The following is a 72,089-nucleotide window of genomic DNA, read 5'->3' as shown; positions in this document are numbered from 1 at the left end:
CTATAAAAGGGAAACAAACTTTTTTTTTTTTTTTTTCGGTAAATGTAAATTTCATTAATAAAGAGTAATGGTACAGTACAACATGGTACAACATGGGATTATCAACTGGTTTCTCCCTCTACCCAAGGGATACGCCATAATCTATACAATGCTCGTGTACTGACTGACGCTGCTAAGTCAACGCTAAGAATCCTCTGTCTGACATCATTGATGATTAGTATGCTCAATGTGGCCGGTGTCCGCTCAGTATGATCAAATCTCCTCAAGTTCCTCTCCTTCCATATGTGGTAGACGCACGCCGCCAGTAGTGTACGGTAAGCTCTATTAATAATGTGCTCCCCTCTCCATTTCCGTGTCGCCCATTCAATATCTGTTGCCCAATCTCTATTGGGCCAGTGAAAGCGAATCCTTCTGCGAATCTCATAAAGGCACTGTCGACTAAATCTGCATTGGAAGAATAAATGTGGATGAGATTCCGTAGCTCCCTCATCGCATAGAATGCACACCCCCAGGTGGGATAGCCATGATTTGTCTGTGGTAGGAAGTTTGCCAAGGATTGCTAGCCATAAGATGAACGAATGGCGAGGAATCTTCAAGGAGCCCAAAAGTAGTGAAAACCATCCTACTTTCGGCTCGGGGTGAGTGAATAATCGGTAGAGGGCCTGAGTAGTAGGTTGCCCTTCGTCACATCTCCACACCACCCGATCCTCTCCTCCGAAAATAGGCGGTAGGTTATGTGTGATTTCCAAACATTCAAAGTCAGTGATGGTAGGCCATTGCCATTCTCCTGCTGAAATCACTAAGCTGAGTTTTGCTGATTCTTCAAGTCTAAGATGGCGGGGACCTTGAGGGAATCGCTCGATAAGTGGACCCAAGTGATGCCACGGGTCCTGCCAAACAAAAAATCTGTCTCCATTTCCAATCTGGTAATCCACGATAGCGCGAAGGAAAGGACGTAGCCTGAGTATTTTTCGCCATCCCCAAGAGCCTCCATGTTCCCGGATAGTCCAAATCGATCTCTCACGTAATCGGTCTTGGTAGAGCCACTGAACCCATATGGATGTCCTGTCACACTGGATAACATCACATAGTTTCTTGCTCATTAATGCGCGATTCAAGGTGGAGATATCCTTGAACCCAAGTCCCCCCTCATCCATCGGTCGACACACATCTTTCCAGGCTACCTTCGCGTACCCACTGGACGTCGTACCCTTCCATAGGAAAGTCCTCAACCTCTTCTCAATTTCACTGATTACTTTCTTAGGTAATATGAATGCAGAAGCCCAATATAAGCTCAATGCTGAGAGCACAGATTTGATGATTTGTACCCGTCCAGCATATGATAATGAAATCCCTTCCCATCCATTAATACGTGCATCAATTTTTGAGATAAGCGGTTGGCAATCAGAGATGGTCAGCCTAGACGAGATTAAGGGAAGACCCAGGTACCTCATTGGAAGGTGGCCCTCCTGAAAGCCCAAAATATCCAGCATCTGGTCCTTCAAATTTTGAGCCGAACGTGAAATGATTAAGTGACTTTTTTGGACATTCAGCCGAAGGCCCGACAACTCCGCAAACCAGTCCAGTCCCTCTTTGAAGACTCTGATGGAGTCTAAGTCAGCTTTGCACAGTAAGAGGAGGTCGTCTGCAAATCCCATCTGAAAAACCTTAGAACTCTCACACTTCCAATGATAGGTGAATTGGATGTCCTGTTCAATTCGTTGCAAGAATCCCAGATGTAAGGCTTCCATAACAAGAACAAACAGATAAGGAGAAAGTGGGTCTCCCTGTCGTAGTCCTCTCGCTCCAGCAAAGAACCCATGAGGTTTTCCATTGAGCCCAATCGAGAATGATGTCGTGGAGACACACTCCTCAATCCACCTTGTAAACGTAGGTGGAAACCCGAACAGCTGCAAAACTGCTAACAGGAAGTCCCACTCCACCGTATCATAGGCCTTCCTGATATCCACTTTAAGTGCGCATCTCGGGGGTAGGCGCATCTGGTTATATCTGGAGAATAATTCCTGGGCTAACATAATGTTGTCCCCAATGCTTCTTCCCGGAATAAAAGCTGTCTGACATGGGCTAACTATCTTGTCCAGTAGCACACTAATTTTTTGGACAAGAAGTTTCGCAATGATCTTGTATAAAACATTGCAGCATGAAATTGGTCTAAAATCATTAACCGACATAGGCGTATGTACCTTTGGGATCAGGGCCAAGATCGTGGAGTTGACCTGCTTTAGAAGTTTTCCGGTAGAAAAGAAGTCTAGTACCGCCCTCGTAACTTCTTCCCCAACCACAGGCCAAGCCGCCTTGAAAAACCTTGACGAGTAGCCATCAGGTCCCGGTGCCTTGTCATCAGCAATATCGAACACTGCTTGCTTCACATCATCCGCCGAGGGCGGAAGGAGTAATTGATTAGCTTCCTCATCAGTGATACAGTGCCTTGCCCACGGTCTAAGATAACGAATATCCACTGACAGCCGTCTTCTGGTGCCTCCTAAGAGGTTCTGATAGTATGAGACAAACTCATGGGCGATTTCCCCTAGATCCGTGTGTGTGAAACCATTCTCATCGTTAATCTGTAAGATTCTCCTCCTTACTCGTCTCTGTGCAATTTTACGAAAGAAAACCCGGGAACATTGGTCTCCATCTTTCATCCACTGCATTTTGGCTCTCTGCTGCAGCATAATTTGTTCGAGTTTTGCCGCTTTAGCATAAACGACTCGACAACAATGCTCCAGGAGTAAATATAGCTCATTTTGTCTATCAGAGCTCACCAACTGTTGTGCCTCATCAAGAAAACCTTTGGCTAGTTGGACATTCATCGTCAGATCTCCCTTATTTCTCCTTTGTAGTCTAAAGACTGGTTTAAGTGCCTTCAGTTTACGTGTCACAGCATACATAGGAATACCCACAATCTCATGATGCCAAATATTCTGCACATTGTGGATAAACTCGGGTGAATGGGCCAGATAGTTATCAAATCGAAACATGCCTCCATTATGTTGTAGTATATCCCCATGTAAAACCAGTGGAGAGTGGTCAGATGTCCGTGGAGTAAGGCTGTGATAATATGCGCTCGGGAACCTTGCCAGCCAGCGGTCATTAATAAGAATCCGATCCAGCCGCTTCCATAAACTCCTCATAGACGTACTGCAATTATGCCACGTGAACCATTCACCTTGCATAGGAAGTGGGATCAGCCCCGCCTCCAGAATACCAGCATTAAATTCTTCGGTGGCCATCCTTATATCTCCTGAGATGCCACATACTTCGTTAAGGTCACGTACTGCATTAAAATCCCCTCCCACCATCCACGGGATGTCAGAGCATTGCTGAGATAGCGTCTCCAGTGCCGTCCATAAATTCCGACGATCAATCACCTCAGAAGCCCCATAAACAACAGTGATAATAACAGATTCATTGTCAGCCATATTAGTAACCCGACAGTGAATAAATTGATCTGCCGAGTCTAAGATATGGACATCAACAATATTCTCGTCCCAAGCTATCCAAATGCGATTACCAACAGAAGAATAATCGACAAACCATTTCCAATGTGGAAGTAAAAACGATTGAATATGCATAACATTATTCAAACGAACACGAGTTTCAAGAATACCTAGGAAGTGTAACCTGTATTCGGAGACCAAGTCCTTCAAAGCGAGCTGATGGTCTCGTTTGTTCAGCCCACGGACATTCCACACAGCGATGTTCAACATGGATCATCGACCATGGGGCTGCTTGTGTTAGGACCCCCTGAATACTCACCTGCATCATCAATTAAATGCAAAGCGTCAAAAGCATTATAAATAACAATTGCCTTACCTCTCTCTTCTTGCTTGGAGTGGTTCTGGTCCACATGTCTATCTCCCGCATCTGCTTTGGGTATATCTTCAACCACTGGTTTCATCGTCTCACGTCCCTTAGTCGGAAGTTGCGGTTGTGCTACATTGACTTTCGGCACATACACATTTACTGTTGGCTTCGTCGGTTTGCGGGTTTTGTTTAGTGCACAATCCTTGTTCGAATGTCCCAATGACATGCACGCTGTGCACTTTGGCGGGAGCCATTCATACTCAACGTCAACTTTGCAAGGTGTCTCCCCTCCTTCTTCATCAGGTGCCATGACAATAATATGTTTATGCAACTTTTGTGTGGCATCAATCATCACACATACACGAGCAAAGTCCAGTCTCGTGCATGCTCTTGTAATCGCGTCGGGGTAAAGGGGCTTCCCCACACCACTTGCAACAGTGCTCAATCCTTCTGTCGTCCAAAATTCCATCGGAAGGTGTCGTAATTTAATCCAGACGGGCACTTGTGTATGCTTCAATTTTCTCATGGCCATCCCCGGTTCCCACTTTTGAAGAACTATCGGCTGCCCTTGGAACAACCACGGGCCTCCCTCAATTATCTCCTCCATATCAAAAACTGTTTTAAACTGAAAAAAGAAGAATCCGTTTGTGGTCGCTGTCACCTCCCTTAGTGCTGGCCAGACCGAATGTGCAAACTCCTTAAGGTGATGATAATATGGCCGTTTGCCCAAGAAATAGCCAACTGCAGTAGATTTCCAACGTTTAGACCCATTACGTACCGCATCTAAAGAAGGTCGCACGACAACCTCTCCGTTCTGCATAGTTGGGGCAATGAATGATAAGGTTTTCCGGGTCGAATGATTAAATGCATGCGCTATTTTGTCGTCGATAATTGTATCCGGGTATGCGTGCAACGGGATGTTTCCAACGTACAGTCCCGTTGGAAGAGGAGCATCATGCATAGCTTGATTTCTTTCCACAGAATTGCTGACATCAGCCCTATTTTTGCATGTGTCAGTGCTGATGTCAGCCCTAGCTTTCCTTGTATCAGCGATGATGTCAGCCCTAGCAGCAGCGATGATGTCAGCCCTAGAAGCAGCGATGATGTCAGCCCTAGAAGCAGCGATGATGTCAGCCCTAGCTGCAGCGATGATGTCAGCCCTAGCTGCAGCGATGATGTCAGCCCTAACATCAGTGATGATGTCAGCCCTAGCAGCAGCGATGATGTCAGCCCTACTAGGGCTGATGTCAGCATTATGTTCCAAGCAAGCCTCCATGTCACTCACCTTCCCCGCCACCTCAGCGCCGACATTGTCCACCGTGGCGTCCATGTCAGCAAACACGTCATTCTTCGTCGGACTTCCAGCGGTCGCCGGCGAGAGCTGGTTCTCGTTGCTGTTGTGCAAAGCCGCCGGCGAAGGCAAAGGCAGGTTCGCGATGCTGCTGTGCACGGCCGCCGGCGAAGGTAGGTTTGCGTCGCTGCTGTGCAAATCCTCCGGCGAGGTCTGGTTCGTGATACTCAAAGCCGCCGCCGAGAGATGGTTTGGGTTGTTGCTGTGCAAAACCGCCGGCGGAAGAGGAGGAGGAGTGATTATTCTCCCACGCACAGCCGGTCGCCGCTGAAATATCGCAGCCATTCCGGTTCCAAGACACGTCGTCGCCTGTGTTGTGCGTCTCCGGCATACCTGTTTCAGCTCGCGAGCAAACGGGTGTTCGTCCAAGCTTTCCGCCGGCAGCCGCGGCTTCTCGATCCCAAATCGAGCCTCCCATCGTCGTTTCAAATCGTTCAAAGCCTCCATTGCCCGAGAGTCGCCATGGTCGAGTACCTTGTGTGCGAGAGTGAGGAACTCGTCCAAGTTAAAGTCGCGTGGAGACGAAGACGAAGGCCCATTTCCGCCATTGTTGACGGCGCGAGACCTCAGTTCCAGATCCGGCTGTTCACCGCCCTTTTCTTCTCCATTTCTCATCCCCGACGTTCCTTCCACCTCCACAGGCGATGGGCTGCCATGGGAGCTACCTTCAGTCGCCGGATCCGAGGCGGCCGGCTCCACTTCTTCCATGGCGGGTTCTTCTTCGCGCAGCAACATTTCATCTTCCTCCCCTCCATCTCCGGCCACCGGTCGGCTGTCGTCGTCCTCACCACCAAAGTCGTCGCCGGCCGGCGCTTCTCCACCATCGCCGGTCGGAGTTTTCATGGGGAAGACAATAGTGTGTGTTATTGGTGGTGTAGTAGTGTGTGTAGTAGGGAGAGAATTTTTAGTGAGAGAATTTTTGCATCTTTATTAAGCTTCTAAAGGGAAACAAACTTGTTTTAATAAAACCGTGCAAAACAGCTAACTTTTGGACGTTTTCAGAATTCAACGAAACTTGACCCAATCGTAGGACTAGACCCATCCATTTGTGTTGTAAATTTGCTAAGCGTAATAATAACTAGAAGTTAGTATAAAAGCGAAACAAACTTGTTTTAATAAAACCGTGCAAAATAGCTAAATTTTGAACGTTCTCAGAATTCGACGACACTTGACCCAAACGTTGGTCTAGACCCAAGCATTTGTGTTGTAAATTTGCTAAGCGTAATAATAACTACAAGTTAGTATAAAAGGGAAACAAACTTGTTTTAATAAAACTATGCAAAACAGCTAAATATTGAGCATTCTCAGAATTCGACGAAACTTGACCCAAACGTAGGTCTAGACCCAAGAGTTTGTGTGTTAAATTTTCTAAGCGTAATAATAACTACAAGTTACTATAAAAGGGAAACAAACTTGTTTTAATATAACCGTGAAAACAGCTAAATTTTGAACGTTCTCAGAATTCGACGAAACTTGACCCAAACGTTGGTCTAGACCCAAGCATTTGTGTTGTAAATTTGCTAAGCATAATAATAACTACAAGTTAGTATAAAAGGGAGACAAACTTGTTTTAATAAAACTGTGCAAAACAGCTAAATATTGAGCATTCTCAGAATTCGACGAAACTTGACCCAAACGTAGGTCTAGACCCAAGAGTTTGTGTGTTAAATTTTCTAAGCGTAATAATAACTACAAGTTACTATAAAAGGGAAACAAACTTGTTTTAATATAACCGTGAAAACAGCTAAATTTTGAACGTTCTCAAAATTCGACGAAATTTGAACCAAAGGTTGGTCTAGACCCAAGCATTTGTGTTGTAAATTTGCTAAGCGTAATAATAACTACAAGTTAGTATAAAAGGTTAACAAACTTGTTTCAATAAAACCTGTGCAAAACAGCTAATTTTTTAGCATTCTCAGCATTGGACGAAACTTGACCCAAACGTAGGTCTAGACCCAAGAGTTTGTATGTTAAATTTGAAGCGTAATAATAACTACAAGTTATTATAAAAGGTAAACAAACTTGTTTTAATAAAACCGTGCAAAACAGTTAATTTTTTAGCATTCTCAGCATTGGACGAACTTGACCCAAACGTAAGTCTAGACCCAAGAGTTTGTGTGTTTAATTTTCTAAGCGTAATAATAACTACAAGTTACTATAAAAGGGACACAAACTTTTTTTAATAAAATCGTGCAAAACAGCTAACTTTTGGACGTTCTCAGAATTCAACGAAACTTGACCCAATCGCAGGACTAGACCCATCCATTTGTGTTGTAAATATGTTAAGCGTAATAATAACTAGAAGATATTATAAAAGCGAAACAAACTTGCTTTAATAAAACCGTGCAAAATAGCTAAATTTTGAACGTTCTCAGAATTCGACGAAACTTGACCCAAACGTTGGTCTAGACCCAAGCATTTGTGTTGTAAATTTGCTAAGCGTAATAATAACTACAAGTTAGTATAAAAGGGAAACAAACTTGTTTTAATGAAACTATGCAAAACAGCTAAACATTGAGCATTCTCAGAATTCGACGAAACTTGACCCAAACGTAGGTCTAGACCCAAGAGTTTGTGTGTTAAATTTTCTAAGCGTAATAATAACTACAAGTTACTATAAAAGGGAAACAAACTTGTTTTAATATAACCGTGAAACCAGCTAAATTTTGAACGTTCTCAGAATTCGACGAAACTTGACCCAAACGTTGGTCTAGACCCAAGCATTTGTGTTGTAAATTTGCTAAGCGTAATAATAACTACAAGTTAGTATAAAAGGGAAACAAACTAGTTTTAATAAAACCGTGCAAAACAGCTAATTTTTGAGCATTCTCAGCATTGGACGAAACTTGACCCAAACGTTGGTCTAGTTTGTGTGTTAAATTTTCTAAGCATAATAATAACTACAAGTTACTATAAAAGGGAAACAAACTTGTTTTAATAAAACCGTGCAAAACAGCTAACTTTTGGACGTTTTCAGAATTCAACGAAACTTGACCCAATCGTAGGACTAGACCCATCCATTTGTGTTGTAAATTTGCTAAGCGTAATAATAACTAGAAGTTAGTATAAAAGCGAAACAAACTTGTTTTAATAAAACCGTGCAAAATAGCTAAATTTTGAACGTTCTCAGAATTCGACGACACTTGACCCAAACGTTGGTCTAGACCCAAGCATTTGTGTTGTAAATTTGCTAAGCGTAATAATAACTACAAGTTAGTATAAAAGGGAAACAAACTTGTTTTAATAAAACTGTGCAAAACAGCTAAATATTGAGCATTCTCAGAATTCGACGAAACTTGACCCAAACGTAGGTCTAGACCCAAGAGTTTGTGTGTTAAATTTTCTAAGCGTAATAATAACTACAAGTTACTATAAAAGGGAAACAAACTTGTTTTAATATAACCGTGAAAACAGCTAAATTTTGAACGTTCTCAGAATTCGACGAAACTTGACCCAAACGTTGGTCTAGACCCAAGCATTTGTGTTGTAAATTTGCTAAGCGTAATAATAACTACAAGTTAGTATAAAAGGGAGACAAACTTGTTTTAATAAAACTGTGCAAAACAGCTAAATATTGAGCATTCTCAGAATTCGACGAAACTTGACCCAAACGTAGGTCTAGACCCAAGAGTTTGTGTGTTAAATTTTCTAAGCGTAATAATAACTACAAGTTACTATAAAAGGGAAACAAACTTGTTTTAATATAACCGTGAAAACAGCTAAATTTTGAACGTTCTCAAAATTCGACGAAACTTGAACCAAAGGTTGGTCTAGATCCAAGCATTTGTGTTGTAAATTTGCTAAGCGTAATAATAACTACAAGTTAGTATAAAAGGTTAACAAACTTGTTTTAATAAAACCTGTGCAAAACAGCTAATTTTTTAGCATTCTCAGCATTGGACGAAACTTGACCCAAACGTAGGTCTAGACCGAAGAGTTTGTATGTTAAATTTGAAGAGTAATAATAACTACAAGTTAGTATAAAAGTTAAACAAACTTGTTTTAATAAAACCGTGCAAAACAGTTAATTTTTGAGCATTCTCAGCATTGGACGAACTTGATCCAAACGTAAGTCTAGACCCAAGAGTTTGTGTGTTTAATTTTCTAAGCGTAATAATAACTACAAGTTACTATAAAAGGGACACAAACTTTTTTTAATAAAATCGTGCAAAACAGCTAACTTTTGGACGTTCTCAGAATTCAACGAAACTTGACCCAATCGCAGGACTAGACCCATCCATTTGTGTTGTAAATATGCTAAGCGTAATAATAACTAGAAGATATTATAAAAGCGAAACAAACTTGCTTTAATAAAATCGTGCAAAATAGCTAAATTTTGAACGTTCTCAGAATTCGACGAAACTTGACCCAAACGTTGGTCTAGACCCAAGCATTTGTGTTGTAAATTTGCTAAGCGTAATAATAACTACAAGTTAGTATAAAAGGGAAACAAACTTGTTTTAATGAAACTGTGCAAAACAGCTAAATATTGAGCATTCTCAGAATTCGACGAAACTTGACCCAAACGTAGGTCTAGACCCAAGAGTTTGTGTGTTAAATTTTCTAAGCGTAATAATAACTACAAGTTACTATAAAAGGGAAACAAACTTGTTTTAATATAACCGTGAAAACAGCTAAATTTTGAACGTTCTCAGAATTCGACGAAACTTGACCCAAACGTTGGTCTAGACCCAAGCATTTGTGTTGTAAATTTGCTAAGCGTAATAATAACTACAAGTTAGTATAAAAGGGAAACAAACTAGTTTTAATAAAACCGTGCAAAACAGCTAATTTTTGAGCATTCTCAGCATTGGACGAAACTTGACCCAAACGTTGGTCTAGTTTGTGTGTTAAATTTTCTAAGCATAATAATAACTACAAGTTACTATAAAAGGGAAACAAACTTGTTTTAATAAAACCGTGCAAAACAGCTAACTTTTGGACGTTTTCAGAATTCAACGAAACTTGACCCAATCGTAGGACTAGACCCATCCATTTGTGTTGTAAATTTGCTAAGCGTAATAATAACTAGAAGTTAGTATAAAAACGAAACAAACTTGTTTTAATAAAACCGTGCAAAATAGCTAAATTTTGAACGTTCTCAGAATTCGACGACACTTGACCCAAACGTTGGTCTAGACCCAAGCATTTGTGTTGTAAATTTGCTAAGCGTAATAATAACTACAAGTTAGTATAAAAGGGAAACAAACTTGTTTTAATAAAACTGTGCAAAACAGCTAAATATTGAGCATTCTCAGAATTCGACGAAACTTGACCCAAACGTAGGTCTAGACCCAAGAGTTTGTGTGTTAAATTTTCTAAGCGTAATAATAACTACAAGTTACTATAAAAGGGAAACAAACTTGTTTTAATATAACCGTGAAAACAGCTAAATTTTGAACGTTCTCAGAATTCGACGAAACTTGACCCAAACGTTGGTCTAGACCCAAGCATTTGTGTTGTAAATTTGCTAAGCGTAATAATAACTACAAGTTAGTATAAAAGGGAGACAAACTTGTTTTAATAAAACTGTGCAAAACAGCTAAATATTGAGCATTCTCAGAATTCGACGAAACTTGACCCAAACGTAGGTCTAGACCCAAGAGTTTGTGTGTTAAATTTTCTAAGCGTAATAATAACTACAAGTTACTATAAAAGGGAAACAAACTTGTTTTAATATAACCGTGAAAACAGCTAAATTTTGAACGTTCTCAAAATTCGACGAAACTTGAACCAAAGGTTGGTCTAGATCCAAGCATTTGTGTTGTAAATTTGCTAAGCGTAATAATAACTACAAGTTAGTATAAAAGGTTAACAAACTTGTTTTAATAAAACCTGTGCAAAACAGCTAATTTTTTAGCATTCTCAGCATTGGACGAAACTTGACCCAAACGTAGGTCTAGACCGAAGAGTTTGTATGTTAAATTTGAAGAGTAATAATAACTACAAGTTAGTATAAAAGTTAAACAAACTTGTTTTAATAAAACCGTGCAAAACAGTTAATTTTTGAGCATTCTCAGCATTGGACGAACTTGACCCAAACGTAAGTCTAGACCCAAGAGTTTGTGTGTTTAATTTTCTAAGCGTAATAATAACTACAAGTTACTATAAAAGGGACACAAACTTTTTTTAATAAAATCGTGCAAAACAGCTAACTTTTGGACGTTCTCAGAATTCAACGAAACTTGACCCAATCGCAGGACTAGACCCATCCATTTGTGTTGTAAATATGCTAAGCGTAATAATAACTAGAAGATATTATAAAAGCGAAACAAACTTGCTTAAATAAAACCGTGCAAAATAGCTAAATTTTGAACGTTCTCAGAATTCGACGAAACTTGACCCAAACGTTGGTCTAGACCCAAGCATTTGTGTTGTAAATTTGCTAAGCGTAATAATAACTACAAGTTAGTATAAAAGGGAAACAAACTTGTTTTAATGAAACTGTGCAAAACAGCTAAATATTGAGCATTCTCAGAATTCGACGAAACTTGACCCAAACGTAGGTCTAGACCCAAGAGTTTGTGTGTTAAATTTTCTAAGCGTAATAATAACTACAAGTTACTATAAAAGGGAAACAAACTTGTTTTAATATAACCGTGAAAACAGCTAAATTTTGAACGTTCTCAGAATTCGACGAAACTTGACCCAAACGTTGGTCTAGACCCAAGCATTTGTGTTGTAAATTTGCTAAGCGTAATAATAACTACAAGTTAGTATAAAAGGGAAACAAACTAGTTTTAATAAAACCGTGCAAAACAGCTAATTTTTGAGCATTCTCAGCATTGGACGAAACTTGACCCAAACGTTGGTCTAGTTTGTGTGTTAAATTTTCTAAGCATAATAATAACTACAAGTTACTATAAAAGGGAAACAAACTTGTTTTAATAAAACTGTGCAAAACAGCTAACTTTTGGACGTTTTCAGAATTCAACGAAACTTGACCCAATCGTAGGACTAGACCCATCCATTTGTGTTGTAAATTTGCTAAGCGTAATAATAACTAGAAGTTAGTATAAAAGCGAAACAAACTTGTTTTAATAAAACCGTGCAAAATAGCTAAATTTTGAACGTTCTCAGAATTCGACGACACTTGACCCAAACGTTGGTCTAGACCCAGGCATTTGTGTTGTAAATTTGCTAAGCGTAATAATAACTACAAGTTAGTATAAAAGGGAAACAAACTTGTTTTAATAAAACTGTGCAAAACAGCTAAATATTGAGCATTCTCAGAATTCGACGAAACTTGACCCAAACGTAGGTCTAGACCCAAGAGTTTGTGTGTTAAATTTTCTAAGCGTAATAATAACTACAAGTTACTATAAAAGGGAAACAAACTTGTTTTAATATAACCGTGAAAACAGCTAAATTTTGAACGTTCTCAGAATTCGACGAAACTTGACCCAAACGTTGGTCTAGACCCAAGCATTTGTGTTGTAAATTTGCTAAGCGTAATAATAACTACAAGTTAGTATAAAAGGGAGACAAACTTGTTTTAATAAAACTGTGCAAAACAGCTAAATATTGAGCATTCTCAGAATTCGACGAAACTTGACCCAAACGTAGGTCTAGACCCAAGAGTTTGTGTGTTAAATTTTCTAAGCGTAATAATAACTACAAGTTACTATAAAAGGGAAACAAACTTGTTTTAATATAACCGTGAAAACAGCAAAATTTTGAACGTTCTCAAAATTCGACGAAACTTGAACCAAAGGTTGGTCTAGATCCAAGCATTTGTGTTGTAAATTTGCTAAGCGTAATAATAACTACAAGTTAGTATAAAAGGTTAACAAACTTGTTTTAATAAAACCTGTGCAAAACAGCTAATTTTTTAGCATTCTCAGCATTGGACGAAACTTGACCCAAACGTAGGTCTAGACCCAAGAGTTTGTATGTTAAATTTGAAGCGTAATAATAACTACAAGTTAGTATAAAAGGGAAACAAACTAGTTTTAATAAAACCGTGCAAAACAGTTAATTTTTTAGCATTCTCAGCATTGGACGAACTTGATCCAAACGTAAGTCTAGACCCAAGAGTTTGTGTGTTTAATTTTCTAAGCGTAATAATAACTACAAGTTACTATAAAAGGGACACAAACTTTTTTTAATAAAATCGTGCAAAACAGCTAACTTTTGGACGTTCTCAGAATTCAACGAAACTTGACCCAATCGCAGGACTAGACCCATCCATTTGTGTTGTAAATATGCTAAGCGTAATAATAACTAGAAGATATTATAAAAGCGAAACAAACTTGCTTTAATAAAACCGTGCAAAATAGCTAAATTTTGAACGTTCTCAGAATTCGACGAAACTTGACCCAAACGTTGGTCTAGACCCAAGCATTTGTGTTGTAAATTTGCTAAGCGTAATAATAACTACAAGTTAGTATAAAAGGGAAACAAACTAGTTTTAATGAAACTGTGCAAAACAGCTAAATATTGAGCATTCTCAGAATTCGACGAAACTTGACCCAAACGTAGGTCTAGACCCAAGAGTTTGTGTGTTAAATTTTCAAAGCGTAATAATAACTACAAGTTACTATAAAAGGGAAACAAACTTGTTTTAATATAACCGTGAAAACAGCTAAATTTTGAACGTTCTCAGAATTCGACGAAACTTGACCCAAACGTTGGTCTAGACCCAAGCATTTGTGTTGTAAATTTGCTAAGCGTAATAATAACTACAAGTTAGTATAAAAGGTAAACAAACTAGTTTTAATAAAACCGTGCAAAACAGCTAATTTTTGAGCATTCTCAGCATTGGACGAAACTTGACCCAAACGTTGGTCTAGTTTGTGTGTTAAATTTTCTAAGCATAATAATAACTACAAGTTACTATAAAAGGGAAACAAACTTGTTTTAATAAAACCGTGCAAAACAGCTAACTTTTGGACGTTTTCAGAATTCAACGAAACTTGACCCAATCGTAGGACTAGACCCATCCATTTGTGTTGTAAATTTGCTAAGCGTAATAATAACTAGAAGTTAGTATAAAAGCGAAACAAACTTGTTTTAATAAAACCGTGCAAAATAGCTAAATTTTGAACGTTCTCAGAATTCGACGACACTTGACCCAAACGTTGGTCTAGACCCAAGCATTTGTGTTGTAAATTTGCTAAGCGTAATAATAACTACAAGTTAGTATAAAAGGGAAACAAACTTGTTTTAATAAAACTGTGCAAAACAGCTAAATATTGAGCATTCTCAGAATTCGACGAAACTTGACCCAAACGTAGGTCTAGACCCAAGAGTTTGTGTGTTAAATTTTCTAAGCGTAATAATAACTACAAGTTACTATAAAAGGGAAACAAACTTGTTTTAATATAACCGTGAAAACAGCTAAATTTTGAACGTTCTCAGAATTCGACGAAACTTGACCCAAACGTTGGTCTAGACCCAAGCATTTGTGTTGTAAATTTGCTAAGCGTAATAATAACTACAAGTTAGTATAAAAGGGAGACAAACTTGTTTTAATAAAACTGTGCAAAACAGCTAAATATTGAGCATTCTCAGAATTCGACGAAACTTGACCCAAACGTAGGTCTAGACCCAAGAGTTTGTGTGTTAAATTTTCTAAGCGTAATAATAACTACAAGTTACTATAAAAGGGAAACAAACTTGTTTTAATATAACCGTGAAAACAGCTAAATTTTGAACGTTCTCAAAATTCGACGAAACTTGAACCAAAGGTTGGTCTAGATCCAAGCATTTGTGTTGTAAATTTGCTAAGCGTAATAATAACTACAAGTTAGTATAAAAGGTTAACAAACTTGTTTTAATAAAACCTGTGCAAAACAGCTAATTTTTTAGCATTCTCAGCATTGGACGAAACTTGACCCAAACGTAGGTCTAGACCGAAGAGTTTGTATGTTAAATTTGAAGAGTAATAATAACTACAAGTTAGTATAAAAGTTAAACAAACTTGTTTTAATAAAACCGTGCAAAACAGTTAATTTTTGAGCATTCTCAGCATTGGACGAACTTGACCCAAACGTAAGTCTAGACCCAAGAGTTTGTGTGTTTAATTTTCTAAGCGTAATAATAACTACAAGTTACTATAAAAGGGACACAAACTTTTTTTAATAAAATCGTGCAAAACAGCTAACTTTTGGACGTTCTCAGAATTCAACGAAACTTGACCCAATCGCAGGACTAGACCCATCCATTTGTGTTGTAAATATGCTAAGCGTAATAATAACTAGAAGATATTATAAAAGCGAAACAAACTTGCTTAAATAAAACCGTGCAAAATAGCTAAATTTTGAACGTTCTCAGAATTCGACGAAACTTGACCCAAACGTTGGTCTAGACCCAAGCATTTGTGTTGTAAATTTGCTAAGCGTAATAATAACTACAAGTTAGTATAAAAGGGAAACAAACTTGTTTTAATGAAACTGTGCAAAACAGCTAAATATTGAGCATTCTCAGAATTCGACGAAACTTGACCCAAACGTAGGTCTAGACCCAAGAGTTTGTGTGTTAAATTTTCTAAGCGTAATAATAACTACAAGTTACTATAAAAGGGAAACAAACTTGTTTTAATATAACCGTGAAAACAGCTAAATTTTGAACGTTCTCAGAATTCGACGAAACTTGACCCAAACGTTGGTCTAGACCCAAGCATTTGTGTTGTAAATTTGCTAAGCGTAATAATAACTACAAGTTAGTATAAAAGGGAAACAAACTAGTTTTAATAAAACCGTGCAAAACAGCTAATTTTTGAGCATTCTCAGCATTGGACGAAACTTGACCCAAACGTTGGTCTAGTTTGTGTGTTAAATTTTCTAAGCATAATAATAACTACAAGTTACTATAAAAGGGAAACAAACTTGTTTTAATAAAACTGTGCAAAACAGCTAACTTTTGGACGTTTTCAGAATTCAACGAAACTTGACCCAATCGTAGGACTAGACCCATCCATTTGTGTTGTAAATTTGCTAAGCGTAATAATAACTAGAAGTTAGTATAAAAGCGAAACAAACTTGTTTTAATAAAACCGTGCAAAATAGCTAAATTTTGAACGTTCTCAGAATTCGACGACACTTGACCCAAACGTTGGTCTAGACCCAGGCATTTGTGTTGTAAATTTGCTAAGCGTAATAATAACTACAAGTTAGTATAAAAGGGAAACAAACTTGTTTTAATAAAACTGTGCAAAACAGCTAAATATTGAGCATTCTCAGAATTCGACGAAACTTGACCCAAACGTAGGTCTAGACCCAAGAGTTTGTGTGTTAAATTTTCTAAGCGTAATAATAACTACAAGTTACTATAAAAGGGAAACAAACTTGTTTTAATATAACCGTGAAAACAGCTAAATTTTGAACGTTCTCAGAATTCGACGAAACTTGACCCAAACGTTGGTCTAGACCCAAGCATTTGTGTTGTAAATTTGCTAAGCGTAATAATAACTACAAGTTAGTATAAAAGGGAGACAAACTTGTTTTAATAAAACTGTGCAAAACAGCTAAATATTGAGCATTCTCAGAATTCGACGAAACTTGACCCAAACGTAGGTCTAGACCCAAGAGTTTGTGTGTTAAATTTTCTAAGCGTAATAATAACTACAAGTTACTATAAAAGGGAAACAAACTTGTTTTAATATAACCGTGAAAACAGCAAAATTTTGAACGTTCTCAAAATTCGACGAAACTTGAACCAAAGGTTGGTCTAGATCCAAGCATTTGTGTTGTAAATTTGCTAAGCGTAATAATAACTACAAGTTAGTATAAAAGGTTAACAAACTTGTTTTAATAAAACCTGTGCAAAACAGCTAATTTTTTAGCATTCTCAGCATTGGACGAAACTTGACCCAAACGTAGGTCTAGACCCAAGAGTTTGTATGTTAAATTTGAAGCGTAATAATAACTACAAGTTAGTATAAAAGGGAAACAAACTAGTTTTAATAAAACCGTGCAAAACAGTTAATTTTTTAGCATTCTCAGCATTGGACGAACTTGATCCAAACGTAAGTCTAGACCCAAGAGTTTGTGTGTTTAATTTTCTAAGCGTAATAATAACTACAAGTTACTATAAAAGGGACACAAACTTTTTTTAATAAAATCGTGCAAAACAGCTAACTTTTGGACGTTCTCAGAATTCAACGAAACTTGACCCAATCGCAGGACTAGACCCATCCATTTGTGTTGTAAATATGCTAAGCGTAATAATAACTAGAAGATATTATAAAAGCGAAACAAACTTGCTTTAATAAAACCGTGCAAAATAGCTAAATTTTGAACGTTCTCAGAATTCGACGAAACTTGACCCAAACGTTGGTCTAGACCCAAGCATTTGTGTTGTAAATTTGCTAAGCGTAATAATAACTACAAGTTAGTATAAAAGGGAAACAAACTAGTTTTAATGAAACTGTGCAAAACAGCTAAATATTGAGCATTCTCAGAATTCGACGAAACTTGACCCAAACGTAGGTCTAGACCCAAGAGTTTGTGTGTTAAATTTTCAAAGCGTAATAATAACTACAAGTTACTATAAAAGGGAAACAAACTTGTTTTAATATAACCGTGAAAACAGCTAAATTTTGAACGTTCTCAGAATTCGACGAAACTTGACCCAAACGTTGGTCTAGACCCAAGCATTTGTGTTGTAAATTTGCTAAGCGTAATAATAACTACAAGTTAGTATAAAAGGTAAACAAACTAGTTTTAATAAAACCGTGCAAAACAGCTAATTTTTGAGCATTCTCAGCATTGGACGAAACTTGACCCAAACGTTGGTCTAGTTTGTGTGTTAAATTTTCTAAGCATAATAATAACTACAAGTTACTATAAAAGGGAAACAAACTTGTTTTAATAAAACCGTGCAAAACAGCTAACTTTTGGACGTTTTCAGAATTCAACGAAACTTGACCCAATCGTAGGACTAGACCCATCCATTTGTGTTGTAAATTTGCTAAGCGTAATAATAACTAGAAGTTAGTATAAAAGCGAAACAAACTTGTTTTAATAAAACCGTGCAAAATAGCTAAATTTTGAACGTTCTCAGAATTCGACGACACTTGACCCAAACGTTGGTCTAGACCCAAGCATTTGTGTTGTAAATTTGCTAAGCGTAATAATAACTACAAGTTAGTATAAAAGGGAAACAAACTTGTTTTAATAAAACTGTGCAAAACAGCTAAATATTGAGCATTCTCAGAATTCGACGAAACTTGACCCAAACGTAGGTCTAGACCCAAGAGTTTGTGTGTTAAATTTTCTAAGCGTAATAATAACTACAAGTTACTATAAAAGGGAAACAAACTTGTTTTAATATAACCGTGAAAACAGCTAAATTTTGAACGTTCTCAGAATTCGACGAAACTTGACCCAAACGTTGGTCTAGACCCAAGCATTTGTGTTGTAAATTTGCTAAGCGTAATAATAACTACAAGTTAGTATAAAAGGGAGACAAACTTGTTTTAATAAAACTGTGCAAAACAGCTAAATATTGAGCATTCTCAGAATTCGACGAAACTTGACCCAAACGTAGGTCTAGACCCAAGAGTTTGTGTGTTAAATTTTCTAAGCGTAATAATAACTACAAGTTACTATAAAAGGGAAACAAACTTGTTTTAATATAACCGTGAAAACAGCTAAATTTTGAACGTTCTCAAAATTCGACGAAACTTGAACCAAAGGTTGGTCTAGATCCAAGCATTTGTGTTGTAAATTTGCTAAGCGTAATAATAACTACAAGTTAGTATAAAAGGTTAACAAACTTGTTTTAATAAAACCTGTGCAAAACAGCTAATTTTTTAGCATTCTCAGCATTGGACGAAACTTGACCCAAACGTAGGTCTAGACCCAAGAGTTTGTATGTTAAATTTGAAGCGTAATAATAACTACAAGTTAGTATAAAAGGGAAACAAACTTGTTTTAATAAAACCGTGCAAAACAGTTAATTTTTGAGCATTCTCAACATTGGACGAACTTGACCCAAACGTAAGTCTAGACCCAAGAGTTTGTGTGTTTAATTTTCTAAGCGTAATAATAACTACAAGTTACTATAAAAGGGACACAAACTTTTTTTAATAAAATCGTGCAAAACAGCTAACTTTTGGACGTTCTCAGAATTCAACGAAACTTGACCCAATCGCAGGACTAGACCCATCCATTTGTGTTGTAAATATGCTAAGCGTAATAATAACTAGAAGATATTATAAAAGCGAAACAAACTTGCTTTAATAAAATCGTGCAAAATAGCTAAATTTTGAACGTTCTCAGAATTCGACGAAACTTGACCCAAACGTTGGTCTAGACCCAAGCATTTGTGTTGTAAATTTGCTAAGCGTAATAATAACTACAAGTTAGTATAAAAGGGAAACAAACTTGTTTTAATAAAACTGTGCAAAACAGCTAAATATTGAGCATTCTCAGAATTCGACGAAACTTGACCCAAACGTAGGTCTAGACCCAAGAGTTTGTGTGTTAAATTTTCTAAGCGTAATAATAACTACAAGTTACTATAAAAGGGAAACAAACTTGTTTTAATATAACCGTGAAAACAGCTAAATTTTGAACGTTCTCAGAATTCGACGAAACTTGACCCAAACGTTGGTCTAGACCCAAGCATTTGTGTTGTAAATTTGCTAAGCGTAATAATAACTACAAGTTAGTATAAAAGGGAGACAAACTTGTTTTAATAAAACTGTGCAAAACAGCTAAATATTGAGCATTCTCAGAATTCGACGAAACTTGACCCAAACGTAGGTCTAGACCCAAGAGTTTGTGTGTTAAATTTTCTAAGCGTAATAATAACTACAAGTTACTATAAAAGGGAAACAAACTTGTTTTAATATAACCGTGAAAACAGCTAAATTTTGAACGTTCTCAAAATTCGACGAAACTTGAACCAAAGGTTGGTCTAGATCCAAGCATTTGTGTTGTAAATTTGCTAAGCGTAATAATAACTACAAGTTAGTATAAAAGGTTAACAAACTTGTTTTAGTAAAACCTGTGCAAAACAGCTAATTTTTTAGCATTCTCAGCATTGGACGAAACTTGACCCAAACGTAGGTCTAGACCGAAGAGTTTGTATGTTAAATTTGAAGCGTAATAATAACTACAAGTTAGTATAAAAGGGAAACAAACTTGTTTTAATAAAACCGTGCAAAACAGTTAATTTTTGAGCATTCTCAACATTGGACGAACTTGACCCAAACGTAAGTCTAGACCCAAGAGTTTGTGTGTTTAATTTTCTAAGCGTAATAATAACTACAAGTTACTATAAAAGGGACACAAACTTTTTTTAATAAAATCGTGCAAAACAGCTAACTTTTGGACGTTCTCAGAATTCAACGAAACTTGACCCAATCGCAGGACTAGACCCATCCATTTGTGTTGTAAATATGCTAAGCGTAATAATAACTAGAAGATATTATAAAAGCGAAACAAACTTGCTTTAATAAAATCGTGCAAAATAGCTAAATTTTGAACGTTCTCAGAATTCGACGAAACTTGACCCAAACGTTGGTCTAGACCCAAGCATTTGTGTTGTAAATTTGCTAAGCGTAATAATAACTACAAGTTAGTATAAAAGGGAAACAAACTTGTTTTAATAAAACTGTGCAAAACAGCTAAATATTGAGCATTCTCAGAATTCGACGAAACTTGACCCAAACGTAGGTCTAGACCCAAGAGTTTGTGTGTTAAATTTTCTAAGCGTAATAATAACTACAAGTTACTATAAAAGGGAAACAAACTTGTTTTAATATAACCGTGAAAACTGCTAAATTTTGAACGTTCTCAGAATTCGACGAAACTTGACCCAAACGTTGGTCTAGACCCAAGCATTTGTGTTGTAAATTTGCTAAGCGTAATAATAACTACAAGTTAGTATAAAAGGGAGACAAACTTGTTTTAATAAAACTGTGCAAAACAGCTAAATATTGAGCATTCTCAGAATTCGACGAAACTTGACCCAAACGTAGGTCTAGACCCAAGAGTTTGTGTGTTAAATTTTCTAAGCGTAATAATAACTACAAGTTACTATAAAAGGGAAACAAACTTGTTTTAATATAACCGTGAAAACAGCTAAATTTTGAACGTTCTCAAAATTCGACGAAACTTGAACCAAAGGTTGGTCTAGATCCAAGCATTTGTGTTGTAAATTTGCTAAGCGTAATAATAACTACAAGTTAGTATAAAAGGTTAACAAACTTGTTTTAGTAAAACCTGTGCAAAACAGCTAATTTTTTAGCATTCTCAGCATTGGACGAAACTTGACCCAAACGTAGGTCTAGACCGAAGAGTTTGTATGTTAAATTTGAAGCGTAATAATAACTACAAGTTAGTATAAAAGTTAAACAAACTTGTTTTAATAAAACCGTGCAAAACAGTTAATTTTTGAGCATTCTCAGCATTGGACGAACTTGACCCAAACGTAAGTCTAGACCCAAGAGTTTGTGTGTTTAATTTTCTAAGCGTAATAATAACTACAAGTTACTATAAAAGGGACACAAACTTTTTTTAATAAAATCGTGCAAAACAGCTAACTTTTGGACGTTCTCAGAATTCAACGAAACTTGACCCAATCGCAGGACTAGACCCATCCATTTGTGTTGTAAATATGCTAAGCGTAATAATAACTAGAAGATATTATAAAAGCGAAACAAACTTGCTTTAATAAAACCGTGCAAAATAGCTAAATTTTGAACGTTCTCAGAATTCGACGAAACTTGACCCAAACGTTGGTCTAGACCCAAGCATTTGTGTTGTAAATTTGCTAAGCGTAATAATAACTACAAGTTAGTATAAAAGGGAAACAAACTTGTTTTAATGAAACTGTGCAAAACAGCTAAATATTGAGCATTCTCAGAATTCGACGAAACTTGACCCAAACGTAGGTCTAGACCCAAGAGTTTGTGTGTTAAATTTTCTAAGCGTAATAATAACTACAAGTTACTATAAAAGGGAAACAAACTTGTTTTAATATAACCGTGAAAACAGCTAAATTTTGAACGTTCTCAGAATTCGACGAAACTTGACCCAAACGTTGGTCTAGACCCAAGCATTTGTGTTGTAAATTTGCTAAGCGTAATAATAACTACAAGTTAGTATAAAAGGGAAACAAACTAGTTTTAATAAAACCGTGCAAAACAGCTAATTTTTGAGCATTCTCAGCATTGGACGAAACTTGACCCAAACGTTGGTCTAGTTTGTGTGTTAAATTTTCTAAGCATAATAATAACTACAAGTTACTATAAAAGGGAAACAAACTTGTTTTAATAAAACCGTGCAAAACAGCTAACTTTTGGACGTTTTCAGAATTCAACGAAACTTGACCCAATCGTAGGACTAGACCCATCCATTTGTGTTGTAAATTTGCTAAGCGTAATAATAACTAGAAGTTAGTATAAAAGCGAAACAAACTTGTTTTAATAAAACCGTGCAAAATAGCTAAATTTTGAACGTTCTCAGAATTCGACGACATTTGACCCAAACGTTGGTCTAGACCCAGGCATTTGTGTTGTAAATTTGCTAAGCGTAATAATAACTACAAGTTAGTATAAAAAGGAAACAAACTTGTTTTAATAAAACTGTGCAAAACAGCTAAATATTGAGCATTCTCAGAATTCGACGAAACTTGACCCAAACGTAGGTCTAGACCCAAGAGTTTGTGTGTTAAATTTTCTAAGCGTAATAATAACTACAAGTTACTATAAAAGGGAAACAAACTTGTTTTAATATAACCGTGAAAATAGCTAAATTTTGAACGTTCTCAGAATTCGACGAAACTTGACCCAAACGTTGGTCTAGACCCAAGCATTTGTGTTGTAAATTTGCTAAGCGTAATAATAACTACAAGTTAGTATAAAAGGGAGACAAACTTGTTTTAATAAAACTGTGCAAAACAGCTAAATATTGAGCATTCTCAGAATTCGACGAAACTTGACCCAAACGTAGGTCTAGACCCAAGAGTTTGTGTGTTAAATTTTCTAAGCGTAATAATAACTACAAGTTACTATAAAAGGGAAACAAACTTGTTTTAATATAACCGTGAAAACAGCTAAATTTTGAACGTTCTCAAAATTCGACGAAACTTGAACCAAAGGTTGGTCTAGACCCAAGCATTTGTGTTGTAAATTTGCTAAGCGTAATAATAACTACAAGTTAGTATAAAAGGTTAACAAACTTGTTTTAATAAAACCTGTGCAAAACAGCTAATTTTTTAGCATTCTCAGCATTGGACGAAACTTGACCCAAACGTAGGTCTAGACCCAAGAGTTTGTATGTTAAATTTGAAGCGTAATAATAACTACAAGTTAGTATAAAAGGGAAACAAACTTGTTTTAATAAAACCGTGCAAAACAGTTAATTTTTGAGCATTCTCAGCATTGGACGAACTTGATCCAAACGTAAGTCTAGACCCAAGAGTTTGTGTGTTTAATTTTCTAAGCGTAATAATAACTACAAGTTACTATAAAAGGGACACAAACTTTTTTTAATAAAATCGTGCAAAACAGCTAACTTTTGGACGTTCTCAGAATTCAACGAAACTTGACCCAATCGCAGGACTAGACCCATCCATTTGTGTTGTAAATATGCTAAGCGTAATAATAACTAGAAGATATTATAAAAGCGAAACAAACTTGCTTTAATAAAACCGTGCAAAATAGCTAAATTTTGAACGTTCTCAGAATTCGACGAAACTTGACCCAAACGTTGGTCTAGACCCAAGCATTTGTGTTGTAAATTTGCTAAGCGTAATAATAACTACAAGTTAGTATAAAAGGGAAACAAACTAGTTTTAATGAAACTGTGCAAAACAGCTAAATATTGAGCATTCTCAGAATTCGACGAAACTTGACCCAAACGTAGGTCTAGACCCAAGAGTTTGTGTGTTAAATTTTCAAAGCGTAATAATAACTACAAGTTACTATAAAAGGGAAACAAACTTGTTTTAATATAACCGTGAAAACAGCTAAATTTTGAACGTTCTCAGAATTCGACGAAACTTGACCCAAACGTTGGTCTAGACCCAAGCATTTGTGTTGTAAATTTGCTAAGCGTAATAATAACTACAAGTTAGTATAAAAGGTAAACAAACTAGTTTTAATAAAACCGTGCAAAACAGCTAATTTTTGAGCATTCTCAGCATTGGACGAAACTTGACCCAAACGTTGGTCTAGTTTGTGTGTTAAATTTTCTAAGCATAATAATAACTACAAGTTACTATAAAAGGGAAACAAACTTGTTTTAATAAAACCGTGCAAAACAGCTAACTTTTGGACGTTTTCAGAATTCAACGAAACTTGACCCAATCGTAGGACTAGACCCATCCATTTGTGTTGTAAATTTGCTAAGCGTAATAATAACTAGAAGTTAGTATAAAAGCGAAACAAACTTGTTTTAATAAAACCGTGCAAAATAGCTAAATTTTGAACGTTCTCAGAATTCGACGACACTTGACCCAAACGTTGGTCTAGACCCAAGCATTTGTGTTGTAAATTTGCTAAGCGTAATAATAACTACAAGTTAGTATAAAAGGGAAACAAACTTGTTTTAATAAAACTGTGCAAAACAGCTAAATATTGAGCATTCTCAGAATTCGACGAAACTTGACCCAAACGTAGGTCTAGACCCAAGAGTTTGTGTGTTAAATTTTCTAAGCGTAATAATAACTACAAGTTACTATAAAAGGGAAACAAACTTGTTTTAATATAACCGTGAAAACAGCTAAATTTTGAACGTTCTCAAAATTCGACGAAACTTGAACCAAAGGTTGGTCTAGATCCAAGCATTTGTGTTGTAAATTTGCTAAGCGTAATAATAACTACAAGTTAGTATAAAAGGTTAACAAACTTGTTTTAGTAAAACCTGTGCAAAACAGCTAATTTTTTAGCATTCTCAGCATTGGACGAAACTTGACCCAAACGTAGGTCTAGACCGAAGAGTTTGTATGTTAAATTTGAAGCGTAATAATAACTACAAGTTAGTATAAAAGGGAAACAAACTTGTTTTAATAAAACCGTGCAAAACAGTTAATTTTTGAGCATTCTCAACATTGGACGAACTTGACCCAAACGTAAGTCTAGACCCAAGAGTTTGTGTGTTTAATTTTCTAAGCGTAATAATAACTACAAGTTACTATAAAAGGGACACAAACTTTTTTTAATAAAATCGTGCAAAACAGCTAACTTTTGGACGTTCTCAGAATTCAACGAAACTTGACCCAATCGCAGGACTAGACCCATCCATTTGTGTTGTAAATATGCTAAGCGTAATAATAACTAGAAGATATTATAAAAGCGAAACAAACTTGCTTTAATAAAATCGTGCAAAATAGCTAAATTTTGAACGTTCTCAGAATTCGACGAAACTTGACCCAAACGTTGGTCTAGACCCAAGCATTTGTGTTGTAAATTTGCTAAGCGTAATAATAACTACAAGTTAGTATAAAAGGGAAACAAACTTGTTTTAATAAAACTGTGCAAAACAGCTAAATATTGAGCATTCTCAGAATTCGACGAAACTTGACCCAAACGTAGGTCTAGACCCAAGAGTTTGTGTGTTAAATTTTCTAAGCGTAATAATAACTACAAGTTACTATAAAAGGGAAACAAACTTGTTTTAATATAACCGTGAAAACTGCTAAATTTTGAACGTTCTCAGAATTCGACGAAACTTGACCCAAACGTTGGTCTAGACCCAAGCATTTGTGTTGTAAATTTGCTAAGCGTAATAATAACTACAAGTTAGTATAAAAGGGAGACAAACTTGTTTTAATAAAACTGTGCAAAACAGCTAAATATTGAGCATTCTCAGAATTCGACGAAACTTGACCCAAACGTAGGTCTAGACCCAAGAGTTTGTGTGTTAAATTTTCTAAGCGTAATAATAACTACAAGTTACTATAAAAGGGAAACAAACTTGTTTTAATATAACCGTGAAAACAGCTAAATTTTGAACGTTCTCAAAATTCGACGAAACTTGAACCAAAGGTTGGTCTAGATCCAAGCATTTGTGTTGTAAATTTGCTAAGCGTAATAATAACTACAAGTTAGTATAAAAGGTTAACAAACTTGTTTTAGTAAAACCTGTGCAAAACAGCTAATTTTTTAGCATTCTCAGCATTGGACGAAACTTGACCCAAACGTAGGTCTAGACCGAAGAGTTTGTATGTTAAATTTGAAGCGTAATAATAACTACAAGTTAGTATAAAAGTTAAACAAACTTGTTTTAATAAAACCGTGCAAAACAGTTAATTTTTGAGCATTCTCAGCATTGGACGAACTTGACCCAAACGTAAGTCTAGACCCAAGAGTTTGTGTGTTTAATTTTCTAAGCGTAATAATAACTACAAGTTACTATAAAAGGGACACAAACTTTTTTTAATAAAATCGTGCAAAACAGCTAACTTTTGGACGTTCTCAGAATTCAACGAAACTTGACCCAATCGCAGGACTAGACCCATCCATTTGTGTTGTAAATATGCTAAGCGTAATAATAACTAGAAGATATTATAAAAGCGAAACAAACTTGCTTTAATAAAACCGTGCAAAATAGCTAAATTTTGAACGTTCTCAGAATTCGACGAAACTTGACCCAAACGTTGGTCTAGACCCAAGCATTTGTGTTGTAAATTTGCTAAGCGTAATAATAACTACAAGTTAGTATAAAAGGGAAACAAACTTGTTTTAATGAAACTGTGCAAAACAGCTAAATATTGAGCATTCTCAGAATTCGACGAAACTTGACCCAAACGTAGGTCTAGACCCAAGAGTTTGTGTGTTAAATTTTCTAAGCGTAATAATAACTACAAGTTACTATAAAAGGGAAACAAACTTGTTTTAATATAACCGTGAAAACAGCTAAATTTTGAACGTTCTCAGAATTCGACGAAACTTGACCCAAACGTTGGTCTAGACCCAAGCATTTGTGTTGTAAATTTGCTAAGCGTAATAATAACTACAAGTTAGTATAAAAGGGAAACAAACTAGTTTTAATAAAACCGTGCAAAACAGCTAATTTTTGAGCATTCTCAGCATTGGACGAAACTTGACCCAAACGTTGGTCTAGTTTGTGTGTTAAATTTTCTAAGCATAATAATAACTACAAGTTACTATAAAAGGGAAACAAACTTGTTTTAATAAAACCGTGCAAAACAGCTAACTTTTGGACGTTTTCAGAATTCAACGAAACTTGACCCAATCGTAGGACTAGACCCATCCATTTGTGTTGTAAATTTGCTAAGCGTAATAATAACTAGAAGTTAGTATAAAAGCGAAACAAACTTGTTTTAATAAAACCGTGCAAAATAGCTAAATTTTGAACGTTCTCAGAATTCGACGACATTTGACCCAAACGTTGGTCTAGACCCAGGCATTTGTGTTGTAAATTTGCTAAGCGTAATAATAACTACAAGTTAGTATAAAAAGGAAACAAACTTGTTTTAATAAAACTGTGCAAAACAGCTAAATATTGAGCATTCTCAGAATTCGACGAAACTTGACCCAAACGTAGGTCTAGACCCAAGAGTTTGTGTGTTAAATTTTCTAAGCGTAATAATAACTACAAGTTACTATAAAAGGGAAACAAACTTGTTTTAATATAACCGTGAAAACAGCTAAATTTTGAACGTTCTCAGAATTCGACGAAACTTGACCCAAACGTTGGTCTAGACCCAAGCATTTGTGTTGTAAATTTGCTAAGCGTAATAATAACTACAAGTTAGTATAAAAGGGAGACAAACTTGTTTTAATAAAACTGTGCAAAACAGCTAAATATTGAGCATTCTCAGAATTCGACGAAACTTGACCCAAACGTAGGTCTAGACCCAAGAGTTTGTGTGTTAAATTTTCTAAGCGTAATAATAACTACAAGTTACTATAAAAGGGAAACAAACTTGTTTTAATATAACCGTGAAAACAGCTAAATTTTGAACGTTCTCAAAATTCGACGAAACTTGAACCAAAGGTTGGTCTAGACCCAAGCATTTGTGTTGTAAATTTGCTAAGCGTAATAATAACTACAAGTTAGTATAAAAGGTTAACAAACTTGTTTTAATAAAACCTGTGCAAAACAGCTAATTTTTTAGCATTCTCAGCATTGGACGAAACTTGACCCAAACGTAGGTCTAGACCCAAGAGTTTGTATGTTAAATTTGAAGCGTAATAATAACTACAAGTTAGTATAAAAGGGAAACAAACTTGTTTTAATAAAACCGTGCAAAACAGTTAATTTTTGAGCATTCTCAGCATTGGACGAACTTGATCCAAACGTAAGTCTAGACCCAAGAGTTTGTGTGTTTAATTTTCTAAGCGTAATAATAACTACAAGTTACTATAAAAGGGACACAAACTTTTTTTAATAAAATCGTGCAAAACAGCTAACTTTTGGACGTTCTCAGAATTCAACGAAACTTGACCCAATCGCAGGACTAGACCCATCCATTTGTGTTGTAAATATGCTAAGCGTAATAATAACTAGAAGATATTATAAAAGCGAAACAAACTTGCTTTAATAAAACCGTGCAAAATAGCTAAATTTTGAACGTTCTCAGAATTCGACGAAACTTGACCCAAACGTTGGTCTAGACCCAAGCATTTGTGTTGTAAATTTGCTAAGCGTAATAATAACTACAAGTTAGTATAAAAGGGAAACAAACTAGTTTTAATGAAACTGTGCAAAACAGCTAAATATTGAGCATTCTCAGAATTCGACGAAACTTGACCCAAACGTAGGTCTAGACCCAAGAGTTTGTGTGTTAAATTTTCAAAGCGTAATAATAACTACAAGTTACTATAAAAGGGAAACAAACTTGTTTTAATATAACCGTGAAAACAGCTAAATTTTGAACGTTCTCAGAATTCGACGAAACTTGACCCAAACGTTGGTCTAGACCCAAGCATTTGTGTTGTAAATTTGCTAAGCGTAATAATAACTACAAGTTAGTATAAAAGGTAAACAAACTAGTTTTAATAAAACCGTGCAAAACAGCTAATTTTTGAGCATTCTCAGCATTGGACGAAACTTGACCCAAACGTTGGTCTAGTTTGTGTGTTAAATTTTCTAAGCATAATAATAACTACAAGTTACTATAAAAGGGAAACAAACTTGTTTTAATAAAACCGTGCAAAACAGCTAACTTTTGGACGTTTTCAGAATTCAACGAAACTTGACCCAATCGTAGGACTAGACCCATCCATTTGTGTTGTAAATTTGCTAAGCGTAATAATAACTAGAAGTTAGTATAAAAGCGAAACAAACTTGTTTTAATAAAACCGTGCAAAATAGCTAAATTTTGAACGTTCTCAGAATTCGACGACACTTGACCCAAACGTTGGTCTAGACCCAAGCATTTGTGTTGTAAATTTGCTAAGCGTAATAATAACTACAAGTTAGTATAAAAGGGAAACAAACTTGTTTTAATAAAACTGTGCAAAACAGCTAAATATTGAGCATTCTCAGAATTCGACGAAACTTGACCCAAACGTAGGTCTAGACCCAAGAGTTTGTGTGTTAAATTTTCTAAGCGTAATAATAACTACAAGTTACTATAAAAGGGAAACAAACTTGTTTTAATATAACCGTGAAAACAGCTAAATTTTGAACGTTCTCAGAATTCGACGAAACTTGACCCAAACGTTGGTCTAGACCCAAGCATTTGTGTTGTAAATTTGCTAAGCGTAATAATAACTACAAGTTAGTATAAAAGGGAGACAAACTTGTTTTAATAAAACTGTGCAAAACAGCTAAATATTGAGCATTCTCAGAATTCGACGAAACTTGACCCAAACGTAGGTCTAGACCCAAGAGTTTGTGTGTTAAATTTTCTAAGCGTAATAATAACTACAAGTTACTATAAAAGGGAAACAAACTTGTTTTAATATAACCGTGAAAACAGCTAAATTTTGAACGTTCTCAAAATTCGACGAAACTTGAACCAAAGGTTGGTCTAGATCCAAGCATTTGTGTTGTAAATTTGCTAAGCGTAATAATAACTACAAGTTAGTATAAAAGGTTAACAAACTTGTTTTAATAAAACCTGTGCAAAACAGCTAATTTTTTAGCATTCTCAGCATTGGACGAAACTTGACCCAAACGTAGGTCTAGACCCAAGAGTTTGTATGTTAAATTTGAAGCGTAATAATAACTACAAGTTAGTATAAAAGGGAAACAAACTTGTTTTAATAAAACCGTGCAAAACAGTTAATTTTTGAGCATTCTCAACATTGGACGAACTTGACCCAAACGTAAGTCTAGACCCAAGAGTTTGTGTGTTTAATTTTCTAAGCGTAATAATAACTACAAGTTACTATAAAAGGGACACAAACTTTTTTTAATAAAATCGTGCAAAACAGCTAACTTTTGGACGTTCTCAGAATTCAACGAAACTTGACCCAATCGCAGGACTAGACCCATCCATTTGTGTTGTAAATATGCTAAGCGTAATAATAACTAGAAGATATTATAAAAGCGAAACAAACTTGCTTTAATAAAATCGTGCAAAATAGCTAAATTTTGAACGTTCTCAGAATTCGACGAAACTTGACCCAAACGTTGGTCTAGACCCAAGCATTTGTGTTGTAAATTTGCTAAGCGTAATAATAACTACAAGTTAGTATAAAAGGGAAACAAACTTGTTTTAATGAAACTGTGCAAAACAGCTAAATATTGAGCATTCTCAGAATTCGACGAAACTTGACCCAAACGTAGGTCTAGACCCAAGAGTTTGTGTGTTAAATTTTCTAAGCGTAATAATAACTACAAGTTACTATAAAAGGGAAACAAACTTGTTTTAATATAACCGTGAAAACAGCTAAATTTTGAACGTTCTCAGAATTCGACGAAACTTGACCCAAACGTTGGTCTAGACCCAAGCATTTGTGTTGTAAATTTGCTAAGCGTAATAATAACTACAAGTTAGTATAAAAGGGAAACAAACTAGTTTTAATAAAACCGTGCAAAACAGCTAATTTTTGAGCATTCTCAGCATTGGACGAAACTTGACCCAAACGTTGGTCTAGTTTGTGTGTTAAATTTTCTAAGCATAATAATAACTACAAGTTACTATAAAAGGGAAACAAACTTGTTTTAATAAAACCGTGCAAAACAGCTAACTTTTGGACGTTTTCAGAATTCAACGAAACTTGACCCAATCGTAGGACTAGACCCATCCATTTGTGTTGTAAATTTGCTAAGCGTAATAATAACTAGAAGTTAGTATAAAAGCGAAACAAACTTGTTTTAATAAAACCGTGCAAAATAGCTAAATTTTGAACGTTCTCAGAATTCGACGACACTTGACCCAAACGTTGGTCTAGACCCAAGCATTTGTGTTGTAAATTTGCTAAGCGTAATAATAACTACAAGTTAGTATAAAAGGGAAACAAACTTGTTTTAATAAAACTGTGCAAAACAGCTAAATATTGAGCATTCTCAGAATTCGACGAAACTTGACCCAAACGTAGGTCTAGACCCAAGAGTTTGTGTGTTAAATTTTCTAAGCGTAATAATAACTACAAGTTACTATAAAAGGGAAACAAACTTGTTTTAATATAACCGTGAAAACAGCTAAATTTTGAACGTTCTCAGAATTCGACGAAACTTGACCCAAACGTTGGTCTAGACCCAAGCATTTGTGTTGTAAATTTGCTAAGCGTAATAATAACTACAAGTTAGTATAAAAGGGAGACAAACTTGTTTTAATAAAACTGTGCAAAACAGCTAAATATTGAGCATTCTCAGAATTCGACGAAACTTGACCCAAACGTAGGTCTAGACCCAAGAGTTTGTGTGTTAAATTTTCTAAGCGTAATAATAACTAGAAGATATTATAAAAGCGAAACAAACTTGCTTTAATAAAACCGTGCAAAATAGCTAAATTTTGAACGTTCTCAGAATTCGACGAAACTTGACCCAAACGTTGGTCTAGACCCAAGCATTTGTGTTGTAAATTTGCTAAGCGTAATAATAACTACAAGTTAGTATAAAAGGGAAACAAACTTGTTTTAATAAAACTGTGCAAAACAGCTAAATATTGAGCATTCTCAGAATTCGACGAAACTTGACCCAAACGTAGGTCTAGACCTAAGAGTTTGTGTGTTAAATTTTCTAAGCGTAATAATAACTACAAGTTACTATAAAAGGGAAACAAACTTGTTTTAATATAACCGTGAAAACAGCTAAATTTTGAACGTTCTCAGAATTCGACGAAACTTGACCCAAACGTTGGTCTAGACCCAAGCATTTGTGTTGTAAATTTGCTAAGCGTAATAATAACTACAAGTTAGTATAAAAGGGAGACAAACTTGTTTTAATAAAACTGTGCAAAACAGCTAAATATTGAGCATTCTCAGAATTCGACGAAACTTGACCCAAACGTAGGTCTAGACCCAAGAGTTTGTGTGTTAAATTTTCTAAGCGTAATAATAACTACAAGTTACTATAAAAGGGAAACAAACTTGTTTTAATATAACCGTGAAAACAGCTAAATTTTGAACGTTCTCAAAATTCGACGAAACTTGAACCAAAGGTTGGTCTAGACCCAAGTATTTGTGTTGTAAATTTGCTAAGCGTAATAATAACTACAAGTTAGTATAAAAGGTTAACAAACTTGTTTTAATAAAACCTGTGCAAAACAGCTAATTTTTTAGCATTCTCAGCATTGGACGAAACTTGACCCAAACGTAGGTCTAGACCCAAGAGTTTGTATGTTAAATTTGAAGCGTAATAATAACTACAAGTTAGTATAAAAGGGAAACAAACTTGTTTTAATAAAACCGTGCAAAACAGTTAATTTTTGAGCATTCTCAGCATTGGACGAACTTGACCCAAACGTAAGTCTAGACCCAAGAGTTTGTGTGTTTAATTTTCTAAGCGTAATAATAACTACAAGTTACTATAAAAGGGACACAAACTTGTTTTAATAAAATCGTGCAAAACAGCTAACTTTTGAACGTTCTCAGAATTCAACGAAACTTGACCTAATCGCAGGACTAGACCCATCCATTTGTGTTGTAAATATGCTAAGCGTAATAATAACTAGAAGTTAGTATAAAAGCGAAACAAACTTGCTTTAATAAAACCGTGCAAAATAGCTAAATTTTGAACGTTCTCAGAATTCGACGAAACTTGACCCAAACGTTGGTCTAGACCCAAGCATTTGTGTTGTAAATTTGCTAAGCGTAATAATAACTACAAGTTAGTATAAAAGGGAAACAAACTTGTTTTAATGAAACTGTGCAAAACAGCTAAATATTGAGTATTCTCAGAATTCGACGAAACTTGACCCAAACGTAGGTCTAGACCCAAGAGTTTGTGTGTTAAATTTTCTAAGCGTAATAATAACTACAAGTTACTATAAAAGGGAAACAAACTTGTTTTAATATAATCGTGAAAACAGCTAAATTTTGAACGTTCTCAGAATTCGACGAAACTTGACCTAAACGTTGGTCTTGACCCAAGCATTTGTGTTGTAAATTTGCTAAGCGTAATAATAACTACAAGTTAGTATAAAAGGGAAACAAACTAGTTTTAATAAAACCGTGCAAAACAGCTAATTTTTGAGCATTCTCAGCATTGGACGAAACTTGACCCAAACGTTGGTCTAGTTTGTGTGTTAAATTTTCTAAGCATAATAATAACTACAAGTTACTATAAAAGGGAAACAAACTTGTTTTAATAAAACCGTGCAACACAGCTAACTTTTGGACGTTTTCAGAATTCAACGAAACTTGACCCAATCGTAGGACTAGACCCATCCATTTGTGTTGTAAATTTGCTAAGCGTAATAATAACTAGAAGTTAGTATAAAAGCGAAACAAACTTGTTTTAATAAAACCGTGCAAAATAGCTAAATTTTGAACGTTCTCAGAATTCGACGACACTTGACCCAAACGTTGGTCTAGACCCAAGCATTTGTGTTGTAAATTTGCTAAGCGTAATAATAACTACAAGTTAGTATAAAAAGGGAAACAAACTTGTTTTAATATAACTGTGCAAAACAGCTAAATATTGAGCATTCTCAGAATTCGACGAAACTTGACCCAAACGTAGGTCTAGACCCAAGAGTTTGTGTGTTAAATTTTCTAAGCGTAATAATAACTACAAGTTACTATAAAAGGGAAACAAACTTGTTTTAATATAACCGTGAAAATAGCTAAATTTTGAACGTTCTCAAAATTCGACGAAACTTGAACCAAAGGTTGGTCTAGACCCAAGCATTTGTGTTGTAAATTCGCTAAGCGTAATAATAACTACAAGTTAGTATAAAAGGTTGACAAACTTGTTTTAATAAAACCTGTGCAAAACAGCTAATTTTTTAGCATTCTCAGCATTGGACGAAACTTGACCCAAACGTAGGTCTAGACCCAAGAGTTTGTATGTTAAATTTGAAGCGTAATAATAACTACAAGTTAGTATAAAAGGGAAACAAACTTGTTTTAATAAAACCGTGCAAAACAGTTAATTTTTTAGCATTCTCAGCATTGGACGAACTTGACCCAAATGTAGGTCTAGACCCAAGAGTTTGTGTGTTTAATTTTCTAAGCGTAATAATAACTACAAGTTACTATAAAAGTGACACAAACTTGTTTTAATAAAACCGTGCAAAACAGTTAACTTTTGGACGTTCTCAGAATTCAACGAAACTTGACCCAATCGCAGGACTAGACCCATCCATTTGTGTTGTAAATATGCTAAGCGTAATAATAACTAGAAGTTAGTATAAAAGCGAAACAAACTTGCTTTAATAAAACCGTGCAAAATAGCTAAATTTTGAACGTTCTCAGAATTCGACGAAACTTGACCCAAACGTTGGTCTAGACCCAAGCATTTGTGTTGTAAATTTGCTAAGCGTAATAGTAACTACAAGTTAGTATAAAAGGGAAACAAACTTGTTTTAATGAAACTGTGCAAAACAGCTAAATATTGAGCATTCTCAGAATTCGACGAAACTTGACCCAAACGTAGGTCTAGACCCAAGAGTTTGTGTGTTAAATTTTCTAAGCGTAATAATAACTACAAGTTACTATAAAAGGGAAACAAACTTGTTTTAATATAACCATGAAAACAGCTAAATTCTGAACGTTCTCAGAATTCGACGAAACTTGACCCAAACGTTGGTCTAGACCCAAGCATTTGTGTTGTAAATTTGCTAAGCGTAATAATAACTACAAGTTAGTATAAAAGGGAAACAAACTAGTTTTAATAAAACCGTGCAAAACAGCTAATTTTTGAACGTTCTCAAAATTCGACGAAACTTGAACCAAAGGTTGGTCTAGACCCAAGGGTTTGTGTGTTAAATTTTCTAAGCGTAATAATAACTACAAGTTACTATAAAAGGGAAACAAACTTGTTTTAATAAAATCGTGCAAAACAGCTAACTTTTGGACGTTCTCAGAATTCAACGAAACTTGACCTAATCGCAGGACTAGACCCATCCATTTGTGTTGTAAATTTGCTAAGCGTAATAATAACTAGAAGTTAGTATAAAAGCGAAACAAACTTGCTTTAATAAAACCGTGCAAAATAGCTAAATTTTGAACGTTCTCAGGATTCGACGACACTTGACCCAAACGTTGGTCTAGACCCAAGCATTTGTGTTGTAAATTTGCTAAGCGTAATAATAACTACAAGTTAGTATAAAAGGGAAACAAACTTGTTTTAATAAAACTGTGCAAAACAGCTAAATATTGAGCATTCTCAGAATTCGACGAAACTTGACCCAAACGTAGGTCTAGACCCAAGAGTTTGTGTGTTAAATTTTCTAAGCGTAATAATAACTACAAGTTACTATAAAAGAGAAACAAACTTGTTTTAATATAACCGTGAAAACAGCTAAATTTTGAACGTTCTCAAAATTCGACGAAACTTGAACCAAAGGTTGGTCTAGACCCAAGCATTTGTGTTGTAAATTTGCTAAGCGTAATAATAACTACAAGTTAGTATAAAAGGTTAACAAACTTGTTTTAATAAAACCTGTGCAAAACAGCTAATTTTTGAGCATTCTCAGCATTGGACGAAACTTGACCCAAACGTAGGTCTAGACCCAAGAGTTTGTATGTTAAATTTGAAGCGTAATAATAACTACAAGTTAGTATAAAAGGGAAACAAACTTGTTTTAATAAAACCGTGCAAAACAGTTAATTTTTTAGCATTCTCAGCATTGGACGAACTTGACCCAAACGTAGGTCTAGACCCAAGAGTTTGTGTGTTTAATTTTCTAAGCGTAATGATAACTACAAGTTACTATAAAAGGGACACAAACTTGTTTTAATAAAACCGTGCAAAACAGCTAACTTTTGGACGTTCTCAGAATTCAACGAAACTTGACCCAATCGCAGGACTAGACCCATCCATTTGTGTTGTAAATATATTAAGCGTAATAATAACTAGAAGTTAGTATAAAAGCGAAACAAACTTGCTTTAATAAAACCGTGCAAAATAGCTAAATTTTGAACGTTCTCAGAATTCGACGAAACTTGACCCAAACGTTGGTCTAGACCCAAGCATTTGTGTTGTAAATTTGCTAAGCGTAATAATAACTACAAGTTAGTGCAACTAATGTTTATTAATATTAATTAAATTATTAATTTTTATATACAAATTCAATACAAAGTTAGTAAATAACTAAATAATTTAAATTTAAAAACTAGTGTAAGTAATAAAAATACATGCAGGTTCTTATTATACTGCTTTGACTTCCCTTAGTAATAAACTTTAGTTATAAATAAAAATAAAAAATTAATCTTTTAATAATAAATTTAAATTATTTATAATTGATAATTTTATTAATTTATTATTAAAGGTAATATTCTCATTTTTTTAGTAAATTAAATACATATTCAATAAGAAGATTAATAAAATAATTTTAGATTTAGTAAAAATGATATAGAAATATATGAGGCCGTATTGCTCATTCCCATAAATTTACTTTGACACTCCTATTTTTTTATAATAAAAATAATTTATGCAAGTGTGATAATCTAATTTTAATTTAGTATTTCAATTAAGACATGTAATTTTATATACCGATTCAGTAAAAATACTTAGATCATATTATTAATTCTTGTAATATTACTTTCATACTCCTTTCTACCTTTTCGTAATAAAATTTTTGCTATAAATACAAATAAAAAATTAATCTTTTAATATTAAAAATAGATTATTTTCAATTAATTTATAAGTGGTAACTATTAATATCAATTAAATATGTAATTTAATACAAAAATTCTATAAAAAAATTAATAATTAAAAAATTAAATAATTTGCACAAAAATGTGATAGTTTTTTAATCTAATTTAGATTTTATTAATACATTAATTAAATAATTTAGTATTTTTATTATTTAGTGTAATTTTATATATAAATTCAATAAGAAGCTAATAATTTTAAATAAAAAAAATGTTCCATAGATATTGCTCAACATGCCCTCTACCTTTTGATAATAAAGATTTAACTATAAATAAAAAATTAATCTTTTAATTTTAAAAATTTAAAATAATTTATAGATAATTTGTTAATTTATATCTGGACATAGCAGACATTGACTACCACCCTACCTTTTGGTAATAAAAATTTCATTATAAATAAAAAAATTAATCTTTCATTATAGATAAGAAAAACATAAAACAAATTAACCTTTACTTATTATAAAAAAAATTAATACTGCATTGGCACCCACCTTATTTTAAATTTACAACATATACAAATGAAACAAAAAAAAATTAATAATAATTTTGGTAAAAAATAATCTTATAAAATCACAATAATTTTTTGATTTAAATTTATCAGTTAGTTATTAATATACTAATTTAATAATTATAATTTTTATAAATTTATAACCTAGTAGCTAATTTTTAATATTAAAAAACATATATGGATTGGTTATAAATATTGCTTTGACGCGGTCCCCCTTTTGGTAACAGAAATTTTAATACTCCATTAAATATTTAATATTGAATTATTAAAAGAATTTGATTTCGTATAAAATGTAACTGCAATCATATACTTGGTAATGTTTAACATTAATAAATCAATTGAATAATCTAATATTTCAATTAAAAGAGTAAATTACATACAAATTCAATGAAAAAGTTGTTTTGGTCTTATTGTTTATTTTCATCAATATTACTTTTAACATTTCCTCTATCTTTTGTCAATAAAAATTACAAAAAAATAAAATATTAAAAGATTAATTTTAAAAATTTAAAATAATTTAAAAGAACTTAGTAATGATAAATAGAGATTGAGTCATTTATTTCTTAAAAATAAAAGTAAAAAAAAAAACAAAAAAAGAAAGAAAGAGACTGGTGGACCCTATTTTTGATTGTATAAGTAAAGAATTAAAATAAATATTCTGCATGTATGAATAACCTGTTCATTCCTGCCTCTTCTTTCTTCGATTCTCTTCTTAATTTTAGACTGTTACTATTTTGCTTTAATTATGTAATTGTTTGTAGACTAGTAGTCTATGATTATGTTATTTACTTCTTTAATTAAATATAAATATAATTTAAAACTATCTGGTTTTCGTATGTTTTAATGATATAAGTGTGCTATGCAATTTCAGTTTCAGACTTTCAATCATTCAACTATAACGTTGTATGTATTGTTTAGTTTATGAAGTTTTGTTATGTTGAATTTGTTGTTTTATACGCCTTATTTAACTCCTTATACATTAATCTAATCAAAATAATACTAATTATATAAATATTTCAACAAGAAAATTTGACTATGATGATGTCTTGGTTAATGTTATTATGGCAGACAATGTACAAAGACTCAGTTTCTACCAACAGTCATTCTCGCTAAACTGGGAAAAGCAAATAAAAACGTAGTACTTTAATAGCATAACAAAAGAATAAATGAAAAGGGTAAACAATTGGTGAACTAACAATACTACCTTATCTTGTCCTCCACCATAAGAATGTCTTGCCACTGCTGCCATGATGACATGGATCACAGGGACGCTACACTTCCAAAAAGTGGAGCATGGGCTGGCCAGCAACAACTGCATGATAATCTCACTTTCTTTCGCTCGGTGCTCGAATCAAATGAAGAATCATATTCGAGGTTTTGACCTAGCACACATGCTTTGGCACATAGACCGAATATGATCTGCAGATATTAGCTATCAGAAGGAGTATGTTTTTTTCTTACCAAACCTGCAACTGATCACACCAAAGTACAAATCAAAAGTCACTGTCATATTTTCAACATAAATAGATTAAAAAAGAAAAGAAAACTGCAAGTTCTCTATGCACTACATCCAAATAGTCCCTGCTCATGTTTAGAACCTCTCTTTGTTTCAGAATATACCATGCATGCATAAGGAGCCATAGAAGGAACCTCACTGCACATCAATGAAAAATCATCATGAACATTATAGCATGCAGTTTTTAACACAAGATCAGGAGTGCAAATTCGATTTGTATCCTCATACTGTCATACATTTATACTTTATTTTCATCTCATTAATAAACTAACTACATATTATAAGCATGTAAACGTATATGGAATTAATATATTTACTAATTATATTAAAAATATTAATTAGCATATTCTAAACTAAAAACCATAGACTATAATTAAATAAATTTTTAAGTAGAAAGTAACTGTAAAGAAAATATGTGAACAATAAAAGAACAAAAAGTAGTATATAAAGGGGCAGAAGATGACACACAACATTAATTATAAGACATGCTAGCTCTAAACAAAAATCCCCTCACCACAATAACACAAGAGTTAAACCACACTCCTACAACTTCCACTGTGAAGTGAAAAAACCTATCACCTACCTTACACACCCACTCCCATCCTCTAGAAAATTGGGGTAACTTAACATCACTAAAGTATGTAATAAAATCTTTCCCAATCACTCGAATAAGCATGCATATGAGCTTTAAAATATATCTTATTCCCCCACACCGAAACCATGACTGCCCTCAAGCATGTCTCAATCCAAATACACAAATTATCCAAGTAGCAATTCTCAAATATCCTTTCATGTCACTCAAGTATATCCCCTTACTAATAAGACTTAATAGTATAAGAAGAGCCAGCAATATTGAGACAAGCACTTGCAGTACAACATACAATATTCAACACACAAGTATCCCATTGACTTCATCAAAATAAAATGAAACAAGTCTCAACACTCTCACAAAGGTATCAGTGTAATCACTCCACTCATAAAGTATTTTAGAATTTGGGTTCCACTCAAATCAATACATAGAATGCCATAACCATAGGCTTTCTTGTGAATCAAATCTCCTCCACCAACGAAATGAAAATTAATACATGAATCAAATGGTCTTTTCAAGGGTTGTAATGGGACTTAGGACAAGGTGTGGCAAAAGATAGGCCGAATTGGGGCTTATGAATTCAAAGGAGCGATGCCGACCTAGTTGCTTATGTTTCCAACCTCACTGCCATTCAACTCGATTCAAGTAATTTGAACAATCAAACACCTCCAATTTTTTCATTTTCTATTTCTTTTTCTTCTTTTTTTTCTCAATCTTTTCTTCTTTCCTTACGTTTTTTCTTCTTCTTTTTTTTCCTCATTCTCTTCTTTCCTTTCTTTTTTTTCTTTTTTTTTCCTCAATATTTTCTTCTTTCCTTTCTTTTTTTCTTCTTCTTTCTCTTCTCCTTTCTCTTCATCTCTTTGTTCTTTCTGTTTCATCATTTGTTTTTCATTTCCTCGTTCCATTTTTCTTTTTCTTTTCCTTAGGGATAGCAATGCATCTGTTGTTATTCACTCATTTTCATGTCAATTTACAAGCAACCAAGCCAACACAATCCCCTTAAATGGGATCAAAAATCAGTTCAGGAGATAATCAAGAAGGGGATGATTCAGCTTATGACGTAGTTTAACCAAGAAAAGAAAAGCCAAAGCTCAAATGAGTTATTCTATGGGTGAATTCAAGGTAGGCTCTTTTGAGGTAATGGGGTATTCCTAAGTGCCATTATCACTTTCATGCACCAATCTTACAAGAATGCGGACTCAAAATGTATTACACAAGCAAGTTGTAGAATGGACATACTAAATTTGATGCCCTCGATCAAAAGAAATGTAGCACTGTTTAAATGGAAGTGCTTTGGTCCAAAAGCTCACACAAAGGCTTTTTGTTGATTCTTGAACATTGTTCATTTGATGCAGTCAATGGGCCACAATTCACACTACTTTTTTTTTTATATGCCACTAGTGCTAGTCTCTCCTGCTTATCTCGACTTATACCAAAAATTCCTATTAATCTAAGGGATAACACAAGACAACAATCAGAAAATTCAAGTGCTACCATAGGATAATTCGCATATTTTCTCAATAGGAAATGTGACTATGCAGTGGACCTGAATCACTGAGTATAAAGCCTAGCATATCATGGAAAGGTGTTGAAGTGTATCATGGCTTCTTCAATTTCAACCAAATTATATAGGTGAAATGATGACACAAGTTTATATATTCGTAAGAAGGACAAGAGAAACAGAGGCTAGCTCTATGGAATTTCCTGTAGTTTCACAAGGAGAATCTAGCTATATAAAATTACTATTGTTTCCAATATGATAGAATCCTAAACTTCAGGTGGGGAGTTTGTAGAGTGCCTATACGAGATCAAGATATTGTGTTAACAAAATTTTTCTTACCTTTGCTTTAGAACCTCGTAATTCTCTTCTCTTTGGCTACCACCAATAAGTTCCCCCATCTAGTAAGAACAAGTGGTCAAATTATTGAAAATTCATAACAAGCTTTATCAAAGAATTACCCATAAGATTTCAATCTACTTGGAAAAATAATGTGTTATAGAGAGAAGGGGAGAAAAGGAGAGAGAAGAATAAGAGCCTACCTTAGGTACAAGCACGTCCGTTACAGCAACAGTTTTATTTTCTTCATTGACCTTCATATTTCTGGCTTTGCTTGCTTTTGGATGGTTATAGACGATATTTGTTATCATAATTTGGGAGGAAATCGATCATGTATAAGCTATGAGTTGATGGATAGAAGATATAGCAATTTACCTTTCATGTTCAGAAGCTAAATTAATCCCCCATTCTGCTTTATTCTCAAATTTTCTCACTTTCGTTGCTTCCTCAAGAATGGCAACTGCCTCACTGTAAGCGACTCTGTGAAACTTGGATTTTGCAACCATTTCAAGTCGTTGGAGGGTAGTTCTATCAATAAATTTGGTCATGATCTCCATATCTCCATAGCAATGGTCAAGCAACCACTGACAAAGAAACCTGACATATGCTTCCGCACAGTTCATATCATCCTACAAAAGTGTCAACTCTATTATCTTCTATGCTAGAGCATACTTGGAAGAACTTAAAAAGAAAGATAACAACGATTGCAAGTTTATGGGAATAGGGTAGCAACACAATGGTTGTTTAGTGTCGATTTTCAAAGAAATATGGATTAGTAATCTCGCCGTTTAACTATAGCTACAGATGAGGAAAAAGAATCTGTTGACAAAGTTATAAAACTAATAGATTTAAATAAACTAATCCTATCCAAAAGGATAGGAAAACATTAGCAACACTTCCGACTGAATTTGGGCCACAACAAAGTGAGGATATGTTGCATCTAGATAGATTTTACACAATTAGTCATTATAATGCAGACAAAAGTTTTCAGTGTGCATGAATTTGTCCCTATAAGATCATTTATGTGTATTTCTCAAGGAGTGGAATATGTAGCATGATAGACAAAAAGTTGAATTGCTTTCTTTTTCATGTGTATTCAAAATTTTGTACGAATACACAGAAAAGCTTACAATTAGCACACCTTTATATCAGCAAATGCTATCTCATGTTCCACCATCCAAAATTCAGTAAGCTATCTTGGAGTATGCGATTGTTCAGCTCGAAACGTTGGCCCGAAGGTATACACGCTACTGAGAGCACATGCATATGTTTCTATAGTTGTCCTGATACATTCAAAATGCTTGCCTGCTGAAAACGTCTTCAGCATAGTCAACTTTTCCATCCCTCTTCGGAATACCACCACCAAACTTCCATCTCTCAGCCAACTTGTGCCATTCATGCAGCTTTAAGAGGTTCTCTTTAGCGTTGGTACGCTCAGCAACAACAGCAACAATTTCCTCCTTACTTGCTTTAGCAAACTTTAGCTTGGCTACTACTTCTCCTTTCTCCTTGACAACAAGCTCAGGAGCTTTTATGTCAGATTCTCAAGAAGGAGGGTTCTCTTTTAGTTCCTCAAAATTTTCAACATCACTTATTATTGTTGTGACTTGAAACATCTCCACCCTCACAATCACTAGTTGCATAATAGGAGTATGCACATAAAGGAAACCATGCTTCTGGAAGAATGTGTGGGTAGCATATGCCAAGGCATTTCGTGGATTCTAGCAACTGCAGAAATCTAAATGACCAAAAGAAAAATTTATTCGAAAAAGGAGAATTAGAGACAAGTGCTTTAAAGGAAAGAAATTTGCTGACAAATTTACTTGCATATTAGGGATCATATAAGATATAATAATCTATTGAACTTTTTTACCAGCTTTGTTCCAGCAGTCCAGCGTAATGTATATTAAAGGAACAACATTTTGTTTTCCAAACTATAACTAAGGGGTTTAGGTGTAAAATGTGAATTTTTTGAGGGGTTGCAAGTGAAGTTTTGGAAGTCTTTGTTTTTTTTTGGGGGGGGTGGGGAGGGGATTGAGGAAGTGTAATTCACATTTTCATAGGAGGTTTAAGTGTAATTAACCCTAATTAATAATGTAGATGTAAAATTGCTGATGTTAATAGTTCATATGTTGTTAACTTGGAAGAGAGTCAAGACTATGAGTCTCAAGGTGTGAGTCATTCAGGGTAGTGTTCACAAGGACTTGTGCTTTTCCAGAGTTTTTGTAATAAGCAGCAAGAATAGGAAGAGAGTCTGAAGTTGGATTTTTTAGTGAAAAATAGAATTCTGTATAAATAAACCTTGACATATATATATATACTAGAGTGTGCCCGTGCATGGATTAAATTAATTAATAAGTAAAAGATATCACATAAAATTTTAATTATGTCGAAGTCAACTGAAAGAGATGTTTTTAGATAAATAGTACAAATACATTTTGTTCTGAAATAAAAGTGCATCAATATTAAAAAAATATAAAAATTCATAATATATATACAAAGAGATATATCAGTTGAAATAAATGAATAAGTATTACTTTTATAAACTAAAAGACAATCATATTCATATTGAAGAAAACTACTAAGAATGAATTTAAGTATGAGTTTAATAATATATTAACATACTACTCAAATTTTGTTAATAAAGTTTAGGTGAACTATAAAGAAGATAAATTGCAAATTAATTGATGAAAATATAATTAACTTGTCGAAGTTCAAGTTATAATATACAAAAAACAATAAATCAACTAAATGACTAATTCAAAATTGAAACTTTATGCTAATTGACAATAATTTAAAAGCCTTGTTTATTTTTTTTTCAAAGTTTCAGATCCTTTATCATAAACAATACTTAAGGAAAAGCTCATCACTTTCAATCTTACCCAAACAGACTAAGTTCATATATACAGGAATATCACATGTATCGTTTACATAAGACCAAACTATAGATTACACTGGAAGTGGATCAGACATTCCATTCCCACAATGTGACAATGGCTGACTAACGAAGTTAACTCATTTGTCTTAACAGTAAGATGCCAAAAACCTAGAGATTGCAATTGTCTACTTGGGTACATGAGATTTGCATTCTATATATCAACTGCCATCTCATGTTTAGAGAAGGGAATATAAAAATCATATGCAGGCAGTATGTCTACTATTGTAGGCAAAATTTCAGCATACTATTACTGCTATTATTGTACTCAGAACATCAAAGCATAAAATCATCCTCTCGAATGCTCCGATACTTTATGATTTAGAGAAACCCACCAAATTACCTTGCATTCAACTCCAACTAACATGCAGCATTGTACATCTCCTACTTCAAAGAAATGTACACATAAATAGGGTGAGAGTGGAGAAAAAGCACAAATATTATACCATATCACTAACAAACATAACAATTTTCTCGAAAAATATCAAACTTATCTAAAAATTGACAGATTGACTTTCACATGCTTGCTTGAAAACTAATATTAGTTTCCTTCTTTTTGATCAAAATTATATTCCTCATGCTAAAAGATTCACACGATTCAAATAAAAAAATTCACAACCAATGACATTCAACCACAGATCCACAAAAGTTCACATCCACCAAAAATATTGCAAGTTGAATAACACTATAAAAATAAAATAATTACATAAATATAAATAAATTAAGGAGCTAAAAAGATGCTTACATAGATACAAACAAAGAAGTCATCGAATTAATTTCTTTTCCTTTTTCTTGACCTTGGCTTATTTGGGTTTTCAAACCCTAGAGAAAAAAATAAATCGAAACATGTGAGTTTGGATGGGGGTTTGATGGGGGGCTCGCATAAAATGGTCATAAGAGAACAATGATTTTGAGGGTTTTTCTAGCGGGTTTTCTTGAATTTTTGTGTTGTACCCACCTCCATTGCTGCTTCGACTGAGGGTCAGAAGAGAACAATGATTTTGAGGGTTTTTTCTAGCGGGTTTTCTTGAATTTTTGTGTCGTACCCACCTCCATTGCTGCTTCTACCGAGGGAGCATAGGGGCACCATGAGGACTCATCACTTTCGCCGCCTAGAGTCGACCATCCTCCACAACGAACCCCACATCTCTCCTTCAACGAGGCTGCGAAAATCCTTAATTTTATAGCTAATTGGTGAAGGAAGATATGTCTGCTTCCTCAATCGGAGCAATAAACCCAAATATAAGCACTTATTGGTCCCCTTTTTCACATCACCCTCCAGCATTGGTACAAAATCCTAACCCTTCACTCCCTCTCTGATGCCTTTCGTCCTCTTTCCTTGCTTTTTCTTCTCTATTTTTTTGGGTTGAGAGAGAGAGGAGAGCGGAAATGAACATGGTGTATTTGGGGAAAATGGTGTGTTCGGATTCAGAGAAGAAATGGGAAATGAACTTTGGTGGGTGTGGGGAGAACGGTGGGTTTGGGAAGACACACACGAACATAGAGGAATGTGTATTTTTAGTATTGAGAGAGGGTTTCTGCAATTTGCTTTTAATATTGCTTCACTTATGTATATAAACTATGTTATAAATATACCAAAATATAGTTGAAATTTTAATTTATTGTTATAAATATAGACAATTAATTAGTTTCTCCAATTATGATAAGGTGGAAGAAATAAGAATACAACTAAATAATATTGTTAAAAGAATATATAAGGATCCTAAACTAAATGATAAATGAAGACACATGATATAATTGACTATGAAATTTTATTTGAAAATTATTCAAACATAATCGATTTTAGTTCTGGATCCCTAGCTAGAAAAGAAATTAAGGAAGAATTTTCTGAAAAAAGATGGGAACGCTTTAGAAAATGATTTTTTAAAAATTTCCCACCTGAAAAACAAAATAAAATTTCAAATCAATTCTATAAGGAGTTATTCATATGGAATAAGAAAGTTACCTTTGTTCCTTGGTTTATAACCAAATACTCAAAACAATATTTAAATGTACTAGAGAGAAAATATTTCTTAGGAAATGGAAAAATCCTAAATAACGTCTTTACCCCTCAACAGCCTTTCAAAATGAATTCAAATGAAATAGAGATTAATTTTAAAGCATTTTCTGAATTAATTGAAGATGATACTTTAATAGTTACAATCTCAGAAATAAATGAGTTATTAAAAAAGTAAAATTATGCCAATTTATACTTAAATGTTATAGGGGAACAAATTATAAAATTAAATAATAAGATTGATAAGATTATGGAATGGCAATAAGTATTCGCCAAAAGAAATCAACTCAAATAAGACATTAGTTGAAGAAACAATAGGAGAAATTATTGCGAGACCCTCAATTCAACCACCCCCTAGATATTATAGGTTTTAATTTAAGACTTATAGGAGACCTAGAAAAATTTTTGGATCAAAAATTTAAAACTCTAAAATTAAATACTCTAAATAATGACAGAGATTCTCAGGATTATAAAGTTGAATTCATGGAGGAAATTAACAAATTAGAAAAATTCGCTAGGAAGCCAATGCAAACCAAATTTTATTATCTTAGACCAACACCCCAAGATGTTCTTTATGAAGAACAAGAGATAATTGACCAAAATAGTTATAATGGAAAACAAATTTATGAATGGACATTGATGGATTTACAGAAAGACAAATATAATACTATACATAAAATGATGATGTATAGTACTATCTATAAAGGAAATAATAAATACGATAAAGCTATTGCTAAAATGATCATATCAGGATTCACTGGCCAATTAAAAGGGTGGTGGGATAATTATCTTAGCCAAACTGATAAAGATGAAATATTAAATACAATGAAACTTGAAGATAATATCTCAGAGGAGAAAGCAATTTATACATTAGCTATAAACATCGTTGAGCATTTTACAAATAGATGGTCAAGATAACAGTGAAAATATTCAAACACTTCTACAGAATCTAAAATGTAAGAGATTAACTTCATTTAGATGGTATAAAGTTTTAGGAAATGGATCGGGTTAAGATGGACAACAGCTGGAATATGAAGGCGATAAAAGACACACGAATTTGTTAACCCAGTTTGGATATAAATCCTACGTCTGGGAGCGATACCAAGCCAGGAGAAAACACTCAAAGAGGAGGAAAATTGAGGAGTACAACACACACACTTGTATGCAAGTCTTCACCACACGTGAAAGACAACACTCACCCTCGTCTCAACTCTTTCTTTTCTCTCTACTCTACTCTACTCTACAAAACAATGCTAATAAGAGTAGTATTTATAGCCATGACTTATCCTTTTCCAACTCAACTTAGGATTTCTAAGTTGAATCGGGTTATCCTTCTCCAACTCAAATTGGGATTTCTAAGTTGAATCGGGTCATCCTTGACTTCTTCAAATCAATCTTCACAACTTAACAATCTCCCACTTGAAGATTGATTAGTTTTTCTCCACTTCTTTCTTGGTACCGCCGGGTTTTTCCACTCTTGTCATCAAGGCCAGTCGAAGCCGTACACAGCTTCAACTTCTCCATCGCAACCGCCTTGGTTAGCATGTCCGCAGGGTTCTTTTCTCCTTGGATCTTCTCCAGCTGCAGTGCCTTCTTCTCCAGAAGTTATCGGATGAAATGGTACTTGATCTCGATGTGCTTTGTCCGCGAATGGAACGCGGGATTCTTTGCTAGATGGATCGCACTCTGGCTATCGCTGTGAAGAATCACATCTGCCTGAGGTTTCCCTAATTCACCCAAGAAGTGTTGCAGCCAAATGAGCTCCTTAGCCGCCTCAGTAACTGCCACGTACTCAGCTTCCGTTGTGGACAGTGTGACAACCTTCTGCAGCTTTGAAACCCAGGATACGGCTGTACCGCCATATGTGAACACGTACCCTGTAGTGCTCCTCCTTTGTCATAGTCACTCCCTGCAAAATCAGCGTCAACAAACCCAAACAAGGTAAGCTTGCCCTTACCAAACACCAATGCTCGGTCCTTAGTACCCCTTAGGTACCTAAGAATCCATTTCACAGCTTCCCAGTGCATCACTCCTGGATTGCTCATAAAACGGCTAACTACTCCCACTGCATGTACTATATCCGGTCGAGTACAAATCATAGCATACATCAGGCTCCCAATTGCTGAGGCATACGGTGTGACTCTCATTTTTGCACGTTCGGAGTCAGTCTGGGGCGAATCACTGTTGGATAGTTTGAACTGATTTCCCAATGGCATTCTAACCGGTTTCGCATTTTCCATCTTGAATCTGCATAATACCTTCTCAATATAATCAGATTGAGATAATCACAATTTACCAGTACCTTTGTCCCTTGTGATTTTCATGCCCAATATCTGCCTTGCTTCGCCAAGATCTTTCATGTCAAACTTCCTTGACAACTGATCCTTGAGCCTATTGATCTCCTTGACATTTGATCCTGCTATCAACATGTCATCAACATACAGGAGTAGAATGATAAAAAACTCATCGAACCTCTTCACGTAGCAGCAATGATCAGCATTGCATCTAGAGAAACCTATCTCTAGCATGAAGTTGTCAAACTTCTTGTACCACTACCGCGGAGCCTGTTTTAATCCATACAGGCTTTTCTTCAGGCGACACACCTACTGATCACCTCCATTATACCCCTCTGGTTGTACCATGTATATCTCCTCCTCAAGATCCCCGTGTAGGAAGGCTGTCTTCACATCCATCTGTTGTAACTCCAAGTTCTCTACCGCTACCATGCTCAACACAAGACGAATAGTAGTTAACTTGACAACAGGTGTAAAAACATCAGTAAAGTCAATACCGTATCTTTGTTGGAATCCCTTGACTACGAGTCTTGCCTTGTACCGCTTCTTCCCGTCTGATTCTTCCTTAATTCGATAGACCCATCTGTTCTGTAGGGCCTTCTTTCCTTTTGGGAGCTGACACAATTCCCATGTGTCGTTTTTCTTCAACGAGTTCATCTCGTCGTTCATCGCAAGCTCCCACTTGCTCTTATGGGCATCGTTGACTGCCTCTGCGTAACATTCGGGTTCCCCACAATCAGATAAAAGCAAGTAATAAAGAGAGGGGGAGTACCTATCTGGGGCCCTTCTCAGCCTCGATTCTCGACCCAGTGCCAAGGGTGTGCTGCTTTCAGCAATCGGTTCCTCCGATGCTGGTTCTGGCTCTATCTCTGTCTGTTCGGTTTCGTTCGTCTGAACTCCCACTGAATCTGTATCTGCTGGTCTCATGATCCCGGAATTTGAAATGTCGAGATCAACAAATTTCCTTTCCTTCTTGTCATCGTCCGGGCTTACCTTCCTGTCATTATACATTACATCCTCATTAAATATAACATTCCTACTGCGAATTATTTTCCGGTTTTGATCATCCCAGAATCTATACCCAAATTCATCAGTCCCATACCCAATGAATGTACATTTAATCGACTTAGCATCCAACTTAGTCCAATCATCGTTCAAAATATAGGCTGAACAACCAAAAGTACGTAAGAAAGAAAGATCCACTTTCTTACCACTCCATACCTCTTCTGGTATCCTATTGTTCAACAGGACAGAAGGCCCTCGATTGATCAAGAAAGCAGCCGTGTTGACTGCATCTGCCCAAAACATCTTTGGCAGTCCGCTCTTCAATCGCATGCATCTCGCACGCTCATTCAGTGTTCTGTTCATCCTCTCAGCAATGCCATTTTGCTGAGGTGTCCCCGGGATTGTTTTCTGCATTCGGATTCCATGGTCGGTGCAGTAATTCTTGATACCTTCATTGTTGTACTCGCCACCGTTATCCGATCTGAGACATTTCACTTGTAGACCTGTCTCATTTTCCACTAGTGCCCTCCATCTCCTGAATGTGTCAAAGGCATCAGATTTCTTTTTAAGAAATACACCCATACCTTTCTAGTGGAGTCATCGATGAATGTCATGTAGTACGTTGATCCACCAAGAGATGACACTAGTGCTGGCCCCCACAAATCGGTGTGAACAAGTTCCAACTTTTCTTTCCTCGGAGTTCTTCTTGTGGTCAAGAAGCTCACCCGCTTCTGCTTTCTGAACACGCAGTGTTCACAATGACCCACCTCTACCGATTTTAACTCGGGCAACCGTCCTTTCAACTTCAGTACGTTCATTCCTTTCTCGCTCATGTGACCCAAGCAATTGTGCCACAGGTTAGCCTGCGATACAGTTCCTGCAAAGGGGATGTTTGAACTGGATCCTCCCGCCATGTAGAGCGTTCCTGACTTTAGTCCTCGTGCCAAAGTCATTGCTCCCCGACTGATCTTCCACTTCGCGTCTCCAAACGTTGTGTGGAATCCATCACTGTCTAGCTGTCCGACTGAGATCAAGTTCCTCTTCAGTCCTGGTATGTGTCACACCATCTCCTTCTTGCCCTTGTTTTTCCCCCTGGACTTTGACCTTCCACAGTATGTACCCCGTGTGCCAGGTCTCCCTCTAGACTTTGTATGCAGTGCAGAGCCAGATGATCCACCTGTTTGCCTTCTACGGGTTTCCTCGTTCAACATCATGTCCCTGATGTTGTCAAACTTCATCTTCTCCTTCCCAGACGAAGTGCTTACCGAAGTAACAACCACATCCCAACTGTCAGGTAAAGATGAGAGCAAAATTAACGCTTTTACCTCATCGTCAAACACGATATCCACAGACGCCAGCTGTGTCGTGAGTTAGTTGAAGTCATTGAGGTAATCGGCCACCGACTTCCTCTCCTCCATCTGCAACCTGAATAGTTTCTTCATCAGCATGACCTTGTTCATTGCTGAGGGTTTCTCGTACATATCGGCAAGAGTCCGTAGGACTTCCTTCGTGCTCTTTGCTCCCTTCACATGATAGGCGACATTCCGAGAGAGCGACAGGATTATTGCGCTCATCGCCTTTCGATCGAGCACCTTCCATTCTTTATCACTCGTCTTCTCGGACTTCTCTGCAAGTAGTTCGTACAGGTCCTTCCCGTACAAGTAGGCCTCCATCTACATACGCCAGAACCAAAGTCGGAACCATTGAACCGTTCGACTGGAAAGTTTCCCTCCATCTTAACTCCTTGAACCAGGCTCTTGATACCAGTTGTTAGGAAATGGATCGGGTTAAGATGGACAACAGCTGGAATATGAAGGCGATAAAAGACACACGAATTTGTTAACCCAGTTTGAATATAAATCCTACGTCTGGGGGCGATACCAAGACAGGAGAAAACACTCAAAGAGGAGGAAAATTGAGGAGTACAACACACACACACACACTTGTATGCAAGTCTTCACCACACGTGAAAGACAACACTCACCCTCGTCTCAACTCTTTCTTTTCTCTCTACTCTACTCTACAAAACAATGCTAATGAGAGTAGTATTTATAGCCATGACTTATCCTTTTCCAACTCAACTTGGGATTTCTAAGTTGAATCGGGTTATCCTTCTCCAACTCAACTTGGGATTTCTAAGTTGAATCGGGTCATCCTTGACTTATTCAAATCAATCTTCACAACTTAACATAAAGATGTATTTCTTAGTAGAGTTATGGAACTCCCAAAGTCAAATGATTCTCATTGGAAGTCTAAATTTATAGATGGTCTCCCTCATCTTTTTGCAAAAAGGGTTAGAAATGTCCTAAGAAAAGGAGACCTGCACATTAATTATAATCAATATACTTATGGGAGGTTAATTGGAACCTGTATCCAGGAAGGATTAAATTTATGCAATGAAATTAGATTAGATAAATAAATTAAAAGACAAAATTTAACAGAGAAAAGCCAATTAGGACAATTTTGTGCTCAATTTCGGATGGAAATGAAACCATTCAATAAATCAAAAATCTCTAGGAATAGAACTTTGGGGTTTAAGGAAAAGAGGTACAAAAAGAGAAAATTTAGAAAAGAAATAAATAAAGAAAAAGACTTAGCTAGAAAAAATAAATGGAAGGCTAAAAATAATACCACAAATAAAATAAAAAGATGTTATATTTGTGGAGAAACAGATCATCTTGCAAATAGATGCAAAAACAAAAAAGTAGAAAGTTAAAAGAAGATAAAAAAAATATTAAAAAATATAATCAGTCTCTTACTAATAGACTTGAGAAGATTGAAATTAGCAAAGATAATGAAATAAGAGAAGAAAAAAGGAAGATTTTTTATCCACTTTGGAAATAGTCACTAGTAAAAAATGGAATGTTAAAATTGATTTTTTAATAAATAACAATTTCATAAAAATATTTACTGCTCTTATTGAAAGTGGAGCATATATTAACTTTATTAAAGAAGGTCTTATACCAACTAAGTATTTTGAAGAAACGACCCACTCTTTATCATCTGCCAATGGCCAAAAACTCAATATAAGCTTTAAAATTCCAAAAGCTTACATATGTAATAATAAAAAATATATTCCAACAAGTTTCCTGCTAATAAAAGATTTAACAAATGAAATTATTCTTGAAACACCTTTCCTTAAAAAGATTTTTCCGATAAAGAATATTAATGAAAAGGGTATAATAGGAACCTTTGATAATGAAACAATAAAACTTAGAATTATGTAAGAATGAAATTAATTCCCTAATTAAGAAAAAACTAATTAGGTCCTCAAAATCACCATGGTCATGTACTGCATTTTATGTTAACAAATATGCAGAAAAGGAAAGAGGAAAACCCAGGCTTGTGATAAATTATAAGCCTCTTAATAAAGTCTTAAAATGGATAAGATATCCGATAGGATCTGTTAGATAGATTACACAGGGCAATAATTTTCTCAAAATTTGACTTAAAATCAGGATATTGGCAAATTCAAATAAATGATTCAGATAGATACAAAACAACATTTACAGTCCCATTTGGATATTATGAATGGAATGTTATGCCATTTGGATTAAAAAATGCACCTTCAAAATTTCAAAATATTATGAATGATATTTTTAATCAATTCTCTAATTTTATCATCGTCTATATTGATGATATCTTAGTCTTCTCAAATAGTATCAAGGACCATTTTAAGCATTTAGAAATGTTTAAAAACTTAGTTATCCAAAATGGTTTGGTATTATCAAAATAAAAAATGAGTATTTTTCAGACAAAAGTTAGACTTCTTGGACATCATATTGAAAAGGGAGAAATTATACCCATTAATAGAAGTATTGAATTTGCAGATAAAATCCCTGATAAAATCATTGATAAAACTCAATTACAAAGATTTTTAGGCAATCTAAATTATATAGCCCCATACTATAAGAACCTTGCCCAAGATACAACAATATTATATGATAGGCTTAAGAAGAATCCATCATAATGGACTGATGAACATACAAAAGCAGTTAGATTAATTAAACAGAAGGTAAAATCATTACCATATCTAACTCTTGCTAATCCAAATTGGAAAAATATTATTGAAACAGATGCCTCTAATATTGAATTTGGAGGAATACTAAAACAAATTGATGAAAATATGCAAGAGTACTAGTTAGATTCCATTCGGGGAAATAAAAAGCAGCCCAAAAAAATTATACTACGGTTGCTAAAGAAATTCTTGCTATTGTAAATGTGTATTAAAATTTCAAGATGATTTACTTAATCAAGAATTCACCATTAGGACAGATTGTTCTGCTGCTAAATTTATGTTTTATAAAGATTTTAAACATGATGTTTCTAAAGAAATGTTTGCTAGATGGCAAGCACATCTTGCCCCATTTAATTTTTCTATTGAACATATTAAAGGAGAGACAAATAGTCTCCCTGATTTTCTATCGAGAGAATATATTGATGGAGATGAATCCAGATGAATTTGGAAATGAAATGTTTAGAGGGATGAATATTTCCTCGAAATTCCAAATGGTTGGATGGAAGAATTAGTCATAGGAGAAAGATTCTTTATGAATGGGGTCCATTGGCCTATTTACCAATGGAAATTTTGGGATGAACCAATTGAATATAAGACAAGATTAAAAAGAACTCAAAAAATAATCAAAAAGCGAATTGATAAAATCAAGAAAATAATTTCTGACATTCTCATACAATTTTCAGATGCAAATGTCACTGCAGAAAATCGTATTAAACAATTTTGGATAGCAAATTTGCTATACCATTAGCAAATTGCTAGCCTTTATGCTGGCTAATGAATTATCTTTATTTTTCAGGAATGCTCCCCCAAAGGGGAAGAGGAAGAAATTCCTCCTCTAATCAAAGAGGAGGTAGATTTCGAGCAGGTGATATTGTCAGACATGGAAATAGGACCTTAGTAAGGGAAAATATTTCCGGAATTAGAAAATTTAATAACATCCCTGAAAAAGAAAATGATCTCTTCAAACAGTTTCTTGAATTTAAAAAAAGGAACATAAAAAATTAACAACTAATGAATCATCAGCATCTTATGCAAAAATGGTGCAAGAAGATGAAGATGAATTAATTAATTACAAATTTAGTGAACACCACGAGGTAATTATTCTTCTTGAAAATGATGATTTGAGGTGGGAAAATGATCCATGGTATCTAATGAAAAGGTACCTTAATGTTGCATCTTTTTCAGCAGGGTCATATAAACCTATGGCACATTATGAATGTATTCTTAAGACAACTCAGAGTGTTGAAATTAATCATACATTTTCCAGCAATGGGAAGGAATTTAATTATTAAAAAGCAATAATTAAAAAGTTTATCACTGCTGTAGAGTGGGGAATTAACCCATTTAGGGGAAAAAGAATACTTTCACCCAGAATCAAAAAGTACAATAAAGTTTAATTACTGGGACTATGTTGAAGCATTTAATAAAGCTTTTCTTTATGAAAATTATAAAAGAAAACATACATGATTTTTAAAAATTTGCCCATTGGTTTTCCAACAAGAAATACCGAATTGGGTATTCCAATGGTGGATAAGTTTTGGTCCATTAATTTCTATTCTTCCTGAAATCTTCCAGGAATACTATACGGAATGGCTAAATTATTCGCCAAAAACAATCCAAGCAGAAAAATCGAGAAAATGGATTGAAGGAATGACTTCTCTTTATTTCTTTATGGAATTCTCTATCCCATGGATCTGGAAGTGGCTACCAGAAGTAGGAATTACCCTACAAAAAATCCCATGCATAAAAAGGAGGTTTTGAACAGGAGGTATTGTTCAAAATTTTGGAACAAGTTGATGCAAATTGATACCGAGACCAAGAAATACTATGGTCAAGAAATTATCAATGAGATGGAAGAAAAATTGCAAGAATATAAAGTTCTTGCAGAAAAAGAAGAGAATCAAGCACCCAATCCTTTTGAAAATATCTCCCAAAGAGTTCTGAATAAGAAAGGGGTAATCACAAAAAAATAAATAATTGAGGAATACCTCAAACAAATGCAAAATGATCTAAAAAAAAAACTTTTGGGAATTGCTTCTCCTATGGAGACTTCAAGCAAAACTGGAGAAAATAAATTTTCTTGTCTCGCTGGAGAATCTCAAAAAAGACCTCAAGCAATCGAAATCGGAATCAGAAGAAAGCAGCTTCTCCAAACTAATGAAGAAATAAGGTGACATCAGAGCAAGTCAACAGAATTGACCAAATGACACGTGTTAACAATGAAGTGACACTTGGCAGATGAAGGCCATGCAGACGTGAAAAAATGGTTTCAAGTCTGGACCATCTGGTTATTAATATAGCCCCTTCTCCCCTTTTTTCAGAGAGCCCTCGGAAGTCTTCATGTGTTGAAGCAGAGGCACTTGTACTTGTAATTCCTTAGTTATATAAAAAGTTTTATTTTGCATAAGAAGAGATACAAGCTACCTATGAGTTCTCTTATTTAACTTTCTGCATTTGTTACTTCATTCTTGCTTCTGTTTTGCTTAGCCTAATGCAAGGCTAAATTGAAAAAATAAAACTTAAACACTAAAAAAATACTTAAATATGAAATATATAATTGATACAAACAACACAATATATATATATATATATATATATATGTATGTATGAAGGTCATGTTTGTGCAGGCTTCAAGAATGCCACCTCGTCAAAATTGCAGCATTTGTTTTCCTTTTTTCTCTTGCTTTCTTGGAAGTAAAGGAAAGAGTATGGGCTCCCCAAGGAAAGGGAATTCCTCCTCCCTTACCAATTTGCTTCTGCTACATTTCTTTCCCTTCGTCTCTTTTTCTTGATTTCTTGCCATTGCTTAGACACAAAAAGGGTTCTTTATCCAAATGGAAAACGAAGGAATCAACCATTATGCCAATCATAGTGGTCACAATGGAAAGTCATCAATGAAATAATGTTCTGCTTCTTGTTTTCTTGGATTTCTCTGCACAAGAACCAGAGGAAGTGGAGGACCCAGATTCTTGAAGGTCTCATTTGTAAAAACCCTTCCCACCATCGAACCCTTTCACCTACATTTCTCCTTTCCCCCCTCTGATTACTTCTCAGTACAAGAAAAGCAGGCGCAAAAGAAGGGTTTTCTAAAAACCCCTCCAAAACAGAGAGGAAAAACCAACAGAAGGGTTAGGGTTTAGTACCACTGGCGGAGGGTTTATTACTCCAGTTGATGGAAGCGAAGATGTGTTTCTTTCACCAATCAGCACACCCAGGAAAAGCGGCATTGGAGGTGGATGCGACACAAAAATCCAACAAAGAAAGCCCACTGGTAAAAACCCTCAAAACTACTGATCGCTTCCCACCATCAAACCCCATCCATACCCACATGTTTCCACTTCTCGAATTTTTTATCTCTTTTATTTAGGGTTTCAAAAGCCTGAGCACTAGAGAGGAAAAGTCAAGAAAAAAGGAAAAGAAATTGACTGTTACAGGGAACTTGAGGGGGGAATTGTTGGTTGCTTGGTTTACTGTTACTGCTAATTTTTTTCTGATAATTACTTTGGTAGGATTGATTACCTTGAGAAGAACAAGATGGTATTTATCTGGTGGTTTGTAAAATTACTATAGAGCACGAGATTTATTTGTTTACTTCTTTTACTCCTCTCTGTGAGAGTATTAAAAAACTTGATCATTATGTATAAAAAGTTGGATAGCCAGTTTTTGTGCTACTGATAGTGCAAGTATTTATTGGAGGTGAATGTTCATTTAAGGTTATTCAAGTTTCTATGTGATTTGTCTCTAATCACAGAGACGTATAATACGTTAGTCATGGTGAATGATGTTTCTATCGTCCTTTGTTGCAGATGACAGTCCGTGATGCTTTAAATTCAGCACTTGACGAAGAAATGTCTGCTGATCCCAAAGTCTTTCTAATGGGTGAATAGGTGAAGTTTTTATTGGTTTGAATGAGAGAAAAAAGTTCTTTCTATGTTGTTGATTTGTACTTTTTGTTCTAATAAACTTTTTGACATGTTTTCTGTTGTTATTCAGGTTGGTGAGTACCGAGTTGCGTATAAGGTGAGTGTCAATTCAATTATCACCTCAGGTTTAAGGGAAAATATTGATCTTACATACTAGTTATTGATTTACACATGTTCATTAGATCTCCAGAGGGCTTTTGAAGAAATATGGCCCTGAGCGGGTTCGTGATACACCTATCACCGAGGTAGGATTTGGTCGTGTAATCATGAATTGTTTATTTGGATTGAGTGATAACCATTTAATGCTCAACCATATAACACTGTTCCAGGCTGGATTTACCAGTATTGGAGTTGGAGCAGCATATTTTGGTCTAAAGCCTGTAATAGAGTTTATGACCTTTAACTTCTCAATGCAGGTGAGCATTTCTTTGCTTCAAGTGATGTTTTGAAACTTGGAAATATTTACTTCCACTAATACCTTCCTTTTTTAAAATTTCATCTCCGCGGCTGCAATTTTTTGCTGCAAGTGGCAACCCTTTTTTTCCTGCTGTTATCCTGGACCTTGATACATTTAAGATTCTGTACTGCTGTTGCACTTCCTATTTCATGGCTATTCTTTCATAATACAGCAGCTCTGGGTTTGTGTTTTGTTTTAAAATGGTCAATGGCGATGTTATCTCAAGATACACAAGCGCAGCCATGGAAAGAACTTTACTGTGTTAATTGTTGGCAAACATTAATTTGGATATGTCCTTGCTGGAAAATTTGAGAAAAAAATTTCACTGGTTGCTGCATTCTTCTGAATATAGATGCCACAAATCACCTTTGGTTAGTCATTTTATCAATGAGAATAAGACTGAACAATTCAGTGTCAACCTCGCCATAAGTGTGAATGAATGTCGTACTTCGCTTTCTCATTTTCATATTTATGAAGTCAGAAGTTCTCGTAACTCAGCTTTTTCTTTTTTGTTTTTGTCTTAGGGGGTGGGGATTGAGGATAAAGGAGGTTATGGAGGATTTTATGGGTGCAATTTGAGCTTTTCCAATGCTCTGAACATGAAGAGTTTTATATGCATTCTTTAATACAGAAAAATAGAAACAAAAATGGTTACAATGTTTGGGAGGCAACTTACACGGTGATTGAAGGCCATTGATCACATTATTAATTCGGCTGCAAAATCAAATTACATGTCTGCCGGTCAGATATCAGTGCCTATTGTTTTCAGAGGCCCAAATGGTGCTGCTGCTGGCGTAGGTGCTCAACATTCGCAGGTATGAATTCAAACCAATTGGCTGGAAGTCCTAGAGATGTCTTTGTAATGTTTAAGCATGTGAATAGTGTTGTAGTTACATCTTTATCTTGTTATTGACCTAGAGCACTGCCATGCCACTTTGGTCTATACACTGTCCAGTGCTCCACATCCTAAACCAGAGGTAACTCTAGATAAAGTGACTATTTCTGCTGCTGGTTAAGGGAGAGAAAATATAGGACATCACTGACTATTTCATATCTAGCAACTAACATAGGACTAAATGGAAAACCATTGGAAAAAGATCCCTTTGATGGACTAAAATGCTTTATGTCATGCATCTAACCTGATAATTAAGAAATGTACAAGAAGGTGAGGGGGATGCTTCCTGTTCAATGAAGCTGACTTGAAGTAGCATGTTCCAAAAGAATACAAGAAAGAATCCTTCATATTTGGGGAGCACTAGAAGGTAGGATACATGAGTAATCGCACTTGTATTTACGAAGAAACTCTCAAATTGGGAAAAAAAAAAATTATTTGTCGTGCTTCTTACCATCAGGCTCTGGCCTATGATGTATGCCAGCCAAAAAGTTCTATTAATGGACCATTGTATGATCAAGTTTAACCACAACAGTATTCCAAAGCAACTAATTTTTATCTCCAATAGTGGAACATGTGTTACTGTTAGAAGGCCCTTCGTATTGATAGGGAAAGTTGGTCACTGTTTTGAGTTATACAATGACCTAATAAATCAATATTTACCTAGTCAGTCATTCCCTGCTTGGAGAAGAATTTGATTGACATACACATAGTCATTGCAACATTTGGACATTTCTTGCCTTGTAAACCGAGTTTGTGTCATTTGCAGTGCTTTGCAGCATGGTATGGTTCATGTCCAGGATTAAAGGTATTGGTTCTATATTCTTCAGAAGATGCACGAGGCATGCTGAAAGCTGCTATAAGGGATCCAGATCCTGTCGTGTTCCTTGAAAATGAATTGTTGTAAGTTGTATGATAGTGATGATTTTCACCAGGCCTACTTATGAATGTAGCTTGGCATCTGTACATAATTTTGTATCAATCTTAACTTGTGTAAAATTTTTTCCTTGGGGGATTAACTTTTCTTGTATAGATATGGAGATTCATTTCCTGTCTCGGCTGAGGCCCTTGATTCCAGTTTCTGTCTTCCTATTGGGAAAGCTAAGGTATAACTTCAAGAGGGTATTATTCTGTATCTTTCAACTTACATATTAATTGTTTCTCATCAATCAAAGCTTTTTGACAGATAGAACGTGAAGGAAATATGTAACAGTCAATCACTGCTTTCTCGAAGATGGTTGGCTATGCTCTAAAGGTCTGTCATTTATTTGTGAATAAATTAAAAATTACTCTTAAGACATGATTTACAAGCATGATTTTGCTCTTTATTAAACCCCTGGATAGTTTTAGACTACGACCTCTGAAGATAAATTGCCTTGCAAAGAAGCAAGACAAATCACCTGCCTGGCAGTGATGGTTATGGTGTCCAAGTAATTCTTATGAGTGTTTAGTTGAGTTGTATTTTTCAGAATTTAAAGAAGTGTGCACTCAGAAAACTGAGATTCATAACCTTCAATATACACTCCTTATTTATCTGCATCTTTGGGGCATGTACATTTTTTGGAGTTTCAATATGAAATTCACTTATTAACTCTGAATTTTATTTATTTTTAATATCTCTCAAATTAGCGTGACAACCTTTTGAATAGTACACAAATGTATTGGGTGGATTTTGTTTGATGATTAATGTAGAAAGATTCATTAATGATGATGGCATCACTTTTGGACTCGTAATGACAACATATGTATTTGGAATTTGTTTACGTCCAAACGGCAGCCAAATTATGTATCGTTTCTTGACACCGCTTGCAGGACTTTGAGGTTGATGAATTCTCAAACGAATACCTGGCTTTGCACTCAATGCCATCAACAACAAAAAAGCCATCTTTGCTGGAGGAGCATTTTGAAGCTGTTGAAGAAGAGGATGAAAAGGCTATTGGTGGTTCTGATGCATCATCAGCGAGTGAATTGTCAGAAGATGAGCATGAAAACACAAAGGCCAAATCCAAGAAGAAAGTACAAGCTCCTAGGGAGGCACATGTTTTCATTTGGACAGCAGGAACAAAATTTCGTTCTTTGTGCATGCAGAAGTCATCACATAAAAACAAATTCAGAATGCACATTTACCTAATCCAGTCTTCAATACCATGTCATATCTGCAGATTTTACGAAGTGAAGGATAAAGGCAAAAGAAGGGTTTTCTAAAAACCCCCTCAAAAACAGAGAGGAAAAACCAACAGAGGGGTTAGGGTTTAGTACCACTGGCGGAGGGTTTATTACTCCGGTTGATGGAAGCGAAGATGTGTTTCTTTCACCAATCAGCACACCCAGGAGAAGCGGCGTTGGGGGTGGATGTGACACAAAAATCCAAGAAAGAAAACCCCACTGGTAAAAAAACTCTCAAAACTACTGTTCGCTTCCCACCATCAAACCCCATCCATATACCTACATGTTTCCACTTCTCAATTTTTTTATTTCTTTTATTTAGGGTTTGAAAAGCTAGAGCAGTAGAGAGGAAAGGGCAAGAAAAAAGGAAAAGAAATTGACTGTTACAGGGAACTTGAGGGGGGAATTGTTGGTTGCTTGGTTTACTGTTACTGCTAATTTTTTTTTTGATAATTACTTTGGTAGGATTGATTACCTTGAGAAGAACAAGATGGTATTTGATACACCTCTAAATGCTAGATGATTTAGTTATTGATCAAAATCGATAAACTTATTATAAGCACTCTCTCCGTTGTACGCTGCACTTTAACTTGAACAAAGTTTATAACGTAGTAAAGATTATGTGTATATACACTTATGTATATATTTATGTAATTTCAACTGCCTTATGACTCATACTTAAATATCGGAACTCATATCATTCTTCCTATCAAGTGTTGAGAATTCAATTTCATTTATCTTTCATCTTGCAGATGAAGAGGAAGCTGGCGAAAGTTAATCGGGCTCTGGGGAGCCCGACTTCTTGAGGAGGAGGAAGAGCTGAGAATAAGGGAGCTGATGATGCTGATGCTCAGAAACATCAGATGCTAAGAAAACATCAAAGAAAAAGAAAGGTCTCACGAGTGAAGTTCTCAACAATGAGAGGTTTACAGCTATGTTTGAAAATAAGGTATTTCATAGAGGTTCTGTTTATGCAAAAAACTTGTTCTTCTTGATTGCTGCTGATAGTTATGATCAACCAAGTAGTACCTTGTTCCCAGGGATTTGTGAAATAGTTGGAACTTTAATAACCTCTGGACAGTAAGTAATATAGAGACACTTGAAAATGCACAAGAAATGATAATCATTATACATATCTTTAGTGCAAAGAATCACTTTTGGGAGCAATGAGATACAGATATATCGGCTGGTCACGGGCTTGAGTATTAACCGCCTTTATCCTCTGAAATTTAGGCTACATCATTGGGATATCTCTCAAATTAGCGTGACAACCTTTAACAAGAGATTGAATTCATTGTGACAATAGTCTTAGATTAGTCAGGGAATTAATTTGTTGGAATGTGGATGTGTGGACACTGAAAATTATTATTTGGGGGTTGACAATTTTTAATGAACACTGAAACTTGTGAAGGAAGTTAGTGTCTTGAGAAAAATATGCGAATTATCCTGTAGTAGCACTTGAATTTTCTGATTGTTGTCTTGTCTTATCCCTTAGATTAATAGGAATTTTTGGTATAAGTCGAGATAAGTAGGTGAAACTAGCACTAGTGGCATATTAAAAAAAAAATTGTGTGAAGTATGTTCCATTGACCGCATCAAATAAGCAATGTTCAAGAATCAGCACAAAAGCCTTTGTGTGAGCTTTTGGGCCAAAGCACTTTCATCTAAATAGTGCTCCTACATTTCTTTTGATTGAGGGCATCAAACTTAGTGTGTCCATTCTAGAACTTGCTTGTGTAATACATTTTGAGTTCACATTCTCGTAAGATTGGTGCATGAAAGTGATAAGGGCACTTAGGAATACCCCATTGACCACAAAAGAGCCTACTTTGAATTCACCCATAGCAAAACTCATTTGAGCCTTGGCTTTTCCTTTGTTGGTTATACCGCCTTATAAGCTTAATCATCCCCTTCTTGATTATCTCCTGAAATGATTTTGAACCCATTCAAGGGGGTGGTGTTGGCTTGGTTGTTTGTTAATTGACATGAAAATGAGTGAATGAAATGAGGTTGCATACAGGCGATGCATTGCCAGTCCCAAAGAAAAGAAAAAAAGAAATGGGACGAGGAAATGAAAAAGGAGAAACAAAAGATTGAGAAAAAAAGAAGAAGAAAAAGAAGAAAAAAAGAAAGGAAAAAAAAGATTGAGAAAAAAAAGAGAAACAAAAGAAAAAAAGAAATTGGACGAGGAAATGAAAAGCAAATGATGAAACAGAAAGAATAAAGAGAAGAAAAAGAAGAAAACAAGAAAGGAAAGAAGAAAAGATTCAGAAAAAAAAGAGAGAAACAGAAATAGCAAAAGGAAAAATTGGAGGTGTTTGATGGTTCAAATCGTTTGAATCGAGTTAAACGGCAGTGAGGGTTGGAAGGATAAGCAACTAGGTCGACATCACTCTTTTGAGTTCATAAGCCACAATTCAGCCTATCTTTTGCCACACCTTGTCCTAAACCCCATTACAACCCATGGAAAGACCCTTTGATTCATGTATTAATTTTCATTTTGTTGGTGGAGGAGATTTGATTCACAAGCAAGCCTATGGTAATGACATTCTATGTATTGATTTGAGTGGAACCCAAATTCTTAAACACTTTATGAGTGATTAGAGTGATACCCTTGTGAGAGTGCTGAGACTTGTTTCATTTTATTTTGATGAAGTCAATGGGATACTTGTGTGCTGAATGTTGTGCTGCAAGTGCTTGTGTCAATATTGCTGGCTCTTCTTATACTATTAAGTCATATTAGTGTAGGGGATATACTTGAATGACATGAAAGAAAATTTGAGGATTGCTACTTGGATAATTCGTGTAATTGGATTGAGACATGCTTGAGGACAGTCATGGTTCCGGTGTGGGGGAATCTGATAAGATATATTTTAAAACTCTTATGCATGCTTATTTCGAGTGATTAAGAAAGAATTTATTGCATACTTTAATGATGTTAAGTTACCCCATTTTCCTGGAGGATGGGAGTGGAAGTGGGAGTGGGAGTGTAAGGTAGGTTATAGTTTTTTACACGTTACAGTTGGAAGTTATAGCAGTGAGATTTAACTCTTGTGTTATTGTTATTGTGGTGAGTGGATTTTTGTGTGAAGTTCAGAGCTAGCATGCCTTAAAATTAATGTTGTGTGTCGTCTTTTGCCTCTTTATTTTTGTTCTTAATAATTATTTCACCAATGGGATCAAGAGAAGCCTTTAGGTATCAAATACTACTTTACACTTCTTTTCTTTTATTGTTCATATCTTCTCTTTTCAGTTTCGTTTTATTTAAAAATTTGTTTAATTATAGTCTATGGTTTTAGTTTAGAATATGCTAACTAATATTTTTATTATAATTAGTAAAGATATTAATTTCATATACATTTACATGCTTACAATATGTAAGTTATTTTATTTATTTCATATTAATGAATCAATGAGATGAAAATGAAGTATAAATGCATGAGGATAGAAATCGAATGTTCAGTCCTGATCTTGAGTTAAAACTTCATTCTGTATTGCTTGTGATGAAGTTTCACTGATCTGCAGTTGGTTCCTTCTATGGATCCTATGCATAGTTGGTAGATTCTGAAACAAAGAGAGCTTGTGAACATGAGCAGGGAATATTTTCATGTGTCACTTGTGGGTTTTTTTGTTTTGCTTGTGTTGCTATTGAAGCAGCTGCTCATTATCTATTGTTAGCCAGTTGCTAAGAATTGGGGTGCTGGTGATGATGACTACAATCACATCAGGCATCCAAAGTCTCCCAACAGAAACCTTGGTTCAGGTATTTTCTCCTTCTTTTTCATGGTCTATTGAAAATTTATCATTTTATAGGCATTACTTTTCTCGTAACATATTGGCTACTAATTCAAAGTTCATATTTCAATGAAAATTTGTGTGGGCAAATGCAGTAGTGCTAAAACAATAGCGTAAGGATCAGGTTTACTCATGTAACGAGCATTAACTACTCTTCTACTTGTCATATTCTATGCCTGATGTATGTCATATGCGTCCATATGCTGAAAATGATGTGTTGGCTATGCGACCATTTACCATCCCATGAGACTTCACAGCTCCAAAGTTTGTGGTGTGAATAATTAAATGACTCATGTTTTGCATAAAATATGAGATTAGTTAGAAATGGAAAGGGCAAGAAAGTATAATTATACTTTCTCTTTGCAGAATATTAGTATTAGGTACGCCTAGTTTGCTTATGGTGATTTTATGGTACAACATTCAATTTTGAATGCATGAGAATTCTAGTGTTCTTATTGTTAAATCCATTTATGTTGAAAATATGGCTACGACTTGTGATTTGAACTTTCATGTGATCATTTGCAAGGCTGGTAAGAAAGAAACATGTAATATACGTGGTTCAGATTCGATCTCTGTGGCAAAGCATGTGTGTTGGGTCAAGACCCGATATGATTCTTCATCTGATTCAAGCACTGAGCCAAAGAAAGTCAGAGGTATCATGCAGTTGCTGTAGGCCAAGCCCATGTTGCACTATCTCTGACTGCTGTGAGTGTTGAGACTGTAGCTTCTCCTGTGGTCCATGTGATCATGGCAGCAGTGGTAAGACAAAATGGAAGTTTCTGTAAGTGTTCGACAATTAAGTTACAAAATGATTGAAATAAAAAGCATGACATGGAAAATGCCAACATCTAGAGGCCATAGGTGATCCTACTGCAAAAATTAACTCTACTGGATTGTAAGCTGAGAAGGAAATGGAAAAATCTAAGATGTAAAATCCGCTATTACTTGGAATTTGAAACTTGGAATTATTTACTTCCACTAATACCTTCCTTTTTTAAAATTTCATCTCCGCGGCTGCAATTTTTTGCTGCAAGTGGCAACCCTTTGATACATTTAAGATTCTGGACCTTGATACATTTAAGATTCTGTACTGCTGTTGCACTTCCTATTTCATGGCTATTCTTTCATAATACAGCAGCTCTGGGTTTGTGTTTTGTTTTAAAATGGTCAATGGCGATGTTATCTCAAGATACACAAGCTCAGCCATGGAAAGAACTTTACTGTGTTAATTGTTGGCAAACATTAATTTGGATATGTCCTTGCTGGAAAATTTGAGAAAAAAATTTCACTGGTTGCTGCATTCTTCTGAATATAGATGCCACAAATCACCTTTGGTTAGTCATTTTATAATGAGAATAAGACTGAACAATTCAGTGTCAACCTCGCCATATGTGTGAATGAATGTCGTACTTCGCTTTCTCATTTTCATATTTATGAAGTCAGAAGTTCTCGTAACTCAGCTTTTTCTTTTTTGTTTTTGTCTTAGGGGGTGGGGATTGAGGATAAAGGAGGTTATGGAGGATTTTATGGGTGCAATTTGAGCTTTTCCAATGCTCTGAACATGAAGAGTTTTATATGCATTCTTTAATACAGAAAAATAGAAACAAAAATGGTTACAATGTCTGGGAGGCAACTTACACGGTGATTGAAGGCCATTGATCACATTATTAATTCGGCTGCAAAATCAAATTACATGTCTGTCGGTTAGATATCAGTGCCTATTGTTTTCAGAGGCCCAAATAGTGCTGCTGCTGGCGTAGGTGCTCAACATTCGCAGGTATGAATTCAAACCAATTGGCTGGAAGTCCTAGTTGAGATGTCTTTGTAATGTTTAAGCATGTGAGTAGTGTTGTAGTTACATCTTTATCTTGTTATTGACCTAGAGCACTGCCATGCCACTTTGGTCTATACACTGTACAGTGCTCCACATCCTAAACCAGAGGTAACTCTAGATGAAGTGACTTTCTGCTGCTGGTTAAGGGAGAGAGAATATAGGACATCACTGACTATTTCATATCTAGCAACTAACATAGGACTAAATGGAAAACCATTGGAAAAAGATCCCTTTGATGGACTAAAATGCTTTATGTCATGCATCTAACCTGATAATTAAGAAATGTTCAAGAAGGTGAGGGGGATGCTTCCTGTTCAATGAAGCTGACTTGAAGTAGCATGTTCCAAAAGAATACAAGAAAGAATCCTTCATATTTGGGGAGCACTAGAAGGTAGGATACATGAGTAATCACACTTGTATTTACGAAGAAACTCTCAAATTGGGAAAAAAAACAATTATTTGCCGTGCTTCTTACCATCAGGCTCTGGCCTATGATGTATGCCATCCAAAAAGTTCTATTAATGGACCATTGTATGATCAAGTTTAACCACAACAGTATTCCAAAGCAACTAATTTTTATCTCCAATAGCGGAACATGTGTTACTGTTAGAAGGCCCTTCGTATTGATAGGGAAAGTTGGTCACTGTTTTGAGTTATACAATGACCTAATAAATCAATATTTACTTAGACTAAAGAATTAGCTGTTTAATACCCATCTTCAGTCATTCCCTGCTTGGAGAAGAATTTGATTGACATACACATAGTCATTGCAACATTTGGACATTTCTTGCCTTGTAAACCGAGTTTGTGTCATTTGCAGTGCTTTGCAGCATGGTATGGTTCATGTCCAGGATTAAAGGTATTGGTTCCATATTCTTCAGAAGATGCACGAGGCCTGCTGAAAGCTGCTATAAGGGATCCAGATCCTGTCGTGTTCCTTGAAAATGAATTGCTGTAAGTTGTATGACAGTGATGATTTTCACCAGGCCTACTTATGAATGTAGCTTGGCATCTGTACATAATTTTGTATCAATCTTAACTTGTGTAATTTTTTTCCTTAGGGGATTAACTTTTCTTGTATAGATATGGAGAATCATTTCCTGTCTCGGCTGAGGCTCTTGATTCCAGTTTCTGTCTTCCTATTGGGAAAGCTAAGGTATAACTTCAAGAGGGTATTATTCTGTATCTTTCAACTTACATATTAATTGTTTCTCATCAATGAAAGCTTTTTGACAGATAGAACGTGAAGGAAATGATGTAACAGTCAATCACTGCTTTCTCGAAGATGGTTGGCTATGCTCTAAAGGTCTGTCATTTATTTGTGAATAAATTAAAAATTACTCTTAAGACATGATTTACAAGCATGATTTTGCTCTTTATTAAACCCCTGGATAGTTTTAGACTACAACCTCTGAAGATACATTGCCTTGCAAAGAAGCAAGAGAAATCACCTGCCTGGCAGCGATGGTTATGGTGTCCAAGTAATTCTTATGCGTGTTTAGTTGAGTTGTATGTTTCAGAATTTAAAGAAGTGTGTACTCAGAAAACTGACATTCATAACCTTCAATATACACTCCTTATTTATCTGCATCTTTGGGGCATGTACATTTTTTGGAGTTTCAATATGAAATTCACTTATTAACTCTGAATTTTATTTATTATTAATATCTCTCAAATTAGCGTGACAACCTTTTGAATAGTACACAAATGTATTGGGTGGATTTTGTTTGATGATTAATGTAGAAAGATTCATTAATGATGATGGCATCACTTTTGGACTCGTACTAACAACATATGTATTGGAATTTGTTTACGTCCAAACAGCAGCCAAATTATGTATCGTTTCTTGACACCGCTTGCAGGACTTTGAGGTTGATGAATTCTCAAACGAATACCTGAGTTTGCACCCAATGCCATCAACAACAAAAAAGCCATCTTTGCTGGAGGAGCATTTTGAAGCTGTTGAAGAAGAGGATGAAAAGGCTATTGGTGGTTCTGATGCATCATCAGCGAGTGAATTGTCAGACGATGAGCATGAAACACAAAGGCCAAATCCAAGAAGAAAGTACAAGCTCCTAGGTGAGGCACATGTTTTCATTTGGACAGCAGGAACAAAATTTCGTTCTTTGTGCATGCAGACGTCATCACATAAAAACAAATTCAGAATGCACATTTACCTAATCCAGTCTTCAATACCATGTCATATCTGCAGATTTTACGAAGTGAAGGATAAAGGCAAAAGAAGGGTTTTCTAAAAACCCCCTCAAAAACAGAGAGGAAAAACCAACAGAGGGGTTAGGGTTTAGTACCACTGGCGGAGGGTTTATTACTCCGGTTGATGGAAGCGAAGATGTGTTTCTTTCACCAATCAGCACACCCAGGAGAAGCGGCGTTGGGGGTGGATGTGACACAAAAATCCAAGAAAGAAAACCCCACTGGTAAAAAAACTCTCAAAACTACTGTTCGCTTCCCACCATCAAACCCCATCCATATACCTACATGTTTCCACTTCTCAATTTTTTTATTTCTTTTATTTAGGGTTTGAAAAGCTAGAGCAGTAGAGAGGAAAGGGCAAGAAAAAAGGAAAAGAAATTGACTGTTACAGGGAACTTGAGGGGGGAATTGTTGGTTGCTTGGTTAGCTGTTACTGCTAATTTTTTTTTGATAATTACTTTGGTAGGATTGATTACCTTGAGAAGAACAAGATGGTATTTGATACACCTCTAAATGCTAGATGATTTAGTTATTGATCAAAATCGATAAACTTACTATAAGCACTCTTTCCATTGTACGCTGCACTTTAACTTGAACAAAGTTTATGACGTAGTAAAGATTATGTGTATATACATATATGTATATATTTATGTAATTTCAACTGCCTTATGACTCATACTTAAATATTGGAACACATATCATTCTTCCTATCAAGTGTTGAGAATTCAATTTCATTTATCTTTCATCTTGCAGATGAAGAGGAAGCTGGCAAAAGTTATTCGGGCTCTGGGAGCCCGACTTCTTGAGGAGGAGGAAGAGCTGAATGAGAATAAGGGAGCTGATGATGCTGATGTTCAGAAACATCAGATGCTAAGAAAACATCAAAGAAAAAGAAAGGTCTCATGAGTGAAGTTCTCAAAGATGAGAGGTTTACAGCTATGTTTGAAAATAAGGTATTTCATAGAGGTTCTGTTTATGCAAAAAACTTGCTTTTCTTGATTGCTGTTGTTAGTTATGATCAACCATGTAGTACCTTGTTCCCAGGGATTTGTGAAATAGTTGGAACTTTAATAACCCCTGGACAGTAGGTAATATAGAGACACTTGAACTTTCATGTTATTGGCAGAAGAAAGAAAAAAAGAGAAGGAATGCTGGGGTTTTGGTGCTTTAACCCTTGTTTCTTCTCTCTTAACCAACCTTCTCTTTCTTCATGGTTGGAGACAGGGGCACGGGTGGAAATAATATTGCTGATTTAAGTGTAATAAACAACAATTGACTGACAGAAGCAGAATAAGTTGGTTTACATATACCATGTGATATAATTTCATGTATCCTTGAGAAAATCTTTTTTCTTGCATTGCTTGTGCACCATAATAAACTGCTCATAATTAATGTTTCTGCTAGATTTCTCTTTGCTTCTAGTATAATTACTGCGCTTAAGAATGAAAGAGAAGTGTTAAACAGTGCCTTCAATAGTTTTTGCATATGATATGATTTGTGTGCAGCAACTCTCCACAATTGTTATGTTTGAATACTTTCTGCCATTTTGTTATTTTTTAGACTTTGTTGCTTGAAAATTACGTTTATGAAACTTTGCCAAGTTAGCTGATCAAAAGTTGATGCATATACTGGTGTTCCATTCTCTATCACAGGGAATTAAAACAACTGCTGAACTGAGGAGGGAACAAAATCTAACAGTGCCTGTCAAACTTCACACAGTGAGAACGTGTTATAGCTCTTTTTCATTCCTAGTCCAACCTTAAGAAAGAAAAAGGTAGATTCTTGTCATTATCTATTGTGTTTTGTTTTGTGTTGCTATTGAAGCAGCTGCTCATTATCTATTGTTAGCCACTTGCAGCATATTTAATTATTGGGGTGCTGGTGATGATGGCCACAATCAGAGATGCAAAGTCTCCCAACAGAAACCTTGGTTAAGGTATTTTCTCCTTCATGGTCTATTGAAAATTAATCATTTTATAGGCATTCCCTTTCTCGTAACATATTGGCTACTTTTTCTAAACTAATTCAAAGTTCATATTTCTATGAAAATTTGCTTGGGCATATGCAGTAGGGCTAAAACAATAGTGGAAGTTTGTGTGGTGTGAGTAATTAAATGAAACAGGACTATTATAGCTCTTTTTCATTCGTACTCCAACCTCAAGAAAGAAACAGGACTAATAAACAAATTGATTTTTCATTTATTTGTGTTCATTTCTAACCATTCGTTTCTTTTTGCGCACAGCCTATTGACAAGAAGCCAACGAAGTTCAATCCATTGGTCACAATACTTAAATTTATGTGATGCGCTTTTCATTGATAATTCTTTTATTGGTGATTTTATAATGTTTATTCTTTAATATGCTTTTTATTTGTGTGAACATTAAATGAAACACATATTGCTTCAACTTCTAACTTAACTCAATCACTTAAGTTTCCTATCTTAATTTTTTTGAAAAATATATATATATATATATATATTTTGTTTATTTTCTAAGTTACTTCTAGTTCAATGTTTATTTTATTCTTTTTATTTACCTTATTTGAATGTTGGTGATATTAATTATTTATAGGTTTTTTATTAGTTTTCATATTCAATATATAGGTTATAAAACTTATCATTATTTTAACTAATAACAATTTTTTATTATAGGGGCAATTAGTTATGAGGTTACGAAGGATTAAATTTTAATTTGTATTTATAATTAAATTTTTATTATCAAAAGGTAGTGGATTTTTTATATAATTTGTACAAATATAAGTTTATAAATTCAAA

General features: G+C 35.0%; 1 long non-coding RNA gene and 2 pseudogenes across 5 annotated transcripts; 2 read left to right on the top strand and 1 right to left on the bottom strand.

The window, feature by feature from the left end:
- Positions 1 to 41,765: 41,765 nt before the first annotated feature.
- Positions 41,766 to 50,970, bottom strand: LOC105179774 (uncharacterized; annotated as a pseudogene).
- A 5,703-nt stretch (positions 50,971 to 56,673) lies between these two features.
- On the top strand, positions 56,674 to 68,264 carry LOC110011476 (pyruvate dehydrogenase E1 component subunit beta-1, mitochondrial-like; annotated as a pseudogene). Its single transcript, XR_016064089.1, has 14 exons — positions 56,674 to 57,306; positions 57,842 to 57,922; positions 58,029 to 58,055; positions 58,141 to 58,374; positions 59,105 to 59,230; positions 60,077 to 60,210; positions 60,341 to 60,413; positions 60,494 to 60,562; positions 65,152 to 65,236; positions 65,912 to 66,027; positions 66,755 to 66,836; positions 67,152 to 67,210; positions 67,923 to 68,056; positions 68,186 to 68,264. The product of XR_016064089.1 is annotated as a pyruvate dehydrogenase E1 component subunit beta-1, mitochondrial-like (transcript).
- LOC148789152 (uncharacterized) lies at positions 61,124 to 71,760 on the top strand. Of its 4 annotated transcripts, none has more exons than XR_016064019.1 (13): positions 61,124 to 61,695; positions 62,226 to 65,236; positions 65,795 to 66,027; positions 66,755 to 67,045; positions 67,923 to 68,056; positions 68,186 to 68,258; positions 68,339 to 68,408; positions 68,965 to 69,181; positions 69,315 to 69,540; positions 70,070 to 70,269; positions 70,969 to 71,090; positions 71,175 to 71,252; positions 71,559 to 71,760. It is a non-coding gene; the product is annotated as an uncharacterized LOC148789152 (long non-coding RNA). The 4 variants fall into 4 exon arrangements; XR_016064020.1 differs by having other exon boundaries at positions 68,164 to 68,258; positions 68,343 to 68,408; XR_016064018.1 differs by having other exon boundaries at positions 68,164 to 68,258.
- Positions 71,761 to 72,089: the final 329 nt, after the last annotated feature.

The sequence above is a fragment of the Sesamum indicum genome, linkage group LG2 (assembly GCF_026168435.1).
Source record: "Sesamum indicum cultivar Baizhima isolate 11 linkage group LG2, ASM2616843v1, whole genome shotgun sequence".
Lineage (NCBI taxonomy): Eukaryota > Viridiplantae > Streptophyta > Magnoliopsida > Lamiales > Pedaliaceae > Sesamum > Sesamum indicum.
The sequence above is the reverse complement of the archived record's forward strand: the minus strand, read 5'-3'. Positions and strand labels throughout refer to the sequence as shown.